The sequence below is a fragment of the Engraulis encrasicolus genome, chromosome 2 (genome assembly GCF_034702125.1).
Source record: "Engraulis encrasicolus isolate BLACKSEA-1 chromosome 2, IST_EnEncr_1.0, whole genome shotgun sequence".
NCBI lineage: Eukaryota > Metazoa > Chordata > Actinopteri > Clupeiformes > Engraulidae > Engraulis > Engraulis encrasicolus.
In genome coordinates this window covers 44,563,566-44,635,021 of record NC_085858.1, presented here as the reverse complement: position 1 = coordinate 44,635,021, position 71,456 = coordinate 44,563,566, and the positions used below count along the sequence as shown (strand labels likewise).

General features: G+C 42.4%; 6 protein-coding genes across 8 annotated transcripts in view; 2 read left to right on the top strand and 4 right to left on the bottom strand.

Annotated features, from left to right (window-relative positions):
* The window catches only part of LOC134439250 (uncharacterized), a 6,312-nt gene extending 1,848 nt beyond the window's left edge, over positions 1 to 4,464 (bottom strand). The window contains exons 1-5 of the mRNA XM_063189150.1: positions 4,303 to 4,464; positions 2,446 to 3,033; positions 2,248 to 2,283; positions 2,059 to 2,154; positions 1 to 1,684 (exon numbers count right to left, since the gene is read on the bottom strand). The exon at positions 1 to 1,684 is cut by the window's left edge and continues 1,848 nt beyond it. Coding sequence (XP_063045220.1) covers positions 775 to 1,684; positions 2,059 to 2,154; positions 2,248 to 2,283; positions 2,446 to 3,033; positions 4,303 to 4,346 — 1,674 coding nt within the window. The 5' untranslated portion in view covers positions 4,347 to 4,464 and the 3' untranslated portion in view covers positions 1 to 774. The remainder of the gene's footprint in view (positions 1,685 to 2,058; positions 2,155 to 2,247; positions 2,284 to 2,445; positions 3,034 to 4,302) is intronic.
* A 927-nt stretch (positions 4,465 to 5,391) lies between these two features.
* Positions 5,392 to 17,853, bottom strand: LOC134462904 (apolipoprotein L4-like). Of its 3 annotated transcripts, none has more exons than XM_063216162.1 (6): positions 17,772 to 17,853; positions 9,565 to 9,659; positions 8,899 to 9,414; positions 7,185 to 7,217; positions 6,963 to 7,058; positions 5,392 to 6,879 (listed from the first exon to the last, which is right to left on the bottom strand). In XM_063216162.1, exons 2-6 carry the CDS (start codon positions 9,594 to 9,596, stop codon positions 6,036 to 6,038), a joined length of 1,521 nt encoding a protein of 506 aa, XP_063072232.1. In that variant the 5' UTR covers positions 9,597 to 9,659; positions 17,772 to 17,853; the 3' UTR covers positions 5,392 to 6,035. The 3 variants fall into 3 exon arrangements, with proteins under 3 accessions (XP_063072232.1, XP_063072240.1, XP_063072249.1); XM_063216179.1 differs by having other exon boundaries at positions 6,646 to 6,842; XM_063216170.1 differs by lacking the exons at positions 9,565 to 9,659; positions 17,772 to 17,853 and having other exon boundaries at positions 8,894 to 8,965.
* Positions 17,854 to 21,368: 3,515 nt separating this feature from the next.
* Positions 21,369 to 23,582, bottom strand: LOC134464882 (GTPase IMAP family member 4; the record flags this gene model as incomplete). The annotated part of the gene is made up of 4 exons (XM_063218180.1): positions 23,286 to 23,582; positions 22,400 to 22,615; positions 21,926 to 22,018; positions 21,369 to 21,572 (listed from the first exon to the last, which is right to left on the bottom strand). Coding segments are annotated over exons 1-4 (810 nt in total), but the record flags the coding sequence as incomplete, so codon positions are not given.
* A 3,356-nt stretch (positions 23,583 to 26,938) lies between these two features.
* On the top strand, positions 26,939 to 30,889 carry sult3st1 (sulfotransferase family 3, cytosolic sulfotransferase 1). Its single transcript, XM_063216150.1, is given in 7 exon segments — positions 26,939 to 27,215; positions 27,496 to 27,570; positions 27,573 to 27,691; positions 28,543 to 28,669; positions 29,040 to 29,134; positions 30,433 to 30,613; positions 30,719 to 30,889. Coding segments are annotated over 7 exon segments (855 nt in total). The 5' UTR covers positions 26,939 to 27,073; the 3' UTR covers positions 30,835 to 30,889.
* A 17,703-nt stretch (positions 30,890 to 48,592) lies between these two features.
* On the top strand, positions 48,593 to 50,144 carry LOC134439224 (uncharacterized). Its single transcript, XM_063189121.1, has 3 exons — positions 48,593 to 48,680; positions 48,956 to 49,080; positions 49,198 to 50,144. The coding sequence occupies exons 1-3, from the start codon at positions 48,676 to 48,678 to the stop codon at positions 50,142 to 50,144; spliced, it is 1,077 nt and encodes a 358-aa protein (XP_063045191.1). The 5' UTR covers positions 48,593 to 48,675.
* A 658-nt stretch (positions 50,145 to 50,802) lies between these two features.
* Positions 50,803 to 53,539, bottom strand: LOC134439216 (ATP-dependent DNA helicase RecQ-like). Its single transcript, XM_063189109.1, has 3 exons — positions 53,064 to 53,539; positions 52,532 to 52,611; positions 50,803 to 52,010 (listed from the first exon to the last, which is right to left on the bottom strand). Exons 1-3 carry the CDS (start codon positions 53,537 to 53,539, stop codon positions 50,803 to 50,805), a joined length of 1,764 nt encoding a protein of 587 aa, XP_063045179.1.
* Between the last annotated feature and the right edge of the window lie 17,917 nt (positions 53,540 to 71,456).

Sequence of the window (71,456 nt, the reverse complement as noted above, 5' to 3'; positions counted from 1 at the left end):
GTCCCAGTAGCACAACCAATTTATTTTTAACACAAAGCACTTAAAATATGTCATGACTAAACAAATGTTTCAACATAATAAGCATGTTTACTGCAATGTAAAATGATTAAAGCTTCAAAACTCGAAAGAAGAGCGGAGTAGATTTTCCCATCAGTCTTGGCAGTCAGCCAATCAGTCAGCTAGTGGTCAAGGACTCAGTTCCTCTCACTAACATGTCACACAAATGTGCAGAGAGTGAAAAATAAGTGCTCCTCTGAGAATAAGTGCTCGTCTTAGGAGCGCCAAGCTTGGCACTGTCCGTACTGTGTGCAAAGTGCTCTGTGAAGCAAGTTTCTTCAGTCTTTTTTATGGACATTCACAATGTTGTTCTCATTTGCTGGAAGGGAAATGCGGAACATGACTCAGCATGGGCTAGTCGGTTGGTTCTTCTTTCTTACTACTGACACAGATAAGAAACAATCTGAGCATGTTGAGAGCAGTCAGAGGTGTGTCCTCCTCTTACAGAAACTCCCTACGGTGGATGGCCCTCTCTAGTGGTGAAAATAAACATTGCTATTTCTATGTGCTGTGATAGTGGACAGAAAAATAATGATTTAATTATATGTATGTACATTTAATAATATGTATGTTCATGTGTGTGTTTAAAAATACAGTATACCTGTAAGTTACAGTAAATACATTCCGATACAAAAAAAAACCCACTACATTTTCTGTGTGTGTGCATTGTATGTAAATATGCATTTTCCCTTCCTCGTCTATCTTCACTTACTCTCCTCAGCGCATCACTTTGGGGTAAAATGGCTGCTGCAGCATAGTCTGACTCCTTCTGAATCTCCAGATCCCTCTGCACAGAGACTCGTGCATCTTCTCCCAGGAGTCCAACTCAGAGCGCCACAGAGCAGCCCTGGAGCGGATCAGCTGGGCCACTTTGCTTTTGCTCCCTTTGGCCAGACTCGTGCCGTCTTTGCAGATGAAGAAGATGTCCAGGCCGATGAAGAGCGAGTTGAGGGCCATGAACCCTGAGCGGGCCGAGCTGGAGAGTGCCAGCGGAGTGCCCTTGGCCACCTGCCCGATGTCAGCCGGTATGTCAGTTGCCAGGCTCTGGATGGAGCTCACCTCCTTGCCGCCTATGACCTTCAAGGCAGAGGCCCCGTCCACAAGGGCGTCGATGCTTCTCCCCAGCCCGGCAACCTTGGCTACGACTCGCCCGGTCCCCAGCACCACCTCCGCTTTGCCTGGCTTCACGATAGGCTCCGTGTGGCTGGCCACTTGCTCCATGCAGGCGAGGATGCGTTGCACGTCCTGGATGAAGCTCTGGAAGATGGCGTTGGCCTGCTTGCCGTGCTTGCCGTTGATGACCATCCCGGTGATGCCCGTGGCCAGGCTGTTGACGCCACTGGCCACCCCGAGGCCGACTCCGGTCATGGTGAGGATGAGGGACACGCCCGCGGTGACAGGGGCCAGAGCCAGGCCCGCGATGGACAGGGCTCCCCCCGCAACACCCACCGAGCTGCCAGCCACGCTGGAGACGCTGGCGCCTTTTTTCATCCTGTCCAGCTGGTCTGCGCTCTTCTCCAGCTCGGACAGGAACTGACGCATCTGGTCACGGCGTCTGCTTAACAGGCCGATGAAGTTCAACGCAGCTTCCCTGAACAGCAGCGCCAGCCTGATGTCCTGGTTTCTCCTGGAGGCAAGATAAGGGGTATGTTAAATGTTTAAGTGAAGCAAGTCCTAGTAAAGTCCACTGTCTGGATTTTTGTTGGGGTCGTAGCCTCTTTAAGCATATGGGCCCACCGGTGGGCCCGTTCACTCATTGCTGAAAAGACTCAACTACATTAAACATTGTTCTGACATTACAGAGAGCTTTAAGTAACAGATTAAGCCTTGGTCATTAACATTTTCGTGACAGTACGGTTATAACATAGGCTCAGGAAATTGCAAAGGGGTTCATGTAAATTTAATGATGTTAAATATACCCAGAAATGGGTAATTCTGAAAAGTAACATTTGCACAGAAATTAAGAAAGGAAGAGAGAGGGAATCCAGATGCCCTATTTACCTGATGTAGACTAACTGGTCCAAATGATTCAGCATAGACTGCAAAGACACAGCAGTCTTGTTCATGGGAATGTAGGAAAAGTCACCCTTAGATTTCCTGAGGAAAAATGAAAGTTTAACAGTAGAAAACTAGTGGTTCCCATTAAAAATATGTATTTAAAACATAATATGCAAGACAATTGGTACTTACCTAAAGTCATCTCCTGCATAGGGTATGTTCTTTAATCTAGGAGATGAACATTATACCTCAAATTTAGATTAAACCATCACAGAGAGATTAACACAACCAAGAGCTTTGAGTTAACTATCACAGAATAATTAACACAAAAACACAAACAATCTTTAAGTTTTAAGTCTCTATCTTTATTTCCAGAGTAGTTTTTTGTACCTCTTCCCAATCCGCTCACAGAGCTGCTGTGAGATGCATATGTATTTGTCTAGCTGGAAGGCCAGGACCTCCACGTTATTCAAGCTTGGGAAGAAGAAAGCAGCGTCGTCCCTCTTGAAGTGGACCAGGAGAGGAGCGGCCATCCTGGCTGCAAAGATGACTGAACGGACAGCTGCTGGGCTCATGCCATTTGGCAGGCGATGAAAGTCGGGAAACACAAAGAGCGACGTGACGGCCAGTTTCTCCACCGCTTCCAGGAAGCGTTGCATCTTCTCCAGCCCCTCCAGGGTGTCCTTCAGGACAGCGCCCAGCTCCTTCTCCAGCTCCTGGCGTTTGCTGTCAGCCGTCATGGAAGTCAGGCCTTTCTTCACGTATTCCTTCACAGCTTTGACCTTTTCTTTGGACTTTTTGATATCTTCAAACTTGGCTTCCATGTTTTCGTCCCTGATATGGATGTCTCTCATGGCAGCCACCTCCTCGTCCCTCTGGAGGCTCCATTTGTCGACCTTGCTAGAAAAGTCCATCAGTATGTAGATGTAGATGAAGGTGTCAGAGATGTAATTACCCAGTGTCTCCTCCAGGTCCTTTCTGGAAAGAGAATATATATCCATGGAGTTGTTATTATACTGTATTAGACATTTAGAACACTCTTAAGAACACTTTCGGTGTTGTAGCCTACAAATGGATGTAGATGTACAAATCTAAATTCAAATCATATAGGCCCTAGCCTACATATTATTTGTATGTATCAGTGTCATGTGAAATGTGCTTTGTCTCAACTAATAAATGAGTGTGATCTTCAAAGATTAAACAATTTGTACATGTACTTCTCGCACCCTCGGTCTGAAAATATTTGTAATGACAATTCATACTCTGAACTCTCTCTTTACAACGCTATGCGTCTGTTTAGACTGTCAGTCTCTAATGACGGCCGACAGAGGCATGTTTCACAGGTTGTCTTTTTCGTGTGTTACATTCATACAGGTAGGCTACACACTGATTGGCTGCTGGATCCGCCGCAGCCATCAAAGTTAACAACGGAGCTGACGGTCTCCACAATGCATTTCGCGTCAGCCCATGCCAGCCAATGGGATCCGTCAACATTGAGTACCAGTGGCAATGCTGGGGTGCATTTCTTGAAAGAGTAGTTGTTAGCCAGTTAGCAACGTGGGTAGTTGCCAATGGGAAATTGCATTGCAAACAACAAAAGTAGCTAATGTTGTTAGCAACTATAGTTTCAAGAAATGCACCCCTGGGCAAGTGCTAGGCCTACTTCACTCTAAGACACTCACTCCACCTACAAAGCTGTTATTGCTAAACTGCTTCCTCCTCCAACTCGTTTGACTGCTTATCACTCCAGGAGGCCTGTACACTATACCTAAAAATAGTTCCAGTAGCAGTGTACTGAAATTTAACCATTTTGAGATGTTTATATCAGGTTGTTCAGTGTAGGCCTATGCATTTGTTAAAAAAGTTATTTTAAGGACCATTTAAAGACCAGTCGCTTTTATAGTCCTATAGTGTGGTACTGTGTGAATGAATGTGAACCTGACTTTGAATCTCATCTTGTAAATTTGCTTTCATCCTAGTATGAACAGAATGTCAATGAATGTATTTTTTTTTCATAAAGGTGACCCAACTACTGGTCTATAGGCCTAGGATATGCTGGTTCAATATATGATTAAAACAGATATTGCATACTGTAAGTAAGTATAGGCTATGTGTCAGAAATACATATTGTGCTCACTCATCTGTTCACTGTAACGTTCTTTATTGTTAAAAGAAATAATACTTCAGACATATTTATCCTACACAAGACGAGCGGTGACAGAAAAAAAATTTCTTTCATAGACTCACCTTATTTTCTGTTTACCAGCCATCGCTTGTTTATAAGGTTCCATGATGATCACTCAGAGAACATCAGCTCAGGCACTTCAGTGAGCTTGAAATCATCTGCCCGCCTGCCCCATTTCTAAAATGAGCCTTGTGAGTTTGTCTTTGTTTATTTTCTCACTGTTGATTTTGTTTCCCCTTGCTGAATGTCACATGGGAGCTGAGGCGTCATTATTATACAACCCAGGGGAGTTGACAAAAGAATTTGATCCCGCCAAACTGGTTTTGGCTGTTAGGCCTTGAAAAGACGTGGGGAGTTGGCTGCATATTTCACCCCGTAGTCTACATTGAGGTATTGTTCAGGTGTATGTAGATATTGTGAAAATATTTCATTTATTTTGGCAGATTTTGTTGTAAAATGATATTTTTAATGGCAAAGTGGAGATTTTCAAATGGTCTATTTTTATAGGCCTATTATTGCATTGTATATACTGTAAACCAGTGTTTCTCAACCTTTTTTTAGGCGAGGCACCCTTTCAATTCCTGAACATTTTCAGGGCACCCCAAACCAACAAGCTGTGACATGGCATGGCATCAGATAGGCTTACCACAAAAGCATAGAAACATTTGGAGAAGTCACACAATCTACGTTCGAAGTTGCAGCTTACTGGGGCGACCTAAATTTACTTTATTGTGCGTAAATGGTAGATGACAGACTCCACTGACTAAGCAATACTTTATTAATTTAGACAAATATGTATCATATTATATAATTTATTTATCAGCCACGTTTCCGCGGCATACCTGAGGGGGGCCTGCAGCACTGAGAAACACTGCTGTAAACTATGCAATGGAATGGGATTCAGAACATGCAGTAGGCCTATATGAAAAATATTACGTTAAGAGCACACAATGTAATTTTGGTGTGTGGGGAGTCTAAGCTATTCTATGGAACCTCTGGGTTACTATTCAAAACTTTTCTACTGCACATCTGTCTCTTATTTGGCATTAACATGTAACAAAAACATTTTATGTAAAACAAAACATCACATGAGAAATAAATGTCTTTTATCATCACAAAAGCTCTATAACAAATGACAAAATTACACTGTCTCAAACAATATTTTGTATGTTTAATAATCTCAAGAAATCACAAGTTTCATTAAATCATTAGTGAAACATCAAACAATATCAATTACAAATACATATGATTCATCAACATAACCTATTTGACTACAAAATAATTGTTAAATCAGGTGAGTTCAATGATTAACGGTTAAGGATACATCAAATGCAGAAAGGCCAACAAGCTGATTATTAAAGGCTAATAATTTATATTAAATGCAGACCCAAGCTTATAAGATCATTTACACTTAAATAAATTCACACTACAAAGACACTTCAAAAGTGAACCAAATGATCAACAGAATGGGTTAATGTAGAACTATTAGGCCTAGGCCTACTTCATAGTAATGATCAGGGACAATTAATCTATGTACACACTGTACTTTACTGAAAACAGACATGGCAATTCATCAATCAATCAAAATGTGCCTGTATAGACATTGTTTCCCAACTTGACCCCTCCCCCTTCATATCTATAGATGAATGATGTCAGACAGCAGACAAATGCCACATTCTTAAAGAAATAAGATTTTAGAAATAAGAACTATGAATAGGAAAATCAGTGTGCACATGGCTGTAATTTCTGGTTCTGGTTGTGGTTCTGACTCTGGTTCTGGCTCTGTCTCTGGGGTTTACTTGGGGTAAAATGGCTGCTCCAGGATTTCCTGACTGCTGCTAAACTCCCTAAGCCCTCTGCACAGAGAGTCGTGGATCTTCTCCCAGGAGTCCAGCTCTGAGCGCCACAGAGCAGCCCTGGAGCGGATCAGCTGGGCCATCTCATTTTTGCTCCCTTTTGAAAGACTTATGCTATCTTTACAAATGAATAAGACATCGAGGCCAATGAAAAGTGCATTGAGGGCAATAAAGCCAGACCGTGCTGCCTTTGACATGAGAGATGTCCCTTTGGCCACCCCACCACTATCAAGTACGTTCTCTATTCTATTTCCAATTCTATAGAGATTAGCACCTGCCTGCCCTATCTTGACAGTATTGTCTCCTTTGTTATTTATTAATGCTCTTATTTGCTCTGATCGATTAGCAGGACATGCACTGCTTGCTACTTTCTCCATGCAAACTACCAATGTCTGAACATCCTTCATGAAGCATTGAAAGGTAGTTTCAGAACGGTCTCTGTGTTTTTTACTCACAGTCATTTCAGCCACTCCTGTGACCAGACTGTTAACGCCACTGGTCACCCCACAACTTATGCCTGCCACAGTGAGCACTGAAGAAACACCTGCTGTCACAGGAATCAGAGCCATGCCAACTATGGACAAAATACCCCCTACAATGCTCAGTGAACTGCCGGCCACACTGGAGATATTGACTCTGAATTTCAAGTTATCCAGCTGTCTTGCACACTCCTCCAGATCAGAAAGAAAATCTTGCATTCTCCCCTTGCTTTGTCTGAATTCAGAGATGAAGAGCTGAGCAGATCCCTGGAAGAGGAATGTCAGCCTGAAATCTGGGTCATTTCTGCAAAGCAGTGAGATATCTGTGTTATATTTGCTGCATTGGGAATGTAAAATAAAATGGGATACTTGCAATCATTCCAGTACCTGATGATGTCTAGCTGTCTGCAATGGCGCATCATCTTCTGAACATGTTCGTCTTTATACATGCTAAATCGCATGGCTTGGCTGTTGTAAGGCCATCTAAAAATATTTAACATGAAATGTTGACTTTAGAGCTACTGAGTGAAATTCTTAAAAAAAGTGAAATTAATTTGGGTTGGAAGTGTGTGCATGGTCTTGCTGGTATTTTAATGTTCTCAGTCTCACCGGAGTCTCTTACCACTTGGGATACTCTTCATACTGTAATGAAATAAATTGTGTAAATATTACAATGTAAAGAAGGGTAACACTTCCAAATAAGGGGCCATAATTAACAGCAAAGTAGCTATAACCTAATACTTTAGTAAGGGTTAATAATCATTACTTAACGCCACATTAGACACATATTAATTGTTATTAATGCATAGTTAAGCATTAGTAAGCAGTTACTTAACTATTAGATAACTATTACCTTGTATAACAAGTTCATAATTATTTAAGTAATAGATAAGTAAGGGTATAGTTAATAGTTAAGTAGCTGTTAGGGCATACTTAACTTAGGACCAAAATTAACACTTAGGCCCTACTTAATACAAAAGCAAGGCATAACTAATGAATTAATAATACATAAATATTGTTGTCTGTAGATTGCGTACCCATCATGCACTGCACTTCTTGGAGCGAATATTCTCAGACATTAACTTAATTATTACAAAGGAATGGTTTAGTTTCGCTTCAAGACTATTATTCTTCCTAATGTTCTGCATTTAATGTAGTGTTTCTACCATTAAAACTAATCAGTGGTATATGAAAAAATTGCATCTCATCACCCCACCATCATTGAGAAGTGTACTTCTTATCCTTGCTATATAAAGGCTCCTGTTGCCACTATTACACTGATTTGAACGAGTGAAAACTACATGTCACAGTAGATTACTTACTTAACTGTTAGGTATGCTCAGCCAACTCTATTATAAGGGTCCCAAACACCAATATCTATCTATTAATTAACCATTAGTTATCCTCAGCCAACTCTATTATAAGGGTCCCAAACCCCAATATTGAAGTATTATTTATCCATTAGTTATGCTTTACTTTTGTATTAAGTAAGTTTTCATTTTGGTCCTTAGTTAAGTATGACCTGATAGCTACTTAACTATTAACTGTGCCCTTACTTATCTATTAGGCCTAGTTAAATAATACTATGCTATTAACATGTAACACAAGGTAATAGATATCTAAGTAACTGCTTACTAATGTTCAACATATGCATTAAGTAAGGGTTAACGTTCGGCGAGAAGGTCGCTACCGTGGAATAGCAGCACGACAGAGAGAATCTTTAGACCCCGACGCGGAGCGGAGGGGTCTTGTTCTCTCTGAAGTGCTGCTATTCCACAAAGCGACCGACTCGCCGCAAGTTAACCCGCTTATTATATGGATATACTTAAATGATTCACACATGGCGGGGACATTTCTTTAGGCCTATTTAATGTTAAGATTGTTGCTGCGCAAAACAAAACAGAGCCGTTGTGGAACACCGCTAGGCAACAGCTAGGTAGCCAGGACAACAGGTGTTGTCTATCACAGCAGCTGATTAGAGTCTTGTTGAAAAGTCGCTTTAGCAGTGAAAAGTCTTGTTGCCATTGACAGCGGTCTGTTATAGACCAACACGTCCGTTATCGAAAAATAACAGACGTGCGAACGTTGGGGAGCCCCGTTGAAATGAATGGAGCATTCGACCGATGACGTCACACCATATAATAATAACAATTAATATGTGTCTAATGTGGCGTTAAGTAATGATTATTAACCCTTAGGCCTACTTAAGTATTAGGTTATAGCTACTTTACAGTTAATTATGCCCCCTTACTTGGAAGTGTTACCTAAAGAAGCAATAAAGCATAATCATTTCACAACATTAACATTTACTTTTTCACCTAACCTTTCTTCCATTCCTTTACAGATCTGCTGTAAGAGGGACATGTATTTGTCCAGATAGCACACCTGCACTTCCAAGTTACTCAGGCTGGGGATGAAAAAAGTCCTGTCATCCCTCTTGAAGTGGACCATGAGAGAAGCGGCCATTCTTGCAGCAAAGATGACTGAGTGTACATGCTCAGCACTAACTCCTATGGGCAGGGAGCAGGCATCAGTGAATACGAAGGCTGATGTTACCGACAGCTTTTCCACAGCTTCCAGGAAAAGCAGCATGTCGCTCAGACCATCCAGAGTGCTCTTCAGAACATCACCCAGATCTTTCTCTAGCTTCTGACGTCTGCCTGGTATGAGCTTCGTACTACTTTTATTAGCGTTGTCTTTGATACCTTTCATTGTATCCAGATTTTCTGCTCTCTGGAGATACCATGTTTTAATTTTATTATCACAAAATGTCTTGGTTATATGAATGTAGGTAAAGGTATCTGAAATGTATTTTTCAAATGTCTGCTCCAGGTCATTTCTAAGGAAAAAAGACAGTCTGTTAATACTGTACACAATACATGGTGTCGACAATGTGTCATACACTCACTCACCCCTACACTTACATTCTGTCTGATTTATACGTAAATACGTCAGTCAGGCAACAAAATGCTGCAGGAATCACACTTACCGGTTATCAATGGCTTGTTGTTGTTTTAACATGATCAAGAATGGAAATATTGAAGTTCTTTCACCTCCTTTTTACTGAAAACCAATCCATGGTGTCTTTGAAGCACAAGTAGAAAGACAACAAGCAAAGACAAGGCATGATTATGTAAGATACTTTTCGACTTAATTGCTAGCAATCCACAGAGGTGTACATTTTTCAAAACATGTATTAAAAATTAATTAATATAAAAAAAATAAGAAAAAATACAATTATATATAAAAAAAAATATATATAGGCCCCTATATAGGCCTAATGTGAAATAGTAAACATGTACATAACATGTAGGCCTAGGCCCTATAATAAATAGGGCCTATGTTATGTTTTCAGCCAACTCAGCCTGTTCCCTTTGAGTGGCTATGCTTTGGTATAGTGTCTCTTTTATCATAAACAGCATTCTTCCAGTCAGTAAAGCCCTTTGTAAGGAAGCTTACGTTTGACTCTTTTACTTAAACACATCAGAGGCAAGTTGCACAATAAGCTGCATCCTCAGATGGCAAGTTGCTCAGCCATTCATATTTTCTTCTTCAAATGAGAATTACACTTCAGCTGTTTTCCTCCAAAGGTAAAGGGGTAGCTATATCTGTGGTGATGCAAAAAAAAACTATTTTGTAGTAAACTTTTTTGTCACCTGTAAGCGCATCTGCACCAATGAGTTTTTATCCATGTTGACATGTGTGTATGATTGACTATGTGTATTCTGTACCAGTACTTATCTGTTCCACGCCACAAGGGGGTGTTACCTATTTGATATGAAATGTGTATGATTGGTGACGTCACACCCCCTATATATCTGAATGTTCTGGGATCGATCATTCTCTTGAGTGTGCCCTTGAGTCATGGCCCAACCGCTTCTGAGCAGTGTGTTTTATCCATACTTAAAATAAATATGCCTTGAGGCTGACGTGAGTTACTCGTCTTCGACTCTTTCTGAAACCTGCACATTGGACTTCTCCTGGTGATTGTAGCGCTCCTGCTAACAGGTTATGGGCCCAGTATCGAAGAGAGTGGCGCATCAAAAGGCAAAGTGGCCGGTGTTTGACGGTAGGGCTGAAGAATACGAGCTCTGGGAAGAACGGATGCTGTGCTGTATGCACCGTGTCGGGTTAAAAGAGACTATTCTTGAGGAGCCTGGTGAACCGCTGACGGCTGAGGAACGAGCCAAGGATGCTGAGCTGAACGCTGATGCTTACGGTAGGGACACATACACGCGAATTTGCGAACTTTGCCATTCATTCCTATGAGAGAGGCGAAGGCAAGCGATGACAAGCGTCAGCAAGCGAACAGGAGCGAAGCGAAGCGAAATTATTAAAGAAAGTTTAATGTTATGCAAATGAGGAGCGAATTCGCCTGCCACGGCCCAATCAAATCAACAGCATAACTGTTCCATTCCATTTGATTCGCCGCGACGACCTGATGACGGTTGGATTTCGCGTCTCTTCGCTTCGCGTGCTTCGCCTCCTATGTGTCCCTACCGTTACTGCTCGTTGGCGCCATTGCTCGACAATGTGAGTTTGGGACTAATTTTCCGGGACTGTAAAAATAATGGACGCGAGAGTCTGAAGGTGCTGAGAGAGCACTACATTGGCAAAGGTAGGCCACGAATTGTTTCGTTATACATTACGCTAACCTCGCTGAAGAAAGCTGAAACAGAGACTGTGACAGAGTACATTATCCGGGCAGAGCAGATCTTCACAGCGCTCAGAGGTGCAGGCGAGGCACCGAGTGAGGGGCTGATGATGGCAATGATTATGCGGGGACTACCAGAAATGTTTAAACCGTTTTCGCTGATGGTAACCCACGGTTCTACGGAGATGAAGCTAGCAGAGTTCAAGGCTAAGCTACGAAACTTCGAGGCTTCGGAGGATGCTGAACCAGTAGCCGAGTTGGCGGGAGAAAGGGTTCTGAAGGCGGCGCAGCCCTGAGGAAAAAGAACAGCGGCGGACCTTCGACAGACATGGCGTGTTGGCGGTGCGGAGAGAAGGGACATCGGAAACATGACTGCGAAAGAAAAGTTTGGTGCGGTTCCTGTAAAAGCACGAGCCACAGCGACAAAGCCTGCAGGAAGACCGAGCGCACACAGAGGTCCAGGTGTGCTCGCGCTGAAGACCACGGCGGTGGCGACAGTAGAGGCAACGGCAGCGGTGGTGATAGCAACAACAGCAGAGGCAACGGCAGCGGTGGTGGCAACAGCAGAGGCAACGGCAGCGGTGGTGGCAGCAACAGCAGAAGCGGCGGTGATGGCGGCGGCGGCAGTGGTGACAGTAGCAGAGGCGGCGGCAGCAGTCGTGGCGACGGCGGCGGTGGTAGCAGTGGCGGTCGGGCAGCGAGTGATGGTCGGATCGAGGCGCGGGGACCCGCGAAAGACGACTTCACATTCCGGGTGGACACCTGCAAGCCAGCGCAGCAGCGGCAGATCGAGAGAGGGCTGATCGTCGACACAGGCGCGACATCCCACATGCTGAACGACAGGAGCCGGTTCAAGTCCTTCGACAGCTCGTTCAAGCCGGAGAGCCACAGCATGGAGCTGGCCGACGGGAGGCGGACATTCGGGTTGGCGGAAGGCAGAGGAGACGCACAGGTGTGTCTCACTGACAGCGACGGACGAATATGCACAGTGACTCTGAAGAGCGCCCTGTACATCCCTTCGTTCCCACAGGAACTCTTCTCCGTGAAGTGTGCCACTGCACACGGTGCCAAGGTACTTTTCGAAGAAGGTAACAATGTTCTTGTGGCGCCTAATGGTGCAAGGTTTAACATTGATGTGTGTGACAGAATGTATTACTTGCCGACCGAATGTGATGAAAGTGATGTGTGCAATGTTAGCCATGATATCCAAACCTGGCATGAAATTATGGGGCATTGTAACTACGATGACATACTGAAACTGCAAGATGTTACAGTAGGCATGCACATTAAAGGTGCAAAGCGTAAGCCTGACAAGGAATGTCATGTATGCATAGAGGGGAAGTTTACTCAGTCGAGAAACAGAAATGCAACTGACAAGGTGAAAACACCACTTGAGCTGGTGAATACTGATCTAGCTGGTCCAGTGACCAATGGTTCCATAGACGGTTACAAATACATGCAGTCATTCACAGATGTGTGCACAGGAGTAGTTTTCACATACTTTCTCAAAGCAAAGAGTGATGCCGTACAGGCTACTGAAAAGTTTCTGGCCGACGTAGCGCCTTATGGCGATGTGAAATGCATCCGGTCAGACAACGGGACAGAGTACACAAGCAGAGAGTTTAAGACACTCCTGCGAAAGAACAAAATCAGACACGAGACGTCCTGTCCTTACTCCCCACACCAGAACGGCATAGCTGAGAGGGAAGGGCGTACTCTCTTTGAAATGGCAAGGTGTAAACTGATCGACAGCAACTTACCTAAGAGTTTATGGCATTATGCCGTTCAGGAAGCTGCATACACCAGAAACAGATGCTTTAACAAGCACATTGGCACAACACCGTACACAGCACTGACAGGGAAGAAGTGTGATCTAGCCCAGATGCACGAATTCGGGTCCGAGTGTTATGCGTACAAACAAGACAAGGGTAAACTGGATCCCAGGTGTGAGAAGGGGCTCTTTGTAGGGCACGACAAGGGCAGCCCCGCCTATCTAGTTTACTACCCCACCAAGGGAAAAGTGCAGAAGCACAGACTGGTTAAGTTTATTACTAAAACCACATGTGACAGTGAGACTCAGACTTAAGACTTGACCCTATTGTTACTACTGACAAGACAGACGCACCACAGCCCAGTGCTCAGAGCACAGACACCCAGACTGACAGTCCACAATCCCCAGAGGATGATGGTGAGGAGCACCACATGGTGACACCACAGGCCCCAAGCAGTGGGAGGTACCCCACTAGAGAGCGTAAGCCCCCGAGTTACCTCAGTGCTTACTCTACTCAGGAAGACAGTGATGGTGATGATGATAGTACACTCACCAGTGTCAACTACTGTTACCGAGCAGTGTGTGGCGTGCCACTGACCTTTAAGCAGGCTATGGCATCACAACAAGCAGGTAAATGGAAGAGGGCAATGGACGAGGAAATGCAGTCATTAGAGGAGAACCAGACCTTTACCCTGACCAAATTGCCAGAGGGCAGAAAGACAGTGGGAGGTAGGTGGGTGTACTCAATTAAAGAGGGTGGTGACGGACGTGAGCAGTACAAGGCCAGATTTGTGGCGAAGGGGTATAGCCAGAGAGAGGGGATAGACTATGGTGAAACATTCTCCCCCACGGCAAACATGACGAGTGTGCGTGTACTCATGCAAAAGGCAGCACAAGAGAACTTAGTTCTACACCAAATGGACGTAAAGACGGCATACTTACACGCACCCATTGACCGAGACATTTACATGGAGCAACCTGACGGTTATGAAAAAGTAGGAAACAACCTAGTGTGTAAACTCCAAAAGTCAATTTATGGTTTAAAACAGTCGGGACGTAACTGGAACGAAATGTTACACAAATGTTTGATTAATGATGACTTCACACAGAATCCAGCAGACCATTGTGTATACACAAAAGAGTCAGAGCAGGCAGGGAAGGTCATAATTGTGATTTGGGTGGATGATCTTATCATCGCAGCAAGCAACACGAGAAGCCTAGAGCAGGTAAAAGCAATGCTCTCCAGCAGATTTAAAATGAAAGACCTGGGCAAGTTGAAACACTTTCTAGGCATAGACTTCAGTCAGACTGATGAATGTGTAACCATGTCACAACAGAGATGGGAAGATGACACTTGTTTATTGTCCTACAGATGAAATGGTAGCAGATGCTATGACCAAACCTGTCTCAAAGGTGAAATTACAGAAATTTACAGGAGTCATGTTTGGTAGTAGTGTCTGACAAGTTGTAAATATGTTAAGTACTGTGTGTACTATATAAACTGTTTTTGATTTAATTCTGTGTATATTCTGATTGTTAAAAGCTGTACAGGATACGAGTCACTCATAAGTGGGAGTGTTGACATGTGTGTATGATTGACTATGTGTATTCTGTACCAGTACTTATTTGTTCCACGCCACAAGGGGGTGTTACCTATTTGATATGAGATGTGTATGATTGGTGACGTCACACCCCCTATATATCTGAATGTTCTGGGATCGATCATTCTCTTGAGTGTGCCCTTGAGTCATGGCCCAACCGCTCCTGAGCAGTGTGTTTTATCCATACTTAAAATAAATATGCCTTGAGGCTGACGTGAGTTACTCGTCTTCGACTCTTTCTGAAACCTGCACATTGGACTTCTCCTGGTGATTGTAGCGCTCCTGCTAACAATCCAAACCATGGGATGCTGAGGGTGTGCGAAATTCCCTGCCTTTATATGTTTAAAATTCATTGCTTCCAGAAGTGCAAATGTGCCTATGCAAAATATTACTTAAGGACTGTCCACACCGAGCGGAATTTCCGCGCGGATATTCGCAGCGAAATTCGCAAAATTAACAAACAAATGTATTCTAATTACTCTGTGCACACCGAAAAGCGAAAATCCGCAGCGGAGAAAAAATAACAAATCTGTCTGTTTTGACGGCGGATTTCGCAAGCGAAAAACTGGGTTTGGCCAATCAGACACTGACTTGACAGTGACATCAGCTCCAGCGCAGTTCTCAAACTGAGCTCGAAGTGGCGAATGATGGTGGGGGAGCGCGGAAGGACTGTTTGCATAGACTAACTGCAAAAAAATAACCGTTAAGAAATAATTTCAAAACTTGTTGCGTGCAAAGGAGTCCAACGGATGTCTTACGCTTTCTGATAGGCTACATTACACTAATTCCAAGCGAGATTAAATTGTCTAAACACTTCACGAGGTGGTGAAAAGGACTGCTGTGTGATCTGTGTCGGGCACTTGCGCGTGTGGGTCTGTCCGAGAGCGCAGATCTCGAAAGCAGGAGCACAACCTGTGCGGTCGTGGACCCCGAGAGTAGGCTACCACCACGGACCTCTTGTAACCACTTAGGATATTTCATATCTAATGAACATTTCAGGCATCATCCGTGTAGCCGACGCGCATCGTGGAGAAGGCCTATTGAAAGTAGCTGGTCAATACAATGACAAGCACAAAAGGCTTCGCGTTGTCTTTCCACAGCGAACGTAGACTATAAATAATACTAATGAAATAGGCTATTGTGTCTCTCATCGGTTGAGACAGCAGCTCAAAGGAGAGGGAGAGATAGAAGGTGTGGGTGTGTGTGTGTGTGCGCGCGCGCGCGCGCTGATAGTCTCCTGACGCACAGAGAAACCTGGCCCATATTGATTTTAAGCGTCCCAGCTTAAACTTCACTGATTAAAAACAGTAGTTCTGATGAGTTGGAAACATTTTCATAGCACACTCTACAGAATATTGCCATTTAGATGCTGCATTAGCCTACTAGTCACATATAACCTACACTGTGCCACTGCGCCATTTCGCTGGTAAGCTGGGAGTTTCACGTGCAGTGACTTTGGCGTCATCAAATAACAGCAGAATATGGCATAGGCCTACTAGTTAGGCCTGTATGGAGAAGGAAGTCCCGCCAGCAATGTAGGCTATGGGGCGACCATGTTTGCAAACTTTGTTAGAAGTAGGCTATAGATAGTGGTGTAATTTTACTTGTACTTGTAGTCATGAGCGCCAGCCACTGCGCCGTTAACTGTCCTTGGGGACATTTGTATGCTCTCCAAAATATTCCAGAGGTTACCTTTTGTCGGAAGTGCAGTTACGCACGACCGCAGTAACTTCTGGCTTCGGTGGAAACGGTTGTAACTAGGGCATTTACTCTATGCACCCATGTAAACAACTGACATGGTAGCCTTGAGCCACGGCTAGAGCATCTATGCTCTCTACAAAATACCCTATGAGACAGCTCGCGTGTCTTCTCAGCGCTCCACGTGAAAACGACTGTGTAGCCATTTCCCCCCTCATTTATCCTCCACCTGTTCTTCCTCGGGCTTCTGTTTCATGAAAACCCAAACGTGTCCACTCATCAGTGCTCCATCCGCTAGGAGGGAGTATGTGTGCGTGTGTGCATAAAACAGATAGAACAATAAAACATTACACCTGGTCACACATAGTTTTTTAATGGGCTATCTATTTCTCGGGGCGCGCAACGGCTTTCTGTTGCGCAAGATGACTTGTTCGTTGTCGCATCGGTTTATTTTAACTTATGTAGCCTAAACACGACACTTTGTGACTTAAGGTATGCAAATACAACCCCTATACACACGATTTCTATATGAATAAAAAAATAATTTTGCCAATAATTTAGAGACCCCTTCAACATTTCCCAAATCATATTTTCGGGGGATCAGGGGGTCGAAACCTGGTTGAGACGACAGCAAGCCATTCCTTCTCTGTATGAAGAGGAATGCAACGGAATGTGCAGACAGCATATGACCACGTTGGTCAGCATGGCTTGAAAGGATTCTGCATCATGGATAGGCCTAACTGGCTTTGTTGCACTACAGATTTCTTGTTGACTTGTTGAGTGGGGAGTTTGGCAGCGAGCAGACTTAAAATGCATTTCCTTCAGATCTGTCTCCGCAAGGGCAAAACCGAAGTTGTGCTTAACATTTCAGCCTATTATTCCAGAATTGTTGACTTTTTTGCTGCAAATAAATGAGAATAAGGGCGTCATGGATGTTGAATTTGGCATTTGCCTTCAGGCTCACGTGTCTCGGCATCCTTAACAGTTACAGGCCATTGAGGGTGCAATAAAGCATCTGACAATATCATCATTGGCTCGCTTTATCTTCAGAAGTGGCCCTTTGCATTCACGCAGACGGACAATCGCGGAAACAGAGCGAAATAGAACGCGGAAAACTGAAAAATCGCTCCGCAAATGTTTTTCGCCGGTGTGGACGTTTTTTTCGCTTTCCGCAATATTCGCATTTTCGCTTTCCGCTTTTGCGGAAATCCGCTTTCCTCGCCTGTGGGGACAGCCCTTTAGTCAGTAGAAAATGTGGCGCTGCACGTTTAAGGAATTGTTCATCATGCTTTGAATCCATGTTTTAGCTGCGTGATATGAAACGTGCCCGGACATTCTCTTTCATACAGTCGCATTTTCGGACTCTCCTGCCTCGTTTGGAAGTATCTCCACACTAATATGCTTCTTCATCTGGATACTATTTTAACGGCAGTACAGCAAAGAAAAAAAAACAGTAGCCTATTTTCACTTACCAAATGATTTCTTGAAGTTGACATAGGCTAGGCCTACAAGTTAGGACTGTGGCATGGTGTAATGTAGGCTAGTAGGCCTATAGCCTACTGTTGTTGTGGAGTGGAGTAGCAGAGAGAGTAAAGAGAATATAGAATATCTCTGGGAGTAGCCTAGGCTACTGTTATATTTAAAACTAACTTCTTGTCAGCTGAACATTCTTTTCCTCGCGTCACATGTACACTTGTTATTTTTTAAATTATTATTTCTGCACACGCAAAAGCGAAAGAATAACCCCTTCCAATTTACAATCAAATTATTTTGATCTGACAGCCTGCTTTTAGCTGAGCTTAAGTTTTAATGTTGATTGGCTATTTTATACAGCTGATGGTGTCAGTCGGTCTTTTTTCCACTAGCCTACTAAAACCAAATGACTGCTTCTGACATATAGGTGACTTAGACCCTAGTGAGTTATCAAATGGCAACGTTGTCAAAGACGATAGCCTACTCATAACTCCTTATGCATAAGCCTATACTGTTTTAAAACTGTGGATCCATGGTGGCGACCTGTGTCTCAAGCAAGCTTGTTTGATGTCTGAATTGCGTTCTCTTCCACGAGTCGCACCACTCGCGCGCACAAAGCGCGCTTGTTCATTTACATGGGAAAAGACTATAGGAGGCTAGTGCAAACAGAGGACACCGGCGCATCTTCAGATGTGGACATTTTACTGTGTCGAAACGTTAATATTGCCACTTGACTAAATAAGCAGGTAAAATCGACATCTAAAGACGATCTGATGACTTCCTTTTCTGTCCCTTTCTGTCGCTTATTGCAGACCTTCCGATTTACAATTAAAACCCAGTGGCTGGTTCTTTCAAATAATGACTCAGTTGTCAAACGGTTTCACAAAGTTGTGAAAGACATCTGCCTACTGGTATAGGGCACTGTTTTAAAACGGTTGGCTTTATAGGAGACCTAGGCCTTCGTCTCAAGCGCAAGCGCAGCGAGGGCAGGCTTAATGGCCACGTTCGTGATGGTGCATTACTGTGCAGGCTGCTGTCTCTATATTAATTAGCCTAATTAGGCCTAGGCCTACTTGCACAAACAGAACACAACGGCAAAATAGAACCCATAGACCATGGATTTTAATCACTATTTGCAAAGCAAGTTTCACGGAGGTTTTGAGTTTTGTATGTTTGATTCATTTGGGCATATTTGGCGTTAAAAAAAAAAAATCTCGGACGAAATGAGCGAGGTCCGGACCTCGCTAAACTTATGTGCCTACGGCCATGTGTACAGGTCCTTCTCCAAAAAATTGCATATTGTGATGAAGTTCATTCTTTTCCATAATGTTTAATATAACAACTCCTGCTTTGCTTGACAGCACTTTGCGCACCACTAGCATTGTGATTCCAAATGCGATTTCCTTATTTTCCTAATCGTGAAAAATATGTGACTCAACTCAATCAATTGCTAATTCCACTCATGTTTTCACACTGTTCAGGGTTTGTTCACACAGTGTGTTGGGAGTTTATACACATTATATTCTGGCACTTACTACTTAAAAATAAATAAAAATCTGCTTACTGGTCCTTACAGTTACATTGGTAATAAATCCCTAATTGTGCAAGACATTTGTCAATACATGCCTAACAAATGTTTGATTTTGCTTTACATGCCTTACAAGTTACTAATACAGGCATTAACATTGTATGTATTAGCGCTAGTAGGCCTAGATGTAACACTAAAATAAAGTGTTACAGAAATTATGTAACAATACATTGCACGAGTGAGTGTACAGTGTACAGTGAGTGGGGACCTGAACATGTGTGAATGCTCACGGCTCGGGTGTGAGTGGGTGCCTGGCTGCATGAGTGTTCTTGCTTTCCTGTGTGTAAATGCCTGTCTGTTCACGTGATTATATATGCGCTGGAACCCGAGTCTCGGTGTTGGGAAACACCAGCCTATCGGCGGACGCTGATACAAAAGTGGGGGTAGAATGTAACCGAGAGCTGTCTGTATGTTGTCCTCTTGTAGCCACAGTAGTTCTCCTTAGAGCTCACACACTCCTGGTAGCAGGTTGGTTGGTATTGATAGTAATTTTATACTACAGATAGAATTCAGAAGACTCTGTGTTTGATAGACAAACTTGATCCAGGCTTTTATTCTTGCGATGATGCATCAAAGGAGACCCAGCTTTTCAGGCAGTTAAGCATCATCTCTTAATTGTATGCTACTCTCTAAAGGTTTTGGTATTATATAGGCCTACATTACAGGACCAGGGGCGTAGTCCTCATGGGACCACCCATAATGAATATGCAGTAAATCACACTTTCATTGTTACCAACTTAAAAGCAATGGAATTTTCCACCTCTATCTACCAGCTGAAGGGTAGAGACAGAAACAGAAAGTTCTTGATCTTTCTAATGCCTGAGCAGTTCCACAGGGCAGGTTGCCAGATCTGAGTCCTCATCATGCATGTCACCGTATTTGTAGTGGTAACAAGCACCTCACTCTTTGCTGTGATCACCCTTTTGCAGTTGCTGTGCAAGGCCACTGGAGGTGTAGTCTAACACGTTGGCCAAGACCCTTCAATGCACCTGCCAGGTCGCAATAATATTATGAAAGCACAACATCCACTGATAATTTCAACCAATATATATTTTAAAACAGTATGAATAGGCAGCAAATAACATCTGTCAGTAGAACACAGTACATAACTAAAGTAAATAACACATTCCAATATAACAGTTAAAATATGCCTTAAATCATTGATAGATTCAGAAGACATTCATATTTTTTGTCTTTGGCGTCGCCATTGTGCTATTGAGTTTTGCAGCTCTGTCTCATGCTGGATCTGAGTTGGCCCATGTTGAAGCTTGTCTGCTTTGCTGGCTTCTGTCTTGCATCTTCTCTGTCTGTAAGTCACAGTGAAGCCAAACATAGTTTGATCATTTTTATGTATGGTGAAACTGTACCAATACCAAAATATTAAGTTCACATGCTGTTGATTAAGACTGCATTTTAACAAGGCAAAAATTTAATTCCATCTAAGTATTGTTCCATCTGTAGCAAAGCATCTCTTGTCATTGCATGGAGCAACATGGAATGATAGTTTTTTTATCAGTTCAATAGTTTATTAAATTATTTTTGATAATGTACTACCGGATGTGCTTTATAGCACACTGGTTACATTTAATTTTGGAAAAGAGATTAAAAAATAAACATGGCAAAGATTTTCTATAGCTCAACATCTACAGTATATAGTACGTATATAGGCTATAATATGGATATTAATAATAGACATAAGAACCCTGGCTTCACGAACTAAATGCCATACAATGTTAAACTTCTCACTAACCAATTAATGCAACTCTTCAGCCAGGTACAGATGAACTAACAAGTGAAATAATCTGTTTTGTATTCTGAGGTGATGTCAAAGCATAAGTAATGTTTGTAATATTTCAACCTGACCCTACTCACATCTCAAAATCACTGCATGTGCAAAATACTCACCGTCTCTCCACCACTGTGGATGTACCACTGGCACTGTCCTGTGGGTAGCAACATCATCATCAGCATCATCATCATCAGCGTGCGTCTCCTCTTCATCTTCATCGTCTGCATCTTCCTCTTCCTGCAGCCGCTTCAGCGCCTCCCTCCTCCTCCGGACCTCCTTCTCCTCCGCCCTGCTCTCCTCCTCCTCCCTGCGAGCCTCCTCCTCCTCCATCCTGCTGGCCTCCTGCAGCACCTCCTGGCTGGGGAGCAGTGCCCAGGCGTTCCCCTCCACCATGGCCCGGATCTTGGCCAGCAGCTCGCCCACCTATGTATTGTATTACGTTCATTATGTCTAACTGTTTAATTCAACACTTTAGATTTTCTTTTGCCTTAAGACATGTAAAAGATTTTATCTTTCTACCTGACATGTTTCAACAGTATTACTTCCGTCTTCATCAGAGGGTCACTGTGATGTTGATGTGTGGCGTGCTTTTTAAAAACAGCTGATTTTGTGGAGGGTGTGACCTCCCTGCCCATAATGACAGGTTGGTCACACCTCCTGTTGTTAGTGACCCTCTGATGAAGACGGACGTAATACCGGGGGAAACGGTAATACAGGGAAACGATAAAAACTTGTACATGTCTTAAGGCAAAATAAAATCTAAAGTGCTCGCCCACCTGGTCCTCCCCTCTGCGGTCCTTGCGGTACAGCGCGTGGTAGCCGCCACCACACTGCTCCACCAGAGCCCGGAGCTCATCGTTGTCCTCCACCTGTCACAATGTCACAACAAGGATAATGTAAGTATCAGGAATATACTGTAATTATAAAGGTATTTTTGTAGGAAAGCCTTGGAGTCTTTAAAAAAATAAAAATACCTGTATAATTACTAGTATGGTATGTCCTCTGTTGTACTGTCTTACACATGAATGTCCTCATGTCTCCTTGCCTGTCTCTGTCTATGTCTATGTCTATGTCTAAGTCTTCAGATAGCTTATGTCTATGTCCTTCCATGCTACTTGTATGACCAGTGGATGTATGTAAATGTATGTTGAAAATCCTGACTTCATCAGTGCATGTAAAGAAATGGATAACCCTGTGCCTTAACCAGTGCCATGTGTAAGGAAGTTGACACAAAAGCCTGCTGACTTGACCTCCTCGTCCAGGGTGCAGTCGTGCAGGATGCGGCGGTCTGCGATGGTGAAGAGCACCAGCGTGTGCCGCCAGGCGCGCCGGCCGCCGAACATCTGCACGTGCGCCTCCGCCACCTGCCTCTCGCGCGGCCCAAAGGAGTAGCCCAGCGGCACCACCAGCAGCAGGCCGTGAGGACCCGGCTGACACAGCTCCACGCTGCCACACACCATGTTCTTCTGCACAGTAACACAACATGGAGGGTTAATACAGTATTCCACACACCATGTTCTTCTGCACAGTAACACAACATGGAGGGTTAATACAGTATTCCACACACCATGTTCTTCTGCACAGTAACACAACATGGAGGGTTAATATTCCAGAGTAAACTAATATAACTCCAGATGAATTACTTACAGCACTGTGGAGAGTAAAATTAGGACTACTTTAACAGTAGAGTCAAAAATCAAGCTCCACACTGCCACACATCATCTCTCTCTGCACAGTACAACATGGAGGGTCAATACTCCACACACCATCTCCCTCTGCACAGTCACACAACATGGAGGGTTAATATTCTAGAGTAAACTAACTCCAGATTGATAGATATTTATTTACAGCACTGTGGAGAGTAAAATTAGGACTACTTTAATGGTGGAGTCAAAAACCAGAGCTAAAAAAAGTGTAAAAGTGTACAATTTTACAGATGGCCAGTGTAATTTTAACTTAACAGCAAGACAATTACCCACCCATTTTGCTCTGTGCCACCACCAGTGTTAAATATTTTTCAATCTGTTGAGTAGAATTAACTTATCTGGAAATGCTATTTTTCAGTGGGACCAAATGTTATGTGGAAATTGGTTAATTTCAACTCTTTAAGACTCATAATAACACAGGTGTTTTTACCGTGTGGGCCGCGCCCATGCGGATCGGGGCACCGCGGGGAGAGAACCACTCCCAGCCGGGGGTGTCCACCAGGACCAAGGGCCAGCCGCGCACCATCGCCCGCTTCCGCAGGCTCGCCCGCGTGTTCACGCCGACCGCGTCAAAGGCCCGACGTCCCAGGATGGCGTTGCCTGCAGCACTCTTGCCTGCCTCTCTCTCCCCGATCAGGATGAGCCTCAGCTCGGGGCGGCGGGTGGTGGTGGTGGTGGTGGTGGTGGGCACAGGCGGGGCTGGTCCTGGAGGGAAGGATGCAGCCATCCAGACAATCATGTACTGTGTCTGCGTGTGTGTGTGTGTGTGTGTGTGTGTGTGTGTGTGTGTGTGTGTGTGTGTGTGTGTGTGTGTGTGTGTGTGTGTGTGTGTGTGTGTGTGTGTGTGTGTGTGTGTGTGTTTGCTTACCAAAGAAAAAAACGTAAAAAACTGAATTCCAGGTAAGTCCAGCAAGTCAGAAAAAGAAGAAATTGTGTAGACCTACTACTATGTTGCACATCACAGCCTAAAAGCATTTCCTTCAAATGAAGTAAAAGGCAAAAGCTCATTCTGTCACACAGCTAATACTCTCAGTATTTTTTTGGAATTTGAACTATCTGACAAGACAACGGAATTGTTCTTGCTCGCCCATGCACAGAGGCAATTGAAAATCGAATTAAACAAAGCTGTCTTACTTGGAAGTAAATGGAAACTGCAGTGATATTGAGATAAATTAATTAGTCCTTTTAATCTTGTTTCAGATATAAAATACTACTAGACACCCAGAGGATGTTGGGGGGAGAGGGTGGAGCCTAAGGACACAGACTAAATTAGAATATACAGTAAAGTGAACTTGACGAAGCGCAAGGCGAAACGCGTTGTTCATCTAAATAAAAAGCAGCAAAATTAAGTCCACCAGTGTGTGGTGATCCTTCTTCTTTACTGTGGATTACTGATGACTGCACTTCACCAGCACCTGGAACCTGGCTGTGCATAGGAGTTTCAGATCTTTGTAGAATATACAGTAGTTACATAGCCAAAATATACTATTGGCTACCTTAATGTGATTTCTCTGGTAATTACTTAGCGCCAAACTGGTAAACGAAGAGCAAAACTTACCTTTGGAAGATGTCAGTATATTTGTTTGCTCCATCTCTTTCAGTCTCCAACAGCCCAAAAGCCACCAATGGCAATGCCGCTGAAACAATTGCTACAGAAATCTCACTTACGTCCCATTACAACATTTCAATCTGTACACTTGGATTTAAACACCTCAAACTTTTCTTACACGGTATAGATACGTGGTGGAATACCCTCTCCAGCGGTGTAGTAACCGTCTCTCTTTTCTCTCGGGTGTTGTTGTTTGCCGGATAACACCCTTGCACAGTGTAGCTCTTTCTTTGTTCTACGTGGGTTATCTTTATGATCCAACTTGAGGGAATCCAAAGTTCATCACTCAGAGTTAATTGCAAAGTTGCAGACCATAGAAACTAAATCAAATAAGGCATACGCATATCAAAGGTAAGTGGCATAAACTGCTTTATATGAGTTGGTTTGCTTGGTTGCTATCATCCTGAGGGTCATTAAGATTTGATTCTCTCCACAGGGAAATATTGGGTCATATTGTAACAACACCATCTCATGTCACATGCTCACATCACATGTCTGAAAAGCATTTCAGCTTCCAACAATAGCAAAATGACAAAATGAGTTACATTTCTGTTGGAAGTTGTATTGAATTGAAAATGTGTGACTGTAAATGCTGGTTTTACTACTGATAATAATTAACATGATTTACTGATAATATAATAATTTTTACACACACCCACAGACACACACATACACACACACGCGCGCGCGCGTGCGTGTGTGTGTGTGTGTGTGTGTGTGTGTGTGTGTGTGTGTGTGTGTGTGTGTGTGTGTGTGTGTGTGAGTATATACATATACGTATATGGGTGCAGTCAGTTTGCCAGAAAAAACTCCTGCAAATATGACCTCGTGAACCTCTATCTTCCCCAATACGTTTATCTGTGTAGGCTTACTGATATAGGCCTATGAACAAAACGTTACGAAAGTCCTCACTTGTTTTTGAAACATAAACAAGACAATGTAGGGGGGAATCTCTTTTAACAACGTTGTGTTGTTGGTTGGAGAGTGCAAAAGCCAGGGTTGCAATTTCCTCCTTACATGGTTTATTCCAGCCGAGACTGATATACGCTCAGAGTCTGAAACACAAACTTAAAGGGACACCGTGTGAGATTTTTAGTTATTTATTTCCAAATTCATGCTGCCCCATTCACAAATGTTACCTTTTTCATGAATACTTAACACCACCATCAAATTCTAAGTATTCATTATGACTGGAAAAATTGCACTTTTCATATATGAAAAGGGGGATCTTCTCCATGGTCCGCCATTTTGAATTTCCAAAAATAACCATTTTTAGCTGCAAAAATGACTGTACTTGGATCTTACTAGAACATATTTGTTTATTATTTAGTAAACTTTCATGTAAAGATCAAATTTGGCAATAGGCAGTCCGGTTTCAATGAGCAGCGTAGTTGCAGTACTTTTTTTGACCATTTCCTGCACAGTGTACCTTTAAACAAAGACATTACATCACCCATCAGCTCTGTCGATGTTTACTGTAATCATCATTATATCCCCGAAACGCGGAGCGTCGGGGATCTAATGGTTTTGCATGCACCCCTGCCGCCGCCGCCGCTGCGTCCGCCGCCCTGTTAGGTCTTTCGTGTTAACGCGATAACTTTTGAATGGATGGTTGGATTTGTCCCAGATTGGGTGTGTGGATGCTCTAGGGTGGGTTTATGAACCGATTAGAGTTTGAGGTCAACACTTTCAAGATGACCAAATTCAAGATGGACGAATTTTTGTTTGGCCCCATAACTTCTGACCGGTTGGAAAGATTTGGCCCAGATTCGCTGTGTGAACGCTCTAGGGTAGGTTCATGAACTGTTTCGAGTTTGGAGGTCAACACTTTCAAAATGGCGGAATTTTTATTTGGCCCATAACTTCTGACTGGGTGGATTGATTTGCCCGGTAACACCTTATTGTAATGGTTCACCATTTCAGTGAATCTACCATATTAGGTACAGTGTAAAAATATTTAATACCATGTAATACTAGTGTAATACCAGTGTAACAATATGCAATACCAGGTACAGTGTAATAACCAGTATAACAGTATTTAATACAATGTAATACCACTTACACACAAATACATGATGTAAGTACAAAATTGATACATGGTGTTACACTGGTATGACATGGTATTAAATATGGTGTTACACTGGTTATTAAACTGTACCTAATGTGATATATCCACTGTAAAAGTGAACCATTGAAACAGTGTTACCATTTGCCCCATTTTTCCCTTCATTTTCACAATAAGCCTATGCACGTCATTGATCTATGCATAGATATTAAATATATTTCTTTTATATTTTGTATTTATCATACGTTTATGAAAAGGTGGACGGTAGTGGTCGTAATGATGGGAGACTGGAAGCATCGCGTTTCGGCGATATACTGTCCTTAAGCAGTCGAGGGCGACTGCACAGGCCTAGTTTAATCTTTGAATGACTCAACACCTATTCCTACCCACCAGATGGCAGCAGTGAGTACTGTATGAGCATGAAGGACCACCCCCAGTCCAAAGTCTGACTTCTTTTACTCTCTCCACCCAGTACGGACAGGCTCTCATTGCTGTTCATTCAGCTACAGTTCCCCAGCAGACCGTAGGCCTACTGCTTTAAAGTATGGAAAATATCACTGACTATCTTGTTAAGTACAAAGACTACACTTTTGCAAAAGGAGTCACCACGGCAGAATACATAGACTCACTTCAAAACTTTGAGATCCGAGACAGTGATGTCTTCCTCGTTACCTACCCCAAGTCAGGTGAGCAAGAAACCTGACGTACCATACGTACATTTTCTCAGATTGTGTGTGTGCTGTTGAACTGATAGAATGTGCTCTCTCTCTCTCTCTCTCTCTCTCTCTCTCTCTCTCTCTCTCTCTCTCTCTCTCTCTCTCTCTCACACACACACACACACACACACACACACACACATGTGCGCATACTCTCTCTCTCACTCACACACACACACACACACACACACACACACACACACACACACACACACACACACACACACACACACACACACACACACACCAGGCACAGTCTGGACACAACAAATTGTGACTCTGATCTGCGAGTCTGACTTCAGCGACCCCAACCTTTACCCCAACAATTTTGGCTGGAGTATCGCGAAGGCCGGCCGGACTACTCTCTGCGGCCCTCCCCCCGACTCTTCGCCTCGCACCTCACCCCGGCACTGATGCCCCCTGGCCTTAAGGACAAGAGGGCAAAGGTCAGCTAGCCTGATTATCATCGACTTCCAAATCTCTTCAAGACTTGGTCTGACCTAGATCATACCAATTAACGTTTCCCAAACGGCATGATGGACTTGCCTCCCTTGGTTTGCTCAAAGTTGATTGGTTCCTGACAAAGTGGATGGAGATCCCAATTTTACATTGCTCTTGGCCTGACTAGAGGCAACGCTGACCGTGTTGCGTCACTAGGAGGACTTAGCCTGGCTAAAGGTCAGCCCACTGTACACTGCATAGGGCTGAAGTCAATTTACTTCCTCCAATCCTTTCCTGTTGCTTGTGGCCTTTTGCCTTGCCGTTGTCGCACTCTCTCTGTGGATAAACCAATAATGTTTCCTTGCCGTTGTCGCACTCTCTCTGTGGATAAACCAATAATGTTTCCCAGCTGTGTCAACCAAGGAACAGCAACTTTTTGTGGGGGGCTTTTCACATTCAACATCCCGATTGAGATAATAAACTTTGAATTGTGCTTTTGGCAGTTGAATAAAACTTCAGTAACGAGTCCGCAAGCAACAAGGAAAGGATGAAAGGAAGTAAATTGACATACAGCATGACACTCCCAGTAGGAGCCAAGTCTTTCTTTTTCTTTAGCTGCCTTTGTGTGTGTGTGTGTGTGTGTGTGTGTGTGTGTGTGTGTGTGTGTGTGTGTGTGTGTGTGTGTGTGTGTGTGTGTGTGTGTGTGTGTGTGTGTGTGTGTGTGTGCGCGCGCACGTGCACGTGTGCATGCCTACATGTGTGCATGCGTTCGTGCATGTGTGTAGGCTATGTCCAGAGCATGATGAAGTGTTTTCTCCAGTTTGATATGTAAATATCATTTGTTTTTGCATTTCAGGTTATCTATGTCCTGAGGAACCCAAAGGACAATGTGGTGTCCTACTACCACTTCTGCTGTGCATGGACCACTCTGGAGACCCCCAGCAGCTTTGAAGCATTTCTGCAGCAGTACCTTGCAGGAATAGGTGCAGACAACACTACAGTACACAACCCTATACATTCTGAAGGGGTGACAAAGCTTATTGAATAAATTAAGTTCTACGTACAGTATTTTTTGACAAAGCATTTCATTCAGCAAAAAAAGGGATAATCCAGGCAACTCCAAGAAAAAATGAGGAAGTGAATTAAAAAGTCTTTATTGATTTATGGCTAAAGCATGATTAAAACAGCCAACATGTTTCGACCGCACTGGTCTTCATCAGGGCTTAGTCCGACCTTTTGAGATATCAGCCATCTTGTGTCAAAAAAAGTATTTTATTGACTTGTGCCTAAAACAGGAAATCAGAACAGGATATAAAAATAATGATTTAAATAGTTCATCTTATTTTTTCTTAGTTGGGGCTGGATCCTGGTTCGACCATGTACAAACCTGGCACATGCACAGAGAGCAATACAACATCTTGTTTCTGAACTACGAAGATATGATAATGGTAAGCGTTTCTTTTTTTATCAAATCATGGAAGTGGATGTTGAAATTGTAATCCTAATTTCCTTATTATATAGTTACTGTAATAGTTACGGGCATTTAAAATCTGGGAGACTGCACCGTCAGTAAGAATAGTTGCGTATCTGAAATGTAAGATTAGGGGAAAACAGCAAACCAGCCTCATACTATATCTTTCGGTGTGTGCATGTTTGATTCAACCATTGTACATATGCCAGACACACACACACACACACACACACACACACACACACACACACACACACACACACACACACACACACACACACACACACACACACACACACACACACACACACACACACACACACACACACACACACACACAGACTCCTGATCTGGTTTCCTCTGGTTCCTGTGCAAAGGGGACACACATACAGTAGGCCTAGGCCCTACAAAGATAAGCAGGCCCACCACAGAACACCTTTATAGCCAGTACCAGCAATCAGGGCTGGACTGAGGGAGCAATAAGGCCCGGGCATTTTTGGCTTAATGGGGCCCCTCATAATTAGTGGCGCAGAACTGACTCGCCGGTGGGCCCCGCACCCTCGTGGGCCCCTATTTCCAGAATTAAAAAAAAAAAAAAATTCTGAAAATAGGGGCCCACGTGCGTGCAGGGCCCACCGGGAAATGCCTGATATGCCAGATGGACAGTCCAGCCCTGCCAGCAATGCTTCTTTCAATTCCACAGCCTTGTTGTGTTCCCTTAGGGCATTGACAAACAAAGCTGAGCTGCGTTGACTGAAGCATACACAGTAAAATAATGCTGTGTTAATTCAACACGTACAGAGCACTCTGGGCCCAAATACATTATTCTAGAAGACTCTTTAAGTGTTGATTTAACTCTATTTATTTTTACACTGTGTAGCCATTTAATTACTGCCACCGCATGGCATTGAGAACTTGTAGAAAATAAATGTGCATGAAGGTTGGAGCAGGCTTCACCCAAGAAGTTTTTCTTCTTTTGAGAGTGCTGACCAAAATATTGTAAAACTGAAAAGTGAGAAAAGGTTGCACCATGCATAGATTTTGTATTATAACACCGATGCGTTTCGGCACACTGAGGAAGGCAGAACGAAGAATAAAAAAAAATCTATGCATAGTGCGACCTTTTCTCACTTTTCAGACAATAAATGTGACCTCGGGATGCTTGATTAGAAAAGTAGGTTAGATAATGTCTATGTAAGGTATGGTATATGAGCGTAGGGTCATGTGAACTATTGATTGTTAACTTACTGTAACACAATTCCTCTGTTCCTCTAGGACCTTCACTCGGCTGTGCGAAAAATCTGTCACTTCCTGGGAAGAGACCTGGACGAAGCAGGCATTAACAAGGTCGTGGAAAAATCCACCTTCAAGACCATGAAGACGGATCCAAAGGCCAATTATGAATTCGTACCAGAAAACATCCTTGACAGAACAAAAAGTCGTTTCTTGCGGAAAGGTGAATGTGCTGACTGAATTTTCATCTCCAAAGGTAATCATGAAAATAACTATATTTACTACTCACACTAATTTTGCCTCCCTTGAATCTTATCTCCTGCGACAGGGACTATTGGTGACTGGAAGAACACCTTCACCGTGGCCCAGAGTGAGATGTTTGATCAAGTCTTCCGTGAGAGAATGAAGGACCTGCCATTGAACTTCATTTGGGAGATGAATTAAAAAGCCTAGGTCAAGTGAAGTCTATTTAAGGGCAAGGTATCTGGCTATTCTTAACCAGGCAGGATTTAATACTATTCACATCAGTCAAAATGGACATTGAAACACGGGCTGGAGACTCAGTCAAAGCAATGGAGGAACAGGAACAGGTAGCGGTTTCAAATGGGACTCATGAGAATGGTACTCATTCCTCAGTGGTGTGTGATGTCATGTTGCTGTTTGTTGGAGGGCAGAGCTGAAACGGCAGGGAGGTGTGTACCAGGTATGGCCAGCTGAGGGCAGTATAGCTATTAGAGAATTGACTATCACGGAGTCTCTGGGTAATGATGTACCCCATCCAACTGACCTGCACTCACCGGAACAGAGACTATTTAAAATGACACCTTCTACCCACAATCACATGCCTGATGAAGACCTTGTTGGGTCGAAACGTTGTATGACCTGAATAAATTTTCAAAGTGGAGCCACAATACTTCTATTATTTTCCACTACTAGACGCGCCTTTGTCCTGCACCTGGCCTCAGAGAGGGGATGTGCATCCTCTTACTTTTATGAAGAATTTACAATCACACCATGAACTGCCTCAGTGCTCTGAGGTTGTGGTACCCAATCTGGATATTGAATGCATGTAGGGTATGAACTGTACTTTGCCCCAGGCCCACTGAAAAGTTGTCAGTTGGGTTTTTTCTGGTCTTAGTGACTTTTGTTTTGATTTAATTGTAAGTCATTAGTTTAATTTTAAGATTAATTGTAAGTCATTAAGTCATTGCACTGGCTACCAGTGAGATTTTTTTTCTTCTGAGTTTTTCTTCCGAGTTTAAAACACTTCTCTTCTGATAGTGTAGTATAAGTAATGGCTTAGGCCCTAAATATATTGTAAATATAGTTAGTTAATTATCTACTATCCATAACACAATATAGTTTCTTTTTCTTTTCTTTTCTCTTTCTCTTCTCTTTAGCACATTGAATGACGGTTATGTATAATAATGCGCTATATAAGTCATTTTGATTGATTGATTGATTGTTTGATTCTCTCAACAAACCAGTTTGGGAACTATGGCATAGGCCTATGCTCCGATTATAAACAACATTTATAATTTCCCCTTTCCCAACTATTCCGTGAACTGTGTTCCCCTTTTTTCAGTTGTCACAAGTCACAACTTCGTCAAAAGTATATAAAAAAATTGCCTCTGTAAAAGTATTTCCTGTTCCATCGTTTTTTTTCCTCTCTAGTTTTGCAGATAACATCAGCCTCCTAATGGACACAAACAGGGCTGGACTGGGGGGAGAAATAGGGAACGGGCACTTTTGGCTCAGAATTAGCGGCACAGAACGTTTTTACATTTCTGAAAATAGGGGCCCACGAGAGTGCAGGGCCCACCGGGAAAAGCCCGGTATGCCAGATGGCCAGTCCAGCCCTGGACACAAACATGCTGCTCTTCCTGATCTCAAAAGGCTTTCTTTAATAGCATTTCAATCAATGCATTGCAAGGTCTTGCCACACACAGTCCTTTTCGGGGACATACACGTAGCCTGATTAGCTTATGAATGATGTCTACTAGGCCCTGTGGATGTCTTTAAGCCTCCTGTTGGCCTTTATCCGAGGATCAATAAAGTTACTCTACTCTACTCTACTCTATACCAAATGCAGTGAGACTGAGATGGATGCTGGCTAAGCTTCTCTACCCCTACTATGAAAAGAACATCTTTTCAATGGCATGGATCACAAAATAAAATTAAAAAGCTTAAAGGTTCAATTTGTGATTCTTAGGAATTTATATCCAGAATCTATGCTGCCTATTCATATTTGGCATATTTACTACCACCACCAATTTGGAATTATTCAGTATGGTTTGGAAATGTACATTTTTCATACATGACTATGTGGGTCCTATTCATAGTCCATAGATTCATATTTTTCTGTGTATCCCCTTTCACAACCAAAGTCTAGATCTGTTTGTCAATGCCCCACTGAGATATATAAAATAATAACTTAAAGGTACACTGTGTAAAATGTTTTGTTGTTGATTTCCAGAATTCATGCTATCCATTCACTAATGTTACCTTTTTCATGAATACTTACCACCACCAAATTCTAAATATTCATTATGACTGGAAAAATTGCACTTTTCATACATGAAAAGGGGATCTTCTCCATGGTCCGCCATTTTGAATTTCCAGAAATAGCCATTTTTAGCTGCAAAAATGACTGTACTTTGGGCCATACTAGAAAATATTAGTTTATTACTTAGTAAACTTCCATGAATAGATCAAATTTGGCAATACTGCCGTGCAAAACAAGAACGCAGTAACTCAAAATGGTTGATTTTTTTTATATATTGGAAATGGGCTTTAAACTACCTCATTTGTCTTGTGTCAAAAAATGGTGGTCCAACACCGTCCCATTTTGGAGAAAAATCATTTTGAAAGTGCAAAAATGACCAAAAAGAAGTTACTGCGGTGTTGGATTAAAGGTTACGTCGTGCAAAACAAAAACACAGTAAGTTGGTGAGTTACTGCTGCACTTTCCAATGGGAATGGTTTGGGAGTAGACAGTTATACTAGCCAAGAACGCAGTAACTCCTGCAGTAACTCCTGCAGTAACTCCATGGTGTGGCAGTAATACCAGCCAAGAACGCAGTAACTCTGTTTTTTGTGGCAAAAAGACACACAAATGTTGTTTTTTCGAGTTTTTTTGTGTGCATTAAATTTCTATCCAACTTTACCGACAACACAGTTGTCACGCCACATAGGAAACTCGGTAACACTTTACTTTACGGATCGCTAATAAGGTGTTAATTTCATAGTAATTTCTCAGTAATTTCAGTCTAATTTTATGGTAATAACTGCTTGTTATTAGTAATAACAGCAAAATAACCATATGGTTTCCAGTGCAATTACACTATAATTTATCATTAATAACAGCAAAAATAACCATACAGTTTCCAGTGCAATTATGCTGTAGTTTCTAGTTAATAGTAGGCTAATGGAAACAGCTACTGTGTCATCATAGTAGTTAGGTGGTAGGTATGCCAGTAACTAAACGGTATCAGCCGAAGTAGTTTCATACTAATTAGGCTACATCAGGGCCGTAATGTGCAATATTTCCTCTTGTTATTGCATAGAAACGACCACCCAAGCATCCTTGTATTATTTCTGCTTAATTACCTTGTAAACAATTGAGTAGTTATATGGAAATAAGATAGAATCAGGGCCGTAAAATGCATTATCACCTATTCCACTCAATTTTATGGAAATTACATATTTTCATGGTCTTAAAATGTCTTATTTCTTATTTCCACTCAATTATTTACTTATTATCATTTTTAATATAATATAGACTAGCCTACTATGAAGTGATTCAAGTACACAGACAAACACATTGTGTGCAAAACTTTGTTTATTTTTCCAATCAGTTATGAGATTCATGTTCACTGATGTGAGGTTGTCAATCTGCCACCATCCAGAGGAAGTCCTGTGAACACAAACAAACAAACAGAGAAGTCAACTGCAAGACCGGTTTCACCACGTTTATTTTTTTATGTTATCAATTCACCATCGCTAAATTTGCTTCTGAAATGCAGTACCATGTTAAATGCACGTTGTAAATCTTCCTCAGGCTGACATCGTTGCTGATTTACAAAGGCAAACTCTAGCTAGCACCTAGCTTCAGTCATTGAAAACATGGTGGGCAGAGCTAGCTAGAACTAGTGGTTTCCATTGTAAATGTACCTCTGTAGGCTATGCCATTTCAGCACAAACACGGCTGATAAGACATGTTTGCAATGTATACAGTTAAAATCCTTCAATGCTCAGAGACAAAATGAAAGCAGGTTAAAGCTAGAACTACATTAAAAGTTCGTTGTCAGGAAGCTTACCTTGCCTGGCTCTGCTGCACTGAAGTTGAACTAGCTCGCGGTGGCGGCGAGTCCTGTTGTTGCTAGGCAACGAAAGTTTGGTTACTGCAGAACAGAAGCGTCTCAATCAGTATACTTCTGTACTTCAAGCACACTCGTTCTAGTTGTACGCTGCCCGCTCTGCTTGCAGTCAGAGACGCTGACGCTGACGCTGTTGTTTAATTCACCTTTGGCTAAGGCCCGCCCTAAAGTGCTTTTTGACCAATCACAGCGCAGCAAAAGGACGACCTCGGACAAACCTCGGACAGTTTTGACAGCGCTCCACACTGAGAAAAAAAAATGTTGGATTTACTTAACAAAGTTAAGGCGACCGGGATGCACACAACTATGTTCATTTAGATGTATTGAATACGGTTATGTTGATTTTAATGAACAGAGTTACGTTAGCTTTACTACACATGGTTGCATAGATGTTATTAAATAAAGCCACTTTGGATTTAGCTAACAAAGTTATGTTGGATTTACTTAACCAAGTTAAGGCGACCGGGATGCACACAACTATGTTAATTTAGATGTAATGAATACAGTTGTGTTGATTTTAATGAACAGAGTTACGTTAGCTTTACTACACAAGGTTGCATAGATGTTATTAAATAAAGCCACTTTGGATTTACTTAACATAGTTAAGGCGACCGGGATGCACATAACTATGTTAAGTAAATCCAAAGTGGCCTTATTTAACCCTATCCAGACCGGGCTTTTTTGGCATTCCTGGGACCGGGGGGGGCTCATTTGACCCCCCCCTCATAACTTAGGAACTGAATGGCGTATGACCACCAAACTTGGAAGGGATGATATTCAGCCAAAGATCTATGAATGGCATCAGTTTGGTGTCATTATTGGATATTATGACATCATTATGACGTCATTTCCTGATTTTATTGCCCAAAATGTCACCTCAATGTATTTTCCATCTAACTTGGGTAATGCACATCAATTTTGGTTATTATGTGCTTCAGACCACTTCAAATGTTCACAAGGGTGTCTAATGCTAATGAAAATGTAAAAAAATATGAAAAGTGATGATGATGAGACTTAGATCAGTGATTTTTGGTCAGGCGTACCTGTCAGAAAACCGTTGCCATGGCAACAACAAAAATGATAAGCCTAATCTTTTGGTATCACACTGTAGCCAACTTCATGTTAGGAAAAGTCACAAAGTTTCGTAGTCCTAGCTTTAGTCATTCGGGAGTTATACGACATCAAAGTTGGTGCGGGCACTTTTAGCCCCCCCCCGGTCTGGATAGGGTTAATAACATCTCTGCAACCTTGTGTAGTAAAGCTAACGTAACTCTGTTCATTAAAATCAATACAACTGTATTCAATACATCTAAATTAACATAGTTATGTGCATCCCGGTCGCCTTAACTTGGTTAATTTGGATTTTCTTAACCAAGTTAAGGCGACCGGGATGCACATAACTATGTTAATCTAGATGTATTGAATACAGTTATGTTGAGTTTTTTTAACAGAGTCATGTTACAACACAAGGTTACATTTAAGTTAGTTTTATTTGTCAAAATGCACAGGGCATAAAAACATTTGACTGCATCACCAAAGAAAACATATACTGTAACTGCCCAAAACAAGCGCAATCACATGTGTCAATCAATGTGGTATCAATTTAGACAACTTTTGAACAATATTTAATAAAAACAGCTTTCCCATGTGAATATCATGGAGGATTCTATTTATTTCCATAATTCTATCAAAAATATAAAACTTCCATAGATTGCAAATTATAATTATATTGTAGAAACAAGCAAATAAATACTTGAAATGGCTGTTTTGATGACATTATGGAAATTTAAACTATTCCATGATATTCCATTTTTTTGTAAAGGGCTGGTGTATTGTTAACATATCAAGTTGCACTTGGAGACTGAGTCACTGTTTAGGCATTTGGCAGAATTACAGTACCAATGCAAAAAAGGTGCTTTTGTAAAACGGCTATACTGCAGACAGCAGTAAAAGATGATTAACTTAACTAAGCCCCATGCTCACAAATATTGCCTGCTCAAACATGTTAAGTGAGGACAGACAAAAAATATGCTGTCTTTTTTTATACAAACAAAAAACATAATCAAGCCAACAATCACAAACCAGTTGCACCTCCTGAGATGTTCAACAAATGGCAAGATTTCAGTGCAATACCCAGCAATTTGCAATTTGCCAGCATTACCAATGCAAACTAAAATGCTAACAGCATAAAAAAACAAGCTGAAAGTAAACAGTAAAAAATACACATTTCTTGCTCAGAAATATTGTCTGATTCAGCATGTTAAGTGAAGACTGGCACGAACCATTTTGGCTTGATTATTTTTGTTAGATTGTATAAAAAAGACAACAATCACAAACCAGTAGCACATAATTCACGACTCCCAAGATTTCAGTGCAACAATTTCCAATGACGTTCAAAAAATGCAAAAGTCTGCCACTCTGACTCATTGTCATGCCTTACAGAAAAGTCTCGTGTTGGCTATAGGAGTTTTTGGCTGGTTTTTACATATCTCTTTTCCAGGTATGAGCCATACTTTTTTGAGCAATGAAACATGGCTAGAGAGTCACAGAGTATCTGTCACTGGGTAACGTTCCTCCGTATGAGACAGTGTGTGTGTGTGTGTGTGTGTGTGTGTGTGTGTGTGTGTACAGTATATGTGTGTGCACACACGCGTGCGCAGACATCTTATCCAACGAGCATGTGAAGTGAGGACTGACAGGAACCATGTTGTCTTTTATATACAAATAAACAAAAATATAATTCAAGCCAACCATCACAAACCAGTAGCACCTACTGGGAGATGTTTGATGACTCCCAAACCTTCAGTGCAATACAGAAGTCACTTTGACATGTGGCAGCATTACCAATGCAAACAAAAGTTGTTAGATTGTATAAAAAAGACAACAATCACAAAGTAGTAGCACCTACTGGGAGATGTTTGGCTGACTCCCAATATTTGTGCAATGCCCAACAAGTCCCAAAGACGTTGAAACAGTCTACATACAAAAGGTCTACCACTCTGACTCATTGTCATGCCTTGCAGCAATGTCCCGTGTTGACTAAAGGAGTTTTTGACTGCTTTTTACAAGTCTCTTTTGCAGGTGAGCCTTTTGAGCAATGAAACATGGCTTGAGAGTCACAGAGTGTCATTCACTGGTTAACGTTCCTTGGTGGCATTCCATCCAATTTCACCTCATTAGACAGTCACCACCAATTTAGATGATCAGCAATGATGTTCGTGTGCGTGTAAGTGTTTGTGTGTGATCCAAATAGCACTGCATACCTATGTTGAGGGGACACGTTGAAAAAAGGAGGAGCCAGTTTTGGGTAAAGACAATTCAGGCAGTAAATGAGGTGCAGTAGCGCACACGCATTTGCAGTGTTCCACAGACCGTGCAGAACTCCAACCCCTTCGATGACGATTCCAAAATCTTCAGGATCCTCATCGGGCTCTGCTCCCTCATGTTTTATCACATAGATTAGCATGGTGATGGCCTCCATCCCACGGGTGGCCTCAGGATTAACATCGTCCTGACAGTGACATGGAACATACAATTAGTTTTCTTTAACACACTTTTTTACCATTACATTACAACATACCATTACAATTACATAGTTTACTTGTTAGTGAGTATGCAGGTGCTGGTATTATAATCAGAATATCATGAAAGTCCTGAATATTTTATTCCCCTCATTTCATAAAGTGAAACCAAGCTATGGTAAAGATGCATTACATACAGAATGAAATATTCTTAACAGTTATTTCTTGGAAATGCATCACTAATGGAGTTATAAAGAGTTCAACCGTGTACTGACCACATAGAAATGAGAATATGATTCAGAAGCTGTTTATTACACAGTCATTCATTGATTAATAACCAATATCTAATATTAATATCTAATTTTCAGATATGCTAAATTTAGCATTTTCATCATATGTGAGCCAGTCAATTAAACCTTCCAATGTTTAACTCCATTTGTAACAGATTTGTACAAGAGGTAGATTTCACTTTCTGAAATCAGATACAATATTCAACTTTCATGATATTCGAATTATATGACCTCCACCTGTACAGATACAAATCATAACAAATCAGAAGGGGGTCAAATAGTCTTTCTCCACCGTAGCCAAAATTTCAAATTGGCAAAAAGTAGTATGTTAACATTACTTAGATAAGATCCATACTCTTAATTAAAGCTTACCTGGTGGGTCCTTATAAAGCATTCAAGCTGATTATTTGCGTAGACACATAGCCCTTCGCGGAGACATTGTCTGCACATCTCACCACTGTTATTCTAAGCGAGAGAGAGAGATAGAGAGATAGAGAGGAGAGGGGTGGGAGTTTCAACATTTTTCAATATTTTGCTAAATTCTTCCTTTAGATTCTGCCTAGGGGACAATCACAGACAATCACAGAATAAATGGAAGTCAACAGAGTGAAGACGCTTCATGACCAGGCTAATATGGCGGTTCAAAAGCCAAACTAACCCCAATATTAAGGAATAGGCTATATATGAAAGAAGTGAAAGCCCATTGGGAAACTCCAACTCCCATTGTCATTGTGACACAGCACTCCACAGCACACAAGTGAACACTGCACACTGCACACAACGAAATTGCATTTATGCCTCACCCGTGCAAGGGGGCAGCCCTCAGTGGCGCCCCATGGGGAGCAGTGCGGTGGGGCGGTACCATGTTCAGGGTACCTCAGTCATGGAGGAGGATGGGGGAGAGCACTGGTTGATTACTCCCCCCACCAACCTGGCGGGTCGGGAGTCGAACCGGCAACCTCTGGGATGCAAGTCTGACGCCCTAATATATACTGTACAATATAGGTACATTATGTCACAGACTGAAGTAACTGAGTAAACCCCTCACATTTTTGCAGATTTGTAAGTATATTTTTTCATAGGACAACATTAAAGAAATTTCACTTCGACACAATGATTAGTAACCTGTTCACAACATATATAACTGTGTAAATTTGATGTGAGGGGTGCGCTCACTTCTGTGACATACTGTATAGGATATCTAAGCTCATTGCAAAACCTGACCTTGGGGTAGTAAAGGGGAAAGAGAGGTTCATATTTCTTAATGTGAAAAGGTCACATAATTCAACTATACCTTGTCCACGGCTGCTGTGACCAGTCTGAGTTTGCGTCTTGCTTCACCCCAATTATTTCTGAACACTTTCACTACGCTATCAGAGTAGCCATCTAGCTTATTCGGTATTCACCTAAAAGAACACAAGACAAACAAATATCATTTATAAGGAAATTAACCCACTGCTGATCCCCCTTTGACAAAATGTTTCCACATTTGAAATCAGATGCTGACAAACTGTGACAAAGGCCTTAACAAAAGTGTTAACTGGATTAGTCTGTACAGTGAAACGGCAATACTATTCCTACTATTATTCCTACAGGAAATACAGGACCTTGATCCTTAAAAAAACATACACACACTTCAACATCTCCATACAGTTATTGAGCAGAATGAAGCATTAAGTTATTAAATGGGTTGAATTATGAGTTGTAATGTTTCACTCCCTGTGTAACAAGTACAATGGTGTAAATAGGTTTCACTTTCTGAAATCAGTGACAAAGAATATTCAACTTTTTCCACAATATTTGAATTAAATGACCAGGGCCAGTAAGGATGCACAACAAGGACAATATAATTACCTCACTCTCAGAAAAAAAGAGCTGGCTGTCTGCATTTGGGCTCAGTGATGAAGGGCACCTCGGGTAACTTTCTGCCCTCTGTAGGGAAATGTTATATGCACAATTAATATCAACTTTAAACTGATAGTATCTAGGTTTTACTACTAATTAATATTTAAGACCAGATCCAATGCAATAGTTGGAATTCAGAAATGCAGGGTTTATTGGCTTGAGAGAGGGAGAGGGGAGGCCATTAGGCCCCGAAGGCCTGTCCACAGGCCTCCCCACCCCCTCTCTCCAATGAGGTGTTAACGGTACAGGTACAGACAAAGAAGAGAAGGTAAGAAGGGCAGAACAATGCCAGTGGCTGAACTTAAGAAGACCATCACAGGAAATGAGGTCACATGGATGATGTCACATACAGTGATAGTCTTAGCCAATTGCAATCAGCACCAGTGATTCATAACTATCCCCTAGAGGCTTATTGGGAAGCGAATCTTTATTGCCTCTTACAAACTAAGAGAGTTGCTCCTTCATGGATAAAACAATGCATGGACATCCAAATGTAATGTATCAGATTGGGGACAATATTCAGATTCCGTCAGTCCCCCTTTTGAAGTTGAAATACTTCACATAAATATAAACATATCAAATTATTAATCCACGTATAACTCTAGAAATAGCACTCTGTAAATATTTCGGCAAATAGCACTCTGGAGATTGGTTCCATCAAAAAGTTATCATAAGCAGCATGATATGAAGACAATTGAAATGGACTGTAAGAATTTTGTCATGACAGGATTGCAAACGAGTTGACTCATGTGACGCATGTCATTCAGTTCTTCATGTAAAGCAATGTGAAACGCGTAGTGTGTGCAGACGAGTGTAAAAAGAAAAACTGTAGTACTCTTCTTCTTCATCATCTGGCTCCATCTTCTTCATGTCATGTGGCTTTCGAGGCCAATGCAGTGGACCAGGTCAATGGCACGTTACCGGGAAGAGAGATAGCATCATACACTCAAGTATCTTATTCCGCACACATCAATGTTCACAACAAGCATCAGTGTCACCCAGGAAGATCTCATAGAACATGGAAGAATCAAAACAAGAATAAAATAAAATGAAATGGCAAAATGTGTCAGTGTGGGGACTGTCTCCCCCTTTCCATCAACTTCAAAGACACATAAATACAACACAGAGAAAATTCCTATTTTAAATGGTTGCCTTGAAATGAACAAAAGAAAATCAACAGGTCAGTCTGCCACTGAAGGTGTGAAAAGGGGATCTCTCAGCATGGGCAAGGGGTGCTCCCCCTTTTGACACCTTGAAATCAAAACAAGAAAATAAACTAGTCCATTCAAAACATTTGCCTCGTATAAACTCTTAAATTTCAATCTTAACTCATAACTTTGCTTTTGTGCGAATTCTTCATCTCAAACTCATAGTTAGTCAACTTATCTTCACACAGTCTGCAACAGGCACAGGCAAAGAAGGACAGGCAACAGGCCTCACAAACGTTAACTCATAGGTACAATCGATCACCACCCATCCTCCATTGAAAGTAAACAACTCACTCATCCTCTCCCCCTTTTCCAATCTGTGGGGCATTCCAGCTGTAGCAGATTGGAGAAATCAGAGGAAAACAAACAAACAAAAATTAAAAATGCCAAGGGAGAAAACAATAACCGCCGAGATGTGCCACGCTTATTCACCCAATGTGTCTCAAACAAAGGACCATCTTGTCCTCTCCAGATGTTTGGCTGGGTAATGCCGCCATACATGAACACAGCAAACCTTACTATAGTATTGCTTGGTACACAACTTCTGCTTTCCTCTCAGAAGTTCAACACACCACTGGAATTCCCATCAGTAGATAACCCTCAAGCCAATACAGAAAGTAAGTTTAGATTGTTCAAAACACATCATTTGCGTAATCAACGCCAGCCGTCTTTCGCACTTGGAGACACACGGTTCACACTCGTTGGGGACTCTTTTTTGCTTTCTTTGGCCACTGCACACGTTTCTGAAACAAAGAACAGGAAAAAAACTTGCAACTGCAAAGCAGTATCTTGGATTAAAACTTGAAAAAAAAAAATCATGGGAGGATGGTCTCGAAGGTGGGGCATGACTGTACACTAGAGTTAAGGTTTGGTGGCTTAAAAAGTATCTATGGCAGACTGACACAAAATAAAACAACACTTCTCATTGTAGGCCTATCATGAAAGTGTATTTACCAAAATTATCATCCAATCTAAACAAAACAAAAAAATCGGGGAAAATCTTATACAGCAAATCAAACAAATCACTCATTTGAGTATATAGACAAGATGTTAAACTTAACAAGATTTTGGTTTCTCAAAAGGCCACCATGCTTTTCTTCTCACAACTGCTGTGGGCCAGCTAACTTCCATAACACCAGGCCTGCTTCAGAAGACACAAAACGATTAATTTGGGAAAAGCAACCATCTTGAATATATAATCAAAGAAGACCCACTTGGAATCAGGGAACAGTAAATAAAGCAAAAATGTATCAACTCAAATTCTTGTCAAACCAAAACAACAAATGGGTGAACAGGGTGATATGAACTCACGACCAAATCAAACAAAGAGAAGGGTGAAAAATAAAATGTCATGGCAGAAATTCATACATCTTTCCAAATTCAATTTTTGGTTGGGAATATCATTACTTCTGTTAAGTTTCTTTGTCTTAAGGTCAGCACTCTGATTTTAGCTTTCTTTAACTTTTAAGAAGACATACAGTACACTCACACCTATCGGGGAGGGGGTCACAGGATCGTTAAGCTTGGGGAAAGTGTGGGGGGTTTCAACACTTACAACATACAAACACACTGGCCAGCACACACACACAACAAAGGGGCCCAAACAAAGAGACAAAATGGAGGGAAAAGTTCAAGACCATGTGGCATATCTGAGACATTGACTGCTCAAAATAAATCAAAATGGGTATTTAGTAATTAGGCACCCCTGCCTCTTTTACTACAGTTGCCCAACTAATTCTGATTGACTCTGAGCAGTTGCCACTGATAGACACATTGATCAAATTTCTGTAGATCAAGACATGGTTTGGGGGGGGGGTTAGTAGAAGGAAGAAGGACAAACAATGGAAGCCATAGCAGGCACAGACAGAGAACAAAGACCAATACATGCATCCGATTCCAATGCAGCACTTACGTCTTAAACACTAAATTTGGGAGCTTAGTTTGATTTTACACACATTGTAGTCGACAGACTGTTCTTCTCTATTCACTGTTACCAGATAGATTTTGGCCATCAAACAAATTCACAGTATAGTATATATTCAACATCTCAATAACAACATCTCCCCCTAACACAACACATGTGATATCATAACCCGTATCACACCAGGGCCCACTCTTCTTTCAGAGTCTTCAGGACTAATTTGGTCGGCACAACGCACACTATACAGCCGTTGGCCGCAGCAGATGACCGGGTAAAGCCCGCTCTGCAAGGAGAATCATCAAATTGTCCTGGAAGTTCCCGTCGGACACTGTTTAGTTAGACCAGGCAGAGTTCACCAAAATAGAGAGAAATTAAGACAGAAAAGATAGAAAATATGTAAACTCTGGCCTCTATAACTACTACTCTTATTGGGACAGATTCACGGATGTCCTAACCGAATCTTAACATCCGTGCCCAACAGAAAATAATGTTTTATGTATATTTAAGCATAAAGATTAATTTTCTGTAAATCACAAATTCTGTCCCACTTCAACTCAGCACTAATGAGTTGGTACACCAATCCTCGTCAGGCATTGGCCTTTGGGAGCGTCGCGTTTATGGCCTCATCCATGTGGTACAACAGTCAGGCATTATCTTAGAATCAGTCATGATGAATCAACTTTAAATTCTCCTCAATTAAACGTACATCTTCAGTTTGGTAACTTAGATGGGGAAACAATTTAAAATGTCCACACTGCCTTTGTTCTTATCAGTCTGTCGACCAAATGAGTGAAAAAATCTTACCAGCTCAGTTGCTCAGTTCTGAAATCACTCTTTAAATCCATGAATCCAAATTTTATCGTCTCGGTTCGAAGCTCCATCTGATAGTATCTAGGTTTTACTACTAATTAATATTTAAGACCAGATCCAGTGCAATAGTTGGAATTCAGAAATGCAGGGTTTATTGGCTTGAGAGAGGGAGAGGGGAGGCCATTAGGCCCCGAAGGCCTGTCCACAGGCCTCCCCACCCCCTCTCTCCAATGAGGTGTTAACGGTACAGGTACAGACAAAGAAGAGAAGGTAAGAAGGGCAGAACAATGCCAGTGGCTGAACTTAAGAAGACCATCACAGGAAATGAGGTCACACGGATGATGTCACATACAGTGATAGTCTTAGCCAATTGCAATCAGCACCAGTGATTCATAACTATCCCCTAGAGGCTTATTGGGAAGCGAATCTTTATTGCCTCTTACAAACTAAGAGAGTTGCTCCTTCATGGATAAAACAATGCATGGACATCCAAATGTAATGTATCAGATTGGGGACAATATTCAGATTCCGTCAGAACACAAAAACATAAAGAGACAGAACACTTTGCAAGCTAAGGATATGGAAATGTACACCTGAATAGCAATATAAACATGTCCTGTTTACAAATTACACCGTGAAGTATTATGTATCCAACACAGCTATTTCCCAATAGCCATTAGGCCTACAAATCAATTAGCAGTGATGGGCAATAGCAAAGCTAGCCTACTAATTTAAGCTGCTCCCACTGGTCTGCATACATACTAACATACATTGCATAGCTACCCTGCGTGCATACAGTTGTGAGAATGCAACATTTGTGTTGACATTTTCTTCGTTTTGGCAGCATCACCATATGATTCAGTAAGTTATGGCAACTGCTGCCTAGCTATCCCCAATCCAAACTCATAGCAGTTAGCATTAGCGATTACTTAGCATTTTTATCTGTAAGTTTAGCTTACAGTTGGAATAACAATCATGCTGTACTGTATGCATATTTTGCATGAGTGACACTATTTTAGAGAAACCATATTGTGAAACTGCCTCACTTTGCCTGTAGCAAGTTAGCAAAACAGGCTGGGTTAGCCTACCTTCATTTACACTGGGAGGGAGAGAGAAGGGGTTCCTTTCCTGCGTGCGTGCTGCGTGTGTGCATGTGAGTGAGAGAGAGAGGGGGGTTCTGATTTGAGCAGAGTGAGAACACAGTGTAGCTTCTGAGTGAACTACTTTTCCCCACGCTTGTGTAGCTTAGCTCACTACATTTCTAATGGTGGTAGCTTTAGTGTAGTGAAGCTTAATTATGGTTGAGTAGCTGATGGCTTATGTTCTCAATCGAGATTTGTTAAAAATCACCTGTATAGTTAGGTTAGTCTCAATAGCCACAATAGCCACGGGTCATAAAAAAACTAAATTACAAACTCATGTACCTTCCCTAATGTAGAACATGCACCATTTCATTCAATATTGAAAAAAATATATTGAACTTACCAGCAAATTAGGTGGGTGATGTGATGACAGATTAAAATGTAACAGACAACCAAGAAAACACTGCAGGATATGAATTGAAGCGAGAAACGGTTGGTAATCAAAATGGTGTTTACCTGCTTACTGAGCATGTGCGAGAAAGTACGGTGAGTGCATTGGGACAAACTTAATGCAATTTAATCAACAGTATTAAGTAAATCTAACCCAATGACGTTCAGTAATCTCAAAAACCAATACAGTAAGGTTGTTTCAACAAAACTCACTTGATTACATCTTGGAACACGACAACATTCAATAAATTTAACATGAAATAGTTATTTAATTCCAACGACATGCATGTTTCATTTTTCTCAGTGCAGTGAACTCAATGCTGAAATCGCATGTTTTCAAGTAGTTAGCGAGATACGGTCGTATTATTAAAATATGATTGGAAATTGTGCCTGGGGTATTTGTGACAAATGTGCAAGTTTCCCCGCGATGTAACAGGTGGTAATCACTTTCCTCTTTACCTAAAACCGGACTAATATTAACAGCTGGATAGTCTGCCTTGAAGGGTCTCGGCAGCCTCGCACTCGACTAGAAAGCACACGGATCAAAAACATACTTTGTGTGCTCCGATCATGACACCATCTCATTCATGTCCCTTTTCAGTAAGGTTGTTAGCCTGGCCGCGCCAAAAACCCCTACAGCAAAGCTGTGCCGGGGTCTGGGGTCGCTGAGAATCAGTGTGGGCGGGATCAACGGTTTCCTCTGCACTCAATGCAACGCAATAGGATGGCGAACAACCAACCAGGGTGATGAGGAATGATTACGTATTGCAGCGCGACAGGAAGTACTTGGTAGAGTGTAGGCAGTAGGAAATAGAACGAATGCCAGGCCAGCGAGCGAGCGTATTCTCTACGGGCTAATGTCAGAGTGAGGAAAGATTTGCCAACTAGCACTCCAATCTGCTATTGTAGAGACTGCACGCGAACTACGTGAACATGGAAGTGAATGATTGTTGCCGTTTTTGCAACAAAAATATGCGAATATCTGGCGTGATTTCTAATTCAGCACTTATCTTTGACAGCCAGAAAGAAAAACAAACCATTGCTGACAGATTAATGCAGGTTGGCGTGTCGGTGTTGAAAACACAGACAAAATCGAACAGAATTTGTAGGCCTTGTGTGCGGTTACTAACGAGAATGGAACAGGACCTGCCGGTGTTCCGAAGATGGGTGCAGGAGGAGGGAGCATCCACCACGACTTCAGATACCTCTGGTTCTACACAGAAACGTGACCGCGAGCCGACTCCATCCAAAACACCAAGGGCATTGAAAAAGTTCTGTGATAAACCAGCAAGTCCGGGAAAAGGGGCTGCCGTTCGTGTCAACATCGCCCAGGTATGTTTGCATTTTGACATTTGTTTATCGTGCAGTAACGGTGGAGATATTCAATTTGCTTTTCATTAGACCTATAGATGTTGCCCATCAGTTAGGATATTCCAGGGACAACATTGTCATTAGACGACCGTTCTCCTTACTCTAGTCTGTAGCCTCCAAAATGACCATTATATCGTGCTGAAATCTGCATCGCTTGATCTGAAACTTAATGATAGCATAGGAGTGTAAACAGAGACGGTTTAGGTCCTAAATTGCTTGTATGTGGCAGTGTGTGATAATACGTGAAATATAATCGGGTGGGACTACACGTCTGGGAGTGATAGAAACACCTGGGACTACACGTCCGGGGAGCGATCTCAGTTGGTGTCCATCTACCTCCCACCTAAACGGTCTCTGATGTAAATACGCCATAAAGCTACAACCTACAGCTAGTCCTCAGCGTGTCTCTCATGCCTATTTGCCATGACTATTAGATAACTTTGGAACTGTTGCTTGGTCTTCATGGCATTTAGCATTGTGAAAAGTAATGATACAGTGGATGTTCAGAATTCTGCCTCCTGGACCAGATTAGCCTGACATTTCAGCTCCTCCTGTGTTCATGTCACATTGTATAGTAGGAGTTGTATAGTAGGAAAAATACTTCACTACTGTACTTAAGTATGTTTTTGAATACTTAACACTTTTCCCAAGTGTGTGTATATATTGAAAAAAAGAGTTTTGACCATACTGCAACAAAGTCAGGACATGATGCATGGGCTCTGGGCTTAGGTCAGCACGCATAGGAAGTTGAGTTTATTTTCTGTCGAAACCTTTCCTAAATTTAGACTGAAATTGGTTGTGTGTACATTTTTAAATGTTTTTGAATTTTTGAAATTTTACCCAAATAGAAAAAAGTCTTTCAAACTGCATTGTACTTTTCATTACATTACTTAATTACATTATTTTTGACAGTACCTCACATACATACAAGAAGTTTCAGATACTTTAAGACTTTTACTTAAGTAACATTTCAGTCAGTGACTTTTACTTTTACCAAAGTCATTTTTTGGAGGGGTACCCATAGTTTTACATGAATATGAGATTTCAGTACTTTATACAACACTGCTTCTTGGTAGTCAGCCCCTACCCCCGGTTGAGGGTGAGATGCTGCTGCACAGATCACAGCAGGGTGCTGAGCCTCTGGAGACGGGGGGGGGTCTGGGTTGCTGGGCCTATCACTGCCCAACCACACACTTGTGGGTTGACGGAAAATTATTATTTGCTGACGGTGTTTTCTGCAGTTTTCTAATGGAATGGAATGGAGTGGGTCATCATGGAAAGCCCACTCCTGAGAAGTTGTTCTTATTCGTTAAGCTGGGGTGGGTCATGATGAAAGCCCATCCCTGGAATGTGGTTCGTATTTTCACAGACTTTCTCAGAATGTGATATTTGTGTTGTTTGAAATATGAAAGGTGGTGTGAGAGATTACTAACACATTTTTACATTTGTATGTGAGTGTATGAGAGTGTGCTTGTGATTAAATCCTCACACACCTATTCAAAGAACGCTTCTGACCGCTGGGTCGATTGCCTGGTCTCTTGACTCAGAGGTTTAAGTATTCTCTGTTGGTGTATAGTGGTGGCTGGTTCGAACACCAAGAGTGACGGTAACATTTCTTTGTATCACAGGTGCAGCAATGCGAAACAGGGTCCCAAGGCTGCCTACAACGCATACAAACATTTTGTCATCACAGACACTACTGCGCTGCTTCTGACGGCTGCCATGGAGCACTTTGGCCTGAAGGATATCGAAGGTACATAAATAGGGTGTTTTGAAATGGGACAGCAGTGCTTTAAAGCTGAACTGTTTGGGTAGAGGGAAGAATGTAAACCTTTGCTTTTGTTTGTGTTTTTTCTTCCATGTGACTTAGACATCCCGGAATCGTTTGTTCCTGAGGACATTGCATCAGGATCAACAGACACGAGGCGAACATGGTTGCATGCCAAATCTGCTGAGGTGGTCGATAAGTACATCCTGCTTGGGGATGTGGTTGAGGCCATGACTGGTCTCGGCGAAGCAGATGTGACATCGACTCAGGCAAAGCAGTACCCTTGTCGAGCGCCAGGCTGTCAGCAGGTATACACCTATCCCAAATACAGAGACAATCACGAGCTTAAAAAGCACAACTTACACGTGTCCCCCGAAACATTGCCTGGTACATCACTCAACAAAGACCACAAGCAGGAACATACCTTGGCGCGTCTCAGCTTCAGCTTTCTCCTTTGGGACATGCTGGATGCTGTGAAAGAGGGTGACGGAGAACGACTGATGAGGCTGTACAAAGTAGCTCTGCTCTTCTACAAAGCCCATGCGCACAGCCACTATGCATACAGTACGTTACTCCTGACACTTCAGGTGAATGCGTGTCTGACGCCTCGGATGTCGCACAGCGTGACCTGGAACAGGTTTTGGAGCACTAGGGGAGGGAATGGAGGCAACATCCCCTTAGACCTTCATTTAGAACACCTCAACAACTTCCTGAAGTCTTTCTTGAAGGGTCAGGGTCCAAACCTGTCTGAAGAGTCTGCTAGCCGAGTCAGCAAGGCCATAGGCGTTTTGAAAGAGATAATGGACAAAGTTGATACTGAACTGGGTGTGAAAAAGCCAAGTGGCATCCATCGTGCTGAGCAGCAGACACAGGATATATTGACTCTGATTAATGTTTTCAGGGAGGGTCAACTGTTGTCAAAGATACCTGGAAGGGAATTTCGGGCTTTCCCGAAGTTTGACAGCAATCTGTTGCACAAAATGAAAAAAAAGGAAATGTGGGAGTGGATGATGCTCAAACTGAAAGAGTGGAGAAAACTGAAAAAATAAATCTCACTCATTGGTAGTTTCTTGTCTTGTGAAGTCCCTATAGGTACCTTCAGATCTATGCAGTACTTATTTAAGCATTAACACTTGATGACTCATAATTGCACCCTTACCTTTCTGCACTTTACCATGCATTCAGTTTGTCAAAATATTGTCTAGACTGTTACAGGCCTCTTCTAACAGGCGTATTTAATTTCACTTATTTAGCACAATTTTTCAGTGTTTGCTGCGAGTATCTCGACTTGTAAAACATGTTTAAACTCAATTGAACCAGCCAGTTCCAACCCAGTCACTTTAAAGCACATTGTATGTAACATTGTCACTTTTTTTTTTTACTTTGTATCTACAGTATTTTACTACCGGTTACCATTTCACAATCAAGAATATCTTGCATTTCTTTTCTTAATACTATTTGACTACTGATTTCCATTTTTAAATCCTGGGTATGTTGCTTTTTATGTCCCATTGTAAATAATATGCACATTATTAAGTACACAACTAATTCACCCTTTTTCTGTAAATGTAAATAAACACTTAAACAAGAATTGAGATCGTTCTTCAATTTTATTTACAGGCAGTCATCTGACATAAGTATTCAGGCAGTACTTTCAAAGATGTAAGAGGTATGTACAGTGGTCATATGAAATGACTAACAAATGTTTCAGTCTGTACTCAACTGTGACACCCCGGATTCTAGACTGCTCCATTGGGACAAGGCGTTTGCATCAGAGTCAGAGTCAAAGTAACCTGTGTAGTCTTGGTCTGGCACCATAGTTTCCTCCACAGGCAGATCAACTTCAGTGTATTCAAAATCCCCAAAGACATTAAAAATAATGCTGAGAATTTCCTGTCCGTGCCTTTTACTGAACACCGGTAGGTTGTCCATTATGAATGGGAGATCAAATATATCTGTGCAGCGCTCAAGAACACAGTCTATCAGCTCGTTACTAAAACCAGTGCAGTCGCTGCTGTTAGTGTACAGAGGCATGTTCTGGACTAAGCTGAGCTTGTACCTGTACAGAGTATCTCTAATCGTCAGTCTTTGATCCTCTGTAACTTCTCTGCTTTTGACAACGGCATGAGTGTACTGTTGAGGCAGTTCGTAATCGGGTATTGCCACGTCACAACTGGGAGAGCTGCAAGAGCAAACAGAGTGGCAGTATGAGCAGCACAAATGGCCCGGCAGAACACACTCAGTGTTTTGTTCGAAGTGTGAGAATAAGGCCTTCCTAAGGCAACTAGTGATGCCCTTCTTCAACAGTGTCTTAACGCCCTCATTCACTCTTGCTTCCTGCTTCAATTTGTAAATTATGGCATGTGCTGGAGACCCATCTCGCCCGGCCCTGCCAACCTCTTGTACAATGGCCTCCACATCCTCAGGTGAGCCATACATCACAACATGTGATATGTTAGGAAAGTTCAGTCCCATTCCCAGAGCTGTGGAGGCTACAACCACTCTGCATGAACCATTGCCACGTAATGATTCCAGTACTGTGATCTTGTGATGGGGAAGTGTTTGGCTGTGAAACATGCCAATGAGTCGGTTTTCTGCCGTGTGTTCTGGATCCCGATCCACCCAGCTGTCCTCACCAAGTTCATACTGTAGGTGACAGAACACCTTCCCGCACATAGGCAATGTACGGCAGTAGATGATTATTGGTGCCATTGTTGGACCCTTCTCTTTAACCGCCCTCACAATCCAGTTCAGACACTCCATGCTATCTGAAGACACTGTAGACAGTCCAAGCCTTATGTTTTTTCTGTTTGGGCTTATGATTACTTCAGTGGCATTCTCCAAATGTAACTGCCTTTTGACAACAGCTTGCGAGTCCAGGTCTGCCGTTGCTGTCAAGGCCAGAATAGGTGTACCTGGAGAATAAAGGTAAATGCATTAGCATCTACAGTACAATACATTTTCATTAAAGTAAGCCATTAAAAAAATCCAACCAAATATGTGAGGTGAAGTCACAAAGGGTTGTGGAGGGTCTGACTTGCCAGCAGAGGTGTCAAAAGTTAAAGTAAAAAAAAAAAAAAAAAAAAAAAGGTAAGTTTCCTTCCAGCATAGGTAACTTAACTTATCTGAGTAAAAAGTAGACCTGTGTAATTGTCTTACAATCAGCTGACTACCCTGGTTGGATCAGTGGTGGGTCCTTACAGGGTTTTTAGTGTGTTTCAGTATCAGTACAGTCTATCTCGTTAGTTTCAAAGGAGTAACAGATGTGCAGGCCCTAATATCGTGTACTGGTCTTGTTAAACCACAAATGTACTTTTACTTTTGAAACCTCCGTTTGCCGGGTTATGATCAACAGCAGTGAGAACAGTGTAAAATAACTTTTCTTCAGACTGAGATCATAATGGTCATGGGTCACAACATTTCATAGCCTACTCACCTGGTTTTACAATGGACCGTAGCTCGGCCAGTCTGGCAAAACTCTCTCTGAAAGCCTTCTCTCCTCTAGCAGCCTTTCCCCTGGAACAAATAAAATAAAAACACAACCAATGTGACATCAGCTATGGCACACTTAAAACAACCGCCCGCGCGTCATCAACTCAGGCAGACTACAAGTAAAATGTACACCCCAATCTCTCAGTCCACTGTTAAATGTTAGGAGCAGACCGGAATGATAGCAGCTAATCGTTTCGGAATGTGCATAGAGCTCTAGTGTTCCAAAAACCGATCGCAAAAGCTCACACATTACATTATGCAGGATTCCAAAACAATTCGCTGTTTGTGTGGACGATGACGTTAGCTTTGATTTCGAATGGTTTGCTGCTACCGTAACTTAGATGGTTAAAGTAAGTCAGTGGGCTAGACTATCGTGAAACATCACAGAGTTGCATGTAACATCAGAGTAGCTAGTTGTGGTAGCTTCGATTGCACCTTACATTGTTCATATTATTCGTACCATTAAGTATATTTACCATTTGTATGTGAGATGAACTTCATCCACGACAAGGCCCAACAGGTTGTCTTGGTAGACTTTGCTGGCTAGCAAGCATCGCCATTCCTTGTTAAGCCAGGACTCCGGACTCCCGAACACCAACTGGTACCGCCCGCTTCGGATCTCCTCCGGGTCGCTTTTGCCAAGTTGCGCAGCTGTAAGACCCAGTTTTTCGGCCTCTTGTACCTGATCGTCCATAAGTGCTAAAAGGGGTGACACGATAACCACCAGTGGTTTGTGCAGCAGACCCATGCGTCGCCCCACCAGCGGAGCAAGTTGGTAAATCAGGCTTTTACCATATCCGGTGGGCAATACTCCAAAAACGTCCCTTTTCTGCAGAAAAAACTTTAATGCCGTTATCTGCTGGTCTCGCAAGGTGAAATGAATATCCAAATCTTCGAGAGTCGTTGCCAAAGCTGAATCGAAAGACGCCGTGAATTCGCTAGGGGCAGCCATTGTTTACTTCTCTCTGGGACTACACACGAAACGTCGCACACTCTGTCGTCACTAGGTAGCCCGGCCCCCGATCCCGCCCCTCACGATTTGATTGGCCGCCAACCCCGATCCAGCTTGGATCGGTTGTAGATTCAGGGTGGCTAGACTGCCCCCGGGAGCAAATTCATTTTGCGGCCACTAGGGGCGTCTAGATTTCTAGGCTATAAGGTTGTAAGCAAACCACGAACCTGTTTCAGAGTAGGATTTTGGATTTCTGACCTAATTAATGAAGAAACACCGCTAGCAAAGTTAACTATCGGTCACGGCAGGAGTGTTTTGACTAGCAGCTGATGGACTTGACTTTGTTAAGCTACTGAAGATATAAACGCCAAACGTTAATGTTACACATTGCTGTGGTAGCTTTGAAGATGACTACAGCCATTAAGTTGTGTGATTTCGTTTTCGTCTAGCAAGTTTGAGTCAGGGCCATTGAGAGTAAATAGAAGGTCAGGGCTCAAAAGATATGCGAGCTCAGCTTACCATGGTGCTGGTTACAATGCCTATCGATACCCATAGAAGAGCCCATAACAGCTGTGATGCATCGCATGACCGTTCAGAAAATAAATACTTATATTCACAATACTATGAATGGCGTTTTTTATTTATTAGGGGTGAATAACTGCTGCGATTTGCAGTCACTCACTGCATAAATCACGTTGATATCTCAGCATTGAAAGTTTATCTGTTCGACCTAGCAACTGTAACTAAAGAGGGCGGGGCTTAGCCAAAGGTGAATTGAGTACACTGACACACAAGGGTGGAGTTTGAGACGTACAACAGAGTGCTTTCGCACGCAGGCAGCAACCAGGGTAACTTTCAAGGTGAGCTAAAGTGGTCTTGATGTTGATTTCATCCACCTTCAATCGTCTAATTACTTTAGCCTTATGCAAACATGTTTTATGAGTTAGTGTTAGGTTTATGTTTGTTCTGGAAATGAAACGGCATACAGAAGTACCTTTACAATGGAAACCACTAGCTAGCTCTGCCCACCATGTTTTCAATGACTGAAGCTAGGTGCTAGCTAGAGTTTGCCTTCGTAAATCAGCAACGATGTCAGCCTGAGGAAGATTTACCACGTGCATTTAACATGGTACTGTATTTCAGAAGCAGATTTAGCGATAGTGAATTGATAACATTAAAAAATAAACGTGTTGAAACCGGTCTTGTAGTTGACTTCTCTGTTTGTTTGTGTTCACAGGACTTCCTCTGGATGGTGGCAGATTGACAACCTCACATCAGTGAACATGAATCTCATAACTGATTGGAAAAATAAATAAAGTTTTGCACACAATGTGTTTGTCTGTGTACTTGAATCACTTCATAGTAGGCTAGTCTATACTGTATTAAAAATGATAATAACTTAGTAATTGAGTGGAAATAAGAAATAAGACATTTTAAGACCATGAAAATATGTAATTTCCATAAAATTGAGTGGAATAGGTGATAATGCATTTTATGGCCCTGATTCTATCTTATTTCCATATAACTACTCAATTGTTTACAAGGTAATTAAGCAGAAATAATACAAGGATGCTTGGGTGGTCGTTTCTATGCAATAACATAGCAAGAGGAAATATTGCACATTACGGCCCTGATGTAGCCTAATTACAATGAAACTACTTCGGCTGATACCGTTTAGTTACTGGCATACCTACCACCTAACTACTATGATGACACAGTAGCTGTTTCCATTAGCCTACTATTAACTAGAAACTACAGCATAATTGCACTGGAAACTGTATGGTTATTTTTGCTGTTATTAATGAGAAATTATAGTGTAATTGCACTGGAAACCATATGGTTATTTTGCTGTTATTACTAATAACAAGCAGTTATTACCATAAAATTAGACTGAAATTACTGAGAAATTACTATGAAATTAACACCTTATTAGCGATCCGTAAAGTAAAGTGTTACCGGAAATTCTTTGAAGCCTTTTTTCTCAGTTTGCAGTTTTCAGAGTAACTGCGTTCTTGTTTTGTAGGGCAGATTAGGCAGCCCAGTTTCAATGAGCAGCGTAGTTGCAGTACCTTTTTTGACCATATCCTGCATAGTGTATCTAACAATAGTAGTGCCCAGGGCAGCAGTAGAGTATTATAATATAGTTGTTAACTAATGGGAATATTGTGAAGCTTATTTTTGGTTGATTTTGGTGTGCTTTAGTTATTTATAATATATTATTTTGTTTTGCTATGTTTTTCCTGACAACCTGCCGCGACCCACCTAGCACACCCTCGCAGCCCCCCAGGGGTCCCCAGCCCCCGTTTAGAAAACAACTGCCTTATGGATTCAAACAAGCTAAGTCATAAAGGGTGTTTTCCTCAGCAATGTTTCTCGCAAGGGACACCAACACCATCAAGATTTGGCAGCGCTATAGTATATGAATGTCCTTTCCTGGCGAGCCATTGAATTGCTAATAATGACATACTTTATCATGCTTTCTTGTCAAACAGTTGAAGTTAAGTTGCTGAGTTTTACATAATGGTTTGCGATAATGGCACTCAGGCCTGGAAATTGAGCTTGCCATGACAGGGTCTTCACTCTTCATATAGTGGTCGTCCATCCTCACACTAATTGACGAAGCTGTGTGCAGGCCCACCGACAGGGCTCAGGAATGGGGGGGGGGGGTGCTCATAAGTTGCAATTGCGTATTTCAACTTGCATTTAATTGCTCTATTTTATTTCAAAACAAGTTGTTTTGATGGGACAAATGGGGTCCCATTCAGAGATTTTTGTCCCGGGCCCAGCCAAAGCTGTCAGCGACCCTGCCTGCGTGTCTGGGAGCATTGTCCTGCTGAATAAGACAATCCTCTGCTCCAGAGGTGGGGAACCTTTTTCATTCGGAGGGCCACTTCAATTTCATCTGAGGGCCGTAAAAGTCCTCCGAGGGCCGTTCTATGAACACAAACCAGGATTTCCCCCTGCACTTTAGGCCTATATTGAAGGCATCCACCTTTAAAACACAGCCCACCTTCTCTAGGTCCCCTGAATATAACTTAATTGTCTAAGATTCCATCACAAAATATGTCATATTTCATGTGAAGCTGCATAAAATTGAAATTATATCGGGGGCTGGATAAAATGACCTCAAGGGCCGCAAACGGCCCTCGAGACATAGGTTCCCCACCCCTGCTCTGCTCTGAGTTGGGGGGCATTGTCAGAGTAGAGGGAAGCTAGTTTTATTCCAAGATAGCTTAGTATTTGGCTTCAGTAATGCACCCTTCGCAAAGATTAAGCTGACCGATTTCAGCCTTGCTGAAGCTCCTCAGATCATCACCTGTTCTCTGCCAAATTTCACAGCAGGAGCAAGACACTGCGGTTTGTAGACCTCCCCAAACAAACAAACAAACAAGCATGAACATGGTGACTTGGACAGTGACCTGATGTTGTTCAAGGCCATTGCATTAGAAGTCTGCGGCGTCAGGTGCATCACCCTAAATAACATTGAGGGAAAGCAGAACCGCATTAAGGCCACGTAATGAGTCATTATGTGTTTAAATCTGTGTGTGTGTGTGTCTCTGTCTCTGTCTCTGTCTCCCCCCTTCTCTCTCTCTGTGTATTTCTCCATGTGTCTGTGTATTTCTCCCTGTTTGTCTGCCGGTCTGTCTCAAGGTTAGGGTTAAGGTTAGGGACAACGTTGGAGGAATGGAGAGATGACATGAAGCTGACACGACGACAGGGCTCCCCTCCCGGAATGCACGCTGCTCGAGGCACTCGCGCTCTCTCTCTCGCCCTTTCTCTCACCCACTCTCTCACTCTCGTAGCCTACAGACGACAGCGAGCGTTGCCCAACAATGAAAAACGAGGCTATCTCTTGACGGCACCACGAAGCTTACAGTTGACTTTTTTGCCAGACTTGGCTCCTCTCTCCCTCTCAGGGTGGAACTTAAACTAGTTGCTACTGTCCTTTCTTGTGGCCTTGTGACTCAAGGCTTTACATCATTTACATGTCATCAAAGTTTTATTCCATATTTCGGAAAAGCACTATTCAAAGGTCCTTATCTCATTTAGAATCAGTATGTTGCTCCCCAAAAGTTCTGCCAACATTGGCAGCGGAGAAACTTGATTGTTTTCTCCATGGGGGTGGGGTTACACTAGCCAGGCCGCCTGGTGTCGCAACACCTTCAGAGTTGCCTCTGGTCAGACCAGGAACAATACAAATACAGAAAAATTGGGAACTCCACCCACTTCGTTGGGAAGCAAGCAACCAAGCAGACCAAGGGAGGTGGGTCAGCAGCCATACTGTTTGGGAAATGTTTTTTGTTATGCTCTTGGTCAGACACAGTCTCGAAGAGATTTGAGTCAATGATAATCAAGCTAGGGAGACACAAAAGCAAGAGGCCATGAAACAGGAAATGACGGGAGGTAGTAGTTAGAGGATGCATTCCAATATGCGACCTTGCGTCCTTCACTTGTGCTTGTGGCCTCATACCAGGAAGTAATATGTTGTGATGACATCACTGTGACAACAGCATTATAGTTCAATATCTCACAAAAGCTCAATTGTAAAGCCATTTTCTCATTTTCAAACATGATGGTAAATGAAACATTGTCCCCCAAAAATTGTTTTTGCTAGACTGACAGCGGGGAAACTTAACGGAGGTGGGGCATCAGCAAAGCGTGAGGCCACAAGCCCAAGTGGAGGACGCGAGGTCACATATTGGAATGCACCCAGAGTTCCATCTGGTGTGTCTGAGTGGACGGGATACTCTCATCGGAGAATCTAAGAGAGTCTCTCTGTTCTCATCATCTAAAATGTGTTGTTTACAGTCATGTTATTTTTAGGCCAGTAAACTTTGACCTATCGTTCAGCAAAAAGAAGAAACATATGGCTGAGTCATTAGTCATTAAAAAACACTGCACTGCAAATGCAAACAGTGAAAATTAAAAAGCTGAAACTGAATTAATGCTGCCCTTATGAAATTATTTCCTCGCCGGCAGGCGGCAAAGTCTCCCATTAAAGTGCAACTTAATGATCAGAATCTCCGATGGGGCTTTCATGGTTACTATGGTCACAGGGAAAAGCATTTTAATCATCGTTCAGACATCAGTGAGAAGACTTCATCTTCATCCCCTGATGCCGTATCAAAATTAGAGTTTAAACCATTTTAGCCTTATTATTAGGCACCTGCAGAAAACGCCTGCTGAATACATAAGCCCTTTTTTTGGAAAGGGTGCCCTCTGCCTATTAAAACCAAAATATCTCAACCTCCGAAGCACATAAAAACGTGACTAAGTTCCATTTAAAAGCTAGGGCCCCCATCTTAAATTAGAATGTGTTCATGTAGCTCTAACCCACACTTGTAATAAAAAAAGCATGAATGCAGCGTATATCAAAAGCATGAATGCAGCGTATATCAAAAGCCTGAATGCAGCGTATATGTGTCTCCAGGCACCAAAGGTCAAACAACATATACACAGCATCAGGCTAAAATGGCTTAATCTGAATAGTATTAAATCTGTAGTACACATTTTAGTTCTCTTTAGTCATCAAAGCTTTCATAGTCACAGTCTTCAAAGCTTTCATAATTGCTCAGTCTTCATCTCTAAAATAATTGCTCTGTACTATCTTGATTTTAAGCCTTTTGTAAATATGTAAACCTTTTATAAAGTTCTAGGTTTAAATATTCAAAAAGTAGTTCAAAACCCTCACAGCAGGGTGCTGTAGCACAGTGTGTTAACATACATAACTGTTGAAGCAGAGGAGACGCGCTCACACTATTGCCTACTGATAATAAATACAGATTATAGCTGGCTGCTGAATCACAAATAAAACATAGATGAATGAAAGAAGAGATGGACAGCACTCTTCAGATTTGTCTCTGTTTAATCGCCTACAAAGAGTGCTGTCCTTCTCTTCCTTCATTAACATACGTACCTGACCATGTATGATAAGCATTGGCCACGGGGACCCAGGTTTGAGTATGGCTTGGGTCATTTCTAGGTCTGGGACTTGAATTGAAAAACAGCTCGGGCACTTTTGCCACAGACCAGCCCATCACACTGCCCCCTGCTTTTCTGGTTTGATTTGAATTTTTATTCTATGATATTGTGATTAGCTCAGTCCTCAGTCCACTTTCTATATTATACTGTCATACACAGTCCACTGTCTATGTGGAAGCAAACTAACTAACTAACTAACGGGAAACAATGGCATCGGCCCCTGAGAACCATCGGCCCACCGGGAATATGAAAGCCCAACTGGGAAACTCCAACTCCGATTGTCATTGTGACACAGCACTTCAGTGTTCACTGCACACTGCACACAACGAAATTGCATTTATGCCTCACCCGTGCAAAGGGGGCAGCCCCCAATGGCACCCCAAGGAAGCAGTGTGGCGGGATGGTACCATGCTCAGGGTACCGCAGTCATGGAAGAGGATGCGGGAGAGGACTGGTTAATTACTCCCCCCACCAACCTGGGCTGCGTTTCCCAAAACTCTTACTTAAGCCAAAGTAGTACTTAAGTATGAGGGGCCATTAGGTAATACATCAGAAATAGGTCTCACGTCATTACTAAAAGTTTATACATACGCTATTTTATCTCACACATGCACTTAGCACAAGCATTTTAATTGCATGTACAAGGAAAACTATTGTATGTAGGCCTAATTAAATTATTATGCATAAACTTTTAGTGATGTGATATGCTGCCTATGGCCCCTCATACTTCAGTACTACTTAAGAGCTTTTGGGAAACGCAGCCCTGGAGTCCGTTTCTCGATTCTTGTCGTTGCTAACCGTCTTAAGTCGGTCTTGAGTTGGTCGTAAGTTGCTCTTGAGTTGGTCTTAAGTTGGTCTTAAGTTGGTCTTAAGTTGGTCTTTAGACGCAAGACCAACTTCAGAACAACTTAAGAACAACTTAAGACCAACTCAAGACCTTGGTTACAACGTTGGTCTTAAGAACGAACAAAATGGCTAAAGTCGTTAGCAAAGGCACTGTCGAGAAACGACCCCCTGGTTGGTCGGGAGTCGAACCGGCAGACAATGGGCTACAAGTCTGATGCCCTAACCGCTTACTGACTGATGCCCTGTTACAGGCTGTATGCCATTACCTGTCCAGCCCTAGTCATTTCCCAACCCTTCCCCATGTCTCTCTTCCAGTTTCCTGTCTTTCTTCATTGTCTTATCGTATTGATGACAAAAACCCAAAAATATTTTTACTTCCATATTTTACGTATGTCATTTATAATTTAATTTTATATGTAATTTATATGTAATTTACTAACATATCAGGAAAGTGGCCCAACCGTGCCCTAGCGGTAGGGCGCTACTATGCGGCCAACCCGGGTTCGATTCCCGACCCGGGTCCTTTGCCGGCACTCTCCCATCTCTCTCTCCCAACTCGTTTCATGTCACCATCTTCCCTATACTATCATAAATAAAGTCAAAAAGACAAAAAAATAAAAAATAATGAAAAAGGTTGCTTGAAAAGAGAAAAAAACTTTTCGTCACCAAGGCACTCCAAAATACAATTTAATTTTACTTTTTGGAGTGCCTTGGTGAAGAAAAGTTTTTTCTCTTTTCAAGCAACCTTTTTGACATCGCACCTTGAACCAAAGAGCACCCACAACAATAAATGTTTCATCTTTCTAAAGGGACTGAGCACGCCTCTGACTTCCAAACAATAAAAAATTTAAATAATAATTTTTAAAAACATATCAGGAATGTGTGTGAGTAAGGACAACAAATGGCAAAAACAGCGCAATATTGCTGCAATATCTTTGCAATGGAATGAAGTCAAAACATTACACACAGCCATCCAGATTCAATGAGAAAAAGTCTATTTCATCCACTAAAATAAATAGTCATGTTTTGCTCATAAAGTAAGGGCATTCTATTGTATCTATTTCATCCAATACTAGTGAACCTGGCCTTGTTGAGCTCCACTTCAGCTGTTTGTACCAGCTGTGTATGTTTGCCTCACCCCCTTATTCTGCAATATCACTGCAACACCTACGAAATGGGAAGAATCGGAAAACATCACAGTTGGCTGATCCAGATTTTATGAAGGTTGAAGACCCGACTTTGTTAACCATGGCATCTATTCAGTCACAGCGGGCCCCGGCCTGTCTTGCATTGGCTTCTATTGCACCTCTCCTTTCCTTTCCAGCATGTTCATTCACTTCACCTGCAGCAAAAGACGAAGTGAGTAAGTAACTCTGGCAGGTAGGTAGGCAGGCAGGCAGGCCGGCAGGCAGGCCGGCAGACAGTGTCAAGAGGGTGGTTGACCGTGGCGGGCGGGCAGGCGGCCGTCTACACTTGGCTGAGATGTGTCTCAGCAGGAAGCACTCAAGTGCAGTTTGCAGCCGACCTACACCACCACCCCTGCCCCCCCTACACCACCACCCCTGCCCCCCCTTACACCACCCCCTGCCCCCCTACACCACCCCTCTGCCCCCCCTACACCACCCCCTCCCCTTCCACACCACCACCCTGCTCTCTCTCTCTCTCTCTCTCTCTCTCTCTCTCTCTCTCTCTCTCTCTCTCTCTCTCTCTCTCTCTCTCTCTCTCTCTCTCTCTCTCTCTCTCTCTCTGTCTCTCTGTCTGTGTGGTGGGTCTGTCTGTCTGCCCCCCCCATTCCTCTCATGCACATATCAAAAGGCATGGAGTAGAGTAGAGGTGGTTAATTTTAATTTCTTGTGAGCTGGTTGGTGCTCAGGGGCCCTTCAGAAATTCCTTGTAGTCTCTCCCAGGTCTAAATGTTGGCACGGCAGGAGCCTCATAATAAAGAAGGCATCATTACCCAGATCAAACCAAGAAAATTGGATTTGTTAAGATCAAGGACTAACAAAGCCTTCACTGATTTGGAAGTGATATTAAATTCAGTCAGGAATAGTGTGTGCGTGTGTGTGCGTGTGTGCCTGCGTTTGTGTGTGTGTGAGACTGTATACTTTCAAAGGCCCATTGAACTTAACTTAATTTTGATTTACTCAGAACCTATTTGGCTTTCATGTTGGGTGCTGTGTTAGCCTGTTACTCTACATGACACGTTGTTGGAAATGTCTTAGTCAGTGCATTATTTTATTTCTGTATTTATTTTTATTTTGCCTTTATTCAACCAGGGGACAAAATCACATTCAGATAAATACTTTTTCAAGTGAGCCCTGGACAAGCTAGCAGCACAAAAGTCAGGACTCTGAAAAAAGAAAACATTGAAAAACAGAAAACATTATTATGGATTATAATCTCAGATAGGCTATGTTTTGCCACAAACAGACAATGGTGTATATTGAGAAGAGCACTATTGATATTTTACTGTTCAGAGGATAACACACAATTCTGCACTGCATGGAGATGACCAAGCTGACAGGCAATGGCAGCTACTGTACATACTGTAAGACAGGGGTGGGGATCAGTGTTGCCAGATTGGGCGGGTGCCCGCCCAATTGGGCTACTTCGGATGAGTGTCTGCGGGTAAAAACGAGAAAAATTGGCCATTTGGCGTTTTTTTTTTCAGCCGTTTTGGGCCCATAGAAGTCAATGTAATTTGTTGAATTTGGGCGGAATTTAGCACATTTTGGCGTTTCTTGAGAGCCTTTTGGGCGGGATTTGATCAGACACATCTGGCAACACTGGTGGGGATATGTCTCGGGGGCCATTTGCGGCCCTTGAAGCCGTTTTATCCACACCCCCCCCCCCCCCAACATAATTTTAATGTTATGCAGCTTCACATGAAATATGACATATTTTGCAAAGGAATCTTTAAAATCCATTTGCGATACAAATAAGCTATATTCAGGCGACCTAGAGAAGGTGGAGTCTGTTGCAAAGGTGGCTGCCTCCAATAAAGGCCTAAAGTGCAGGGGGAAATCCTGGTTTGTGTTCATTGTACGGCCCTTGGAAGACTTTTACTGCCCTTGGAGCAATTTGAAGTGGCCCTTGGAATGAAAAAGGTTCCCCACCCTTGCTGTAAGGAAATTAGTCTATTCCTGGTACTGTGTTGCCTCCGCTGATCTGGGCCGCTGACAGCTTTGGCTGGGCCCGGAACAAAGACATTTGAAAAGGCCCCAAAACCGGGGGCCCTGTGGCACCACAGCGCACTAAGCCCCCCACATTTTGGCTTGCATGCCCACCCACGGGGACCCCGGCTCGAGTTCGGCCGGGGTCATTTCCCGATCCTCCCCTGTGTCTTTGTCCCATTCCTGCTTCCTGTCACCATCTTCGACTGTCCTGTCAAATAAAGGCATAAAAGCCCCTAAAAAAAAAAAAGAAAAGAAAAGGCCCCAAAACCAATACATACAATGTAATGAGGATCCAATTCTGGGCCCCCTCTCTTGCCCTGGGCCCGGGACAAGTGACCCCTTTTTGCCCCCCCCCCCCCCCCCCCCCCCCCCCCCCCCCGCCGCCCCTTCCCTGCCGCTGATTCCAAAACATTATTATGCACTGCAGTCATCAGCTATTGGTGTGTTAGTCATCATTATATAAGAGGCAAACGTCTGGCTGTCACCTCACGTTAACAACCAAGGAGTCAAGCCGCTGTGTAGGCTACACTAGCCTACTGTAGGCCTACGCATAGAATCTCAAGCTGCAAAATCGCTGCTGATGTTCAAAAGCATTGATATCATTATAGTAATTTTCTTCACTCTTGCTACTCATGATTACCCCATCCTAAGGGGTAATATATATAATTATTATATGGTGTGACGTCATCGGTCGAATGCTCCATTCATTTCAACGGGGCTCCCCAACGTTCGCACGTCTGTTATTTTTCGATAACGGACGGGTTGGTCTATAACAGACCGCTGTCAATGGCAACAAGACTTTTCACTGCTAAAGCGACTTTTCAACAAGACTCTAATCAGCTGCTGTGATAGACAACACCTGTTGTCCTGGCTACCTAGCTGTTGCCTAGTGGTGTTCCACAACGGCACTGTTTTGTTTTGCGCAGCAACAATCTTTTGACATTAAAAACTATAATAGACTTAACATTAAATAGGCCTAAAGAAATGTCCCCGCCATGTGTGAATCATTTAAGTATCCATATAATAAGCGGGTTAACTTTCGGCGAGTCGGTCGCTTTGTGGAATAGCAGCACTTCAGAGAGAACAAGACCTGTCGTGCTGCTATTCCACGGTAGCGACCTTCTCGTCGAACGTTAACCCTTACGTAATAATAGGCCTACTGTATATGAGGAGTCTGTTGTTGGGCAGGTCAGGAAAATAATTGAGGATCCATCACATCTTCTGAATCCAAAATATGAGCTGCTACCCTCTGGTAGGCGATTCAGAGTACCAGTTAAAAACAAGAAAAGGTATTTGAATAGGTATAGGTTTTCTTTTGTTCCTATGTCTGTGGTCCTATTGATGAACGCAGGTAATTAACATCTACCATCCTTGTAATGCCATGTATGTAGGCTGTTCCAGATATGCACTTTAGCCCTCCTGTTATCCTTGGGGTCTATTTGACCCCATTCAATGTTTAACGTCTTAAAAATACATGAAGTACATAATTATTTTGCTTCATCTTTGATGACTTTTCTTAAATATATGGGGTCAATGTGAAAAAAGTGAAATTTCCACAAAAATGTTTTCCCTAAGTGCTGTAGCCTACACGTTTTGGTTACATCTGTGTTTCTTGGGGTCAATTTGACCCCAAATTATTTAAAGTGTATTAAACATAAATGGAACATCCATATTTTTCTTATACATGTTCCAATATGTCTAGATTATGTAAAATACATGAACATAAGTTATTTAGAAGAGAACTTTTTTTGCTTTATTTAGGGCTCTGATAACAGACAATATGTATGATGTGGACGAAGGCCAAAACTAATTCAAGGCAACTTTTGGGCAGTTGTTGCACATTTTCGCTTAGTCATGGATTAGTTTTTTTGGCTGTGTGTGGGGGTGCTAGGACTTATCTAAAGGGCTTTTTATGTCCCCAACAGAGCAAAAGTAAATATCTGAGGCATAAATCGGTGCAAAAGTTTTTGCTTCTACTGATTTTGTAGACATTTAAGTGGCTGTGGTCAAAATGACCCCAAGGATCACGGATGTAACCTAAATCTGAGGATAACAGGAGGGTTAAGTATCTCTACGGTGGCACTTTCTGTATGTAGGCCCTATGTACTATCTGTGTTGAGTTGTTGTTTTTGTTTGGCGTCATGTGTATCAGTGTTGTGTGTTACTGTATGTGGCAGCTATGTATGTCCAAGACAAATTTTCTTCGGGACCAATTAAAAGAATCTTGCCTCTTGATGTGAAAAACAGAAGATTCAATGTTGTATACCCACTTACAGGATACAAGATTACAGCCCATATACTGTACCGTTATAGTGTTCACTGTGTCGACTGTGCTGTGTTTGTCCGTTCCCAGAAAGCAACACCTACGAGAAGTTTGGTTTAACAAGTTGAGTCAAATCCCATGTGAACAGACCTGTTTATGACATAGGATAACTTTTATAGTTAATATTCACATGTACAATTTACACTACCATCAGTGGTGTAGTCTATGTAGAACGCGGGTATACGGAGTATACCCACTTCTAAATTTCAGGGATTTCAGTATACCCACTTAAAATTGATTGATTCATTGATTTTAATAGCACAAATATATACAATATAACCACTTCAAAAAATGCTCAAATATACAGTATACCCCACCATAAAAAGTAGACTACACCACTGACTACCATACACATTCACAATGAGACAAAGGGGTCAGTTGTCCCGTCGTGCCTCACCAAAGCTGTCAGCGTTTCTGTGTGCGTTTTTCGTTTGCATTTTCATAAATGATTCATCAGGCCTCCAGGCACTCACACAGAGCCATTTCAAGGTCTTTCCTTTTCCATAGCGGTGTCACTGCACTTTTTGATCATTGGCTTTAGGGAGGTGTTGTCGCACTCACCAAGTTGCCATTGCTGTCATTTGAATACGAAACCCTAAAGCCCAACTGGGAAACTCCAACTCCCATTGTTATTGTGACACAGCACTCCACAGCAAACAAGTGCACACTGCACACAACCAAATTGGATCTATGCTTCACCCGTGCCAGGGGGCAGCTCCCAATGGCGCCCCAAGGGAGCAGTGTGACAGGACGGTACCATGCTCAGGGTACCTCAGCCATGGAGGAGGATGGTGGAGACCACTGGTTAATTAGGCTACTACCCCCACCAACCCGGCAGGTCGGGAGTTGAACCAGCAACCTTTAGGCTACAAGTCTGACGCCCTAACTGCTTACCCATGACTGCCCTATATATGCCCTATTTAGAGAGGTGTTCTCTCACTCACCAAGTTGTCAATGCTGTCATTTGAATAAAAGTAGGCTACATAACCAGTCCTTACCGGGGCGCTTCAGCTGGGGGCCCGATGCAATTGATCGGGCCTGGAGTGCATTTCTTGAAACCATAGGTGCTGGTTACATTAGCTACTTTGTTGTTTGCAATGCAATTTCCCATTGACAACTCCCAAAGTTGCTAAATGGCTAACAACTACCTACGCTTTCGAGAAACGCACCCCTGGACTCATAATTGGGTCTTTGGGCTCTCTACCTTTATTAAGAACAAGAAGCCTCCTCATTTTGCCGTATACAACATGCAAATGGAATGCAAATATGCAGCACTGAACAACCACAGACTGAACGACGCTGCCAACAACATAAGGGAAATCAGTCTGCATGTTTTATGCTGTCCTGCTTTTGAAATATCATCGTGCAATTAGTCATCATCTGATTTATATAAGGATACCGAAGAAGGAAGCAAGAAAAAAAAGGACTGATCAACGCTCAGGCTGATGGGCAATGATTTAAAAAGTATCTTGACTTGAACACACTGCTGTGTGCAATAAGCAAATTAACTGTTCTGGCCCCAATGGACTGCAAAGTAATTGATAGCCTGTGGGTAGACTAAGACCTTGACTCTGATTGATGGAAGCAACGGTGTGTGTGTGTGTGTGTGTGTGTGTGTGTGTGTGTGTGTGTGTGTGTGTGTGTGTGTGTGTGTGTGTGTGTGTGTGTGTGTGTGTGTGTGTGTGTGTGTGTGTGTGTGTGTGTGTGTGTGTGTGTGTTTCTGCGTGTGTTTCTGCGTGTGTGTGTGTTTCTGTGTGTGTGTGTCTGTTTCTGTGTGTCTGTCTGTGCATGTGGACATGTGGACACGTGTGTGAGTGTGTGTGTGTATGTGTGCCGTATGCGTGTGTGTGTTTGTGTTGTGGATGTGCAAGCACACATCTAAGTGTATATGAAGGCAGAATGATTCACAGCCTCCAGGCAGCGTGATTCTCGTACAGGCTATTTGCAGTGTCTAAATTAGTTTTTCTCAACGGGGGCGATACAGCCCCCAAGGGGGCATTGGAGAGCACTAGGGTGGTGTTGAGAAGGATACAGCTGAGAAGGGACAGTGCTTAGTTGCCATTGAGGGGCAGTAATACAATTTATTTTTTAATACTAAGGGGGGCATTGGCACGGTTATGATGAGGTCAAAGGGGCTTTGGGAGGCTTGTGAGGGGGCCAAGGGGGCGTTTGCTCAAAAAAGGTTGAGAATCATGCGTCTAAATGGAACACACTAGGAGGCTTTGTGTCTGATACAAAGAGAGAAATCTGCTGTGGCCCTGGATAGGTGATGAAGACCAGAGGCGGACTCTCCATAAGGCAAACCTAGGCAATTGACAAGGGCCCCGACCAAATCTGACCTCCATGGGGGCCCCAACAATCACATCAGTCGCGGTAAACACACAAAAAGTAGGCTTGATCTTAACTTGCCACTTATGTAAGGTAATCGAAGATATAGGAGAGAAAAAAAAACAGATAATTAGCACCAAAACACAGAATTTTATGTCTATATAATGACTTTTGAGGCCCCCATGTTTATATTTCGCCTAGGGCCCCAAAATGGCTAGATCAGCTGCCCTGCCTTCCCTGCCTAGAAGGACGACGCTGCAAGCACATTATAGCTAGTAAACGGCAGTGAGGCTCAAGGAGAAAGACTATGATGTTCAACTATGGTTGTGGATAGGAAATGTTCAACCATTAATTGCCCTTGACACGATAATTGCTGTTTTTTATATCCATTAGCTAAAGGCCCTTTCTTATGGTGTCTCGTGTTTGCAGTTCCCGCTTTACTGCAGTACTATAACTGGGGTGCGTTTTTCGAAAGCGTAGTTGTTTGCCGGTTAGCAACTTGGGTAGTTGTCAATGCAAACAACAAAGTATAGCTACCGTACTTGCCGAAATGCCCATGGGCTAGTGTTGCCACATGTCCAGATTTTTCCTGGATTGGTCCGGTTTTTATGGTCTGCCCGGGTCTATTCCTGGACTGTCCCGATTTTTTATAATGCACAGCTTCATATTACCCGATTGAAATAGACACATATCATTTATGATTCGTGCTTGCGCATCAGTGTGTCCAGATTTTTTACCACTGAAATGTGGCAAGCCTACCAGGGGCCAATGCTGTTGTTTATTGTTTGTTTGTTTGTTGGCACACAGTTTAGAGAGGGTGGCCTATTGTTTCCATCTTCGGCAGGGGTGATTTGCTGTGCCCTGGTATGAGTATAAAAAAAACAAACCATGATGCTACCTTGGAATTTAGCTCAAGTTTAGCATACAGAGTAATCTACAGAATGCGCACAAAATAACGCACATGCACTACTTGCAATAATATAATTAATTTACAAGCTTTTTAAAATAAATAACTGCAAAAAAGGTTTTGATTGCACTCTTTGCGCGCTTGCATTATCTCTCTGTGCCCTACTGTGCCCCTGTACACCATGAGGTCAGCTGGCGCCCCTGATCGTCGGTATAGACAGTGGACTGAATCATGCAAGACATAGTATGAAAACTGTTTGTATGTCTGAGGGGCTATTCTAAGATCAAAAATGTCATTGCTTTCTGTCAGAGGCCTGAGTAGTGGAGAGTAGAGTAGAGTAGAGTAGTAGTAGAACACCTTGCAAAAGGATTTTGAAATGAAGGAAAACTGCTGTGTGAACTTAGCATTTGTGGAGGGCTTTCCCTCCTTTTGGTCTTTTTTTTATTCTGATGGCGAGACTTCTTCCTCTTCTTTCTCTTCTTCTTCTTCATCATCTTTTTCTTCTTCTTTTACTTCCTCTTCTTCTTCTTCTTCCTCTCCCCCTCTCTCTCTCTCTCTCTCTCTCTCTCTGTCTGTTCTTGCACCATCCACCCACCTACCTGCATTGCTGCACATCCACTAACACCACGTAAAAAGTTCTTTCTTTGGTGGCCTTTATATTTCTGCTTGACTTATGGTATCTTAGCAACGTTACTCGGGGACAGATGAGATTATATGATGTGGCATTGTGCACACACTATGTCTTCGTGTGTGTTTGTTTGCAGTTAAGTGTGTGTGTGTGTCTGTCTGTGTGTGTGTGTGTGTGTGTGTGTGTGTGTGTGTGTGTGTGTGTGTGTGTGTGTGTGTGTGTGTGTGTGTGTGTGTGTGTGTGTGTGTGTGTGTGTGTGCGCGTGTGCCTGTGCCTGTGCCTGTGCGCGTGTGTGCACGCTTGTGCATGCGGGTGAGAAGTGATTGTGAGTGTGTGTGTGTTTAATGCAATTGCGTTTCTTGTATAATCTCTCAACACTGATACAATGTCCTAGCAACACTCATTTCAGTTGGTTTCAGTTCAGACACTGGGTGCCATATGCACTGTGTAATGCAGGCTCCTGTTTGGAGAGTGACACAGTATCTTCTCTCATCTGGTAGGTTTTCATAGACCTCTAAAAGACCCTTGAATAGCACCGTGTGTGTGTGTGTGTGTGAAAGAGACTGTGACAGAAGAAATGCACTTGATTTGATTTTTTGGTCTATGCCTTTGCGCCCTTGTGTCCTGAATTTGGGATTTATCCCAACTTTGACCATGTGTGAGATTACCACTGTAGGCCAACATCACAAGTTTGCACTTCACTTTTGTTTTAGTTCTTATGTAAAATTCTACGGTGAGAAATCTTTAACGAATTCTGGTAACAGTTGATATGGTGTCACTATTTTTTTTTCTCAGATTCATGTTCCTCACAGAAAATGAGCCATAGCCAGTGAAACTCTATAATAACTGTATAATAAATTCTATAATAAGTCTTCCTTTTGCCGTGCATGTAACTATGAGTACAAGCTCCCTTCTCTGATAAAGGTCCATTATCACTCCATGGACTTGTCTCTCTGTCAATGTATTGTCCACATATGGACTCTTTCAAAAAGTGCAAGGTGCGCGCACATCCCAAAGTAACAACTAGCTACGGGTGCAGAATATCAAAAAACATATAAGGAGAAAAGGAGAAAAAATATTCGCACACCGCAAAAGCTCCCTGTGAAATGAGACACCTGACAAAGACCTTGCTGGTCGAAACGTGCCATTTTTCACATTAAAATCACGACAAGGGAGCTTTTACGGTGTGCACATATACTCTTGCCACAACTTGAGGTTGAGGAGACATGAGATGTTTGAAACATCCAAACAAACGTAAAAAAAAAAATCCATTTGCTGTTCAGATGATGCAACAGCTCATACAACAGCAGAAGTGTGGTCTGGGTCTTTTGAAAATGGAGGCCATCTGAATGGTCTGAATAGAGGTTGTAGTGCAGCATGGGGGCTCTTTGGTGGGGGAAGAAAACTACATACACAGAAAATATACAAGGCCATGTGAATTCTCTTGAAAACGAAGGGGAGGGTAACGTCATCTAACATTGCTTGTGCTGTGCAGACGTGATGCACTTAAAGCATATGTGTGGAATGTATACATCTGCTATCACTGTATCATGATGCATTCAATATACAGAGCGTGAAGATTATTAATTAGGGCTGGGACATTAATGCATTAATTTCAATTAATTAATCACGTGATACAATTAATTAATTAACGCGATTAAAAAAATTAATCGCAGTATAATATAGCTACATAGTTCTGGATTAGACCAGTGGAGGGTAGTATTACG

Bases quoted from the DNA above. Each gene is read 5' to 3' on its own strand.
- LOC134462904 (XM_063216162.1), bottom strand. From the start codon at position 9,596: ATGTTAAAACAACAACAAGCCATTGATAACCG. The intron at 9,415-9,564 runs GTAAGTGTGATT...TTTTTTCCTTAG, and splicing joins CAACAAGCCATTGATAACCG to AAATGACCTGGAGCAGACAT. The intron at 7,218-8,898 runs GTTAGGTGAAAA...ATTTCATTACAG, and splicing joins TGTAAAGGAATGGAAGAAAG to TATGAAGAGTATCCCAAGTG.
- LOC134439224 (XM_063189121.1), top strand. The intron at 49,081-49,197 runs GTACATAAATAG...CATGTGACTTAG, and splicing joins TGGCCTGAAGGATATCGAAG to ACATCCCGGAATCGTTTGTT.
- LOC134439216 (XM_063189109.1), bottom strand. From the start codon at position 53,539: ATGGCTGCCCCTAGCGAATTCACGGCGTCTTTCGATTCAGCTTTGGCA. The intron at 52,612-53,063 runs GTAAATATACTT...TATTTGTTCCAG, and splicing joins GTTCATCTCACATACAAATG to GGGAAAGGCTGCTAGAGGAG. The intron at 52,011-52,531 runs GTGAGTAGGCTA...TTTATTCTCCAG, and splicing joins ACGGTCCATTGTAAAACCAG to GTACACCTATTCTGGCCTTG.